The sequence below is a fragment of the Miscanthus floridulus genome, chromosome 6 (assembly GCF_019320115.1).
Source record: "Miscanthus floridulus cultivar M001 chromosome 6, ASM1932011v1, whole genome shotgun sequence".
Classification (NCBI taxonomy): Eukaryota; Viridiplantae; Streptophyta; class Magnoliopsida; order Poales; family Poaceae; genus Miscanthus; species Miscanthus floridulus.
This window is the reverse complement of record NC_089585.1, coordinates 32,644,770-32,705,717: the sequence shown is the minus strand read 5'-3', so window position 1 is coordinate 32,705,717 and position 60,948 is coordinate 32,644,770. Positions and strand designations below refer to the sequence as shown.

At 46.0% G+C, this 60,948-nt stretch overlaps 2 protein-coding genes and 2 pseudogenes across 2 annotated transcripts; 2 read left to right on the top strand and 2 right to left on the bottom strand.

The window, feature by feature from the left end:
* Positions 1–2,777: 2,777 nt before the first annotated feature.
* LOC136460463 (uncharacterized) lies at positions 2,778–3,173 on the top strand. Its single transcript, XM_066460146.1, has one exon. It carries the CDS (start codon positions 2,778–2,780, stop codon positions 3,171–3,173), a length of 396 nt encoding a protein of 131 aa, XP_066316243.1.
* Positions 3,174–12,646: 9,473 nt separating this feature from the next.
* On the top strand, positions 12,647–18,937 carry LOC136455898 (NAC domain-containing protein 74-like). The gene is made up of 5 exons (XM_066455610.1): positions 12,647–12,926; positions 14,290–14,467; positions 14,843–15,120; positions 15,414–15,794; positions 16,702–18,937. The coding sequence occupies exons 2-5, from the start codon at positions 14,302–14,304 to the stop codon at positions 17,425–17,427; spliced, it is 1,551 nt and encodes a 516-aa protein (XP_066311707.1). The 5' UTR covers positions 12,647–12,926; positions 14,290–14,301; the 3' UTR covers positions 17,428–18,937.
* LOC136455899 (uncharacterized) lies at positions 18,799–22,824 on the bottom strand (annotated as a pseudogene).
* A 36,687-nt stretch (positions 22,825–59,511) lies between these two features.
* Positions 59,512–60,948, bottom strand: part of LOC136458030 (uncharacterized) — a 1,857-nt pseudogene continuing 420 nt past the window's right edge.

Sequence of the window (60,948 nt, the reverse complement as noted above, 5' to 3'; positions counted from 1 at the left end):
ACCGAGGAGCTGACGTGTGGCCCCCATGGTTCAGCCGGCCCCACCTGCCAGCCACTGCAGCAGGGGAGGCGGCGCTGACCGGCGTGAGCTCGCCGTCGGTGAGGTGGCCGGCGACGAGGTCACCACCAATGTGACCACCGTGCCAGGGCGGGCATGACAGTGCAAGCGGCAGGGCCGGAGGAGCTCAAGAGCGAGCTGGCCAGCGGCCATGGCAGCGCGGTGGCACGACTCACCATTGGCCGGCCATCTCCGGCCGAGAGGTGGCACAAGAAGTGGCGTGGGAGCTCCACCGAGCCCAGGCGGTGCTCGTGCGTGTGAAGGGAGGGCGAGAGATGGAGCGGAGCTCTCCGGTGAGCTCGGCCATTACTTCGGTGAGGGATTCCTAGGGAAGGGAGGCTTCCCACAGCTTACCAAGGCGAGCACGAGATGCGCGAGGTGGAGGAGGTGCTGAGGTTGAGGTGTAGCGGCTGGCGGTGAGCGGTGGTGGCCGGTATGGCCAACTCCGGCGAGGCGCGCGCGGTGGCGGAGCTTGCCTGCGTGCGCGGGACTACTGCTGCTGTGCTGTGGCTAGCAAAGTGGAGAGGCGAGTGGGGAGCGCGGCGCGGTCGGGCAGGTGAAGGCGAGCGCATGGAGTGGCGGGGCCCGCCGAGGTGCCACCCGTACGCCGTCGTCGGCGAGCGGCGGCCACGCGGCGGCCGTCCTCTGTGCGCGGTCGGCGCGGGCGCGTGAGTTGGCATGGGCGAGCGAGCGGCGGGCACGGTGGTAGGCCGGGCCAGCTTCGGCCATGGGCCGAGAAGCGAGGGCGCGGCCCACTAAGCCGGGCTCCCTTCTCTTTTTTATTAAATTTAAATTCAAACAGCCCCAAATCCATCATTTTGAGCAACTTAAAAGCATTTTCAAGATTTGGTGTAAAAACAAAAGTTGCTCCATTTTTCAAGCTCTATAACTTTGCCAAAAAGAGTAAGGCCAAAATCCAATCAGATTTTGAACTATAGATTTAAAGTTAATTTAAATAAAAAAATCCTATTTTAGAAGATTATTTTTAAAAGCAAAATTTTGAGAAAACTTTGAATATACACCTTGCTCCAAATTGCATCCTAATTACTTCTAAGTGGTCTAAGTGATCAACCCAGGTACACACATGGCAAAACAAACATAGCATCCAATCTATTAAAACAAAACTATGCAACATACATGTTTCATTAGTATGTTTCAATTCTATATTTTATGTCATGCTTATGAATGCATAATAATGATTATGCTCATGATTTGCAAAATGTTAATGCATGCTTAACACCAAGGTGTTATAGCCCATCTAGAGTGGTTAGCTAATCCTATATTAGTTAAGAAGAAAAATGGGAAGTGGAGAATGTGTGTAGACTACACCGGTTTGAATAAAGCATGTCCAAAAGTCCCTTTCCCATTACCCCGAATTGACCAAATCATTGACTCCACTGCGGGATGCGAAACCCTATCTTTCCTTGATGCGTATTCCGGTTACCATCAAATCAAGATGAAAGAATCTGACCAGCTCGTGACTTCTTTCATCACCCCATTCGACATGTATTGCTATGTGACTATGCCATTCGACCTCAGAAACATAGGGGCCACATAATAGCGGTGCATGACCTAGGTCTTTGGTGAGCACATTGGGCAAACTATCGAGGCCTACATGGATGACATCGTGGTCAAGTCTAGAAAGGCTAGTGATCTTGTCGATGACCTAGAGATTGCCTTCAGATGCCTTAGAGAGAAGGGCATCAAGCTCAACCCCGAGAAGTGTCTTCGGGGTCCCCCAAGGCATGCTCATGGGATTCATAGTCTCGAAACGTGGCATCGAGGCCAACCCAGAGAAGGTCTCGACCGTGACCAACATGGGACCAATTCAAGACCTCAAGGGAGTGCAGAGGGTTATGGGATGCCTTGTGGCCCTAAGCCGCTTCATCTCACACCTTGGCAAAAAAGGCTTGCCTCTGTACCGCCTCTTGAGAAAATCTAAATGGTTTTCCTAGACTCCCGAGGCCGAAGAAGCCCTCACCAAGCTCAAGGCACTGCTCTCCAATCCTCCTGTCCTGGTGCCACCGACCAAGGGTGAGGCCCTCTTGCTCTATGTCACCGCAATGACCCAAGTGGTCAGCGTGGCCGTAGTGGTCGAGAGACAGGAAGAGGGGCATGCCTTACCCGTCTAGTGACCTATTTACTTCATTAGCGAGGTGCTCTCCAAGACTAAGACACGCTACCCCCACATCCAAAAGTTGATCTACGCCATAGTCTTGGCTCAATGCAAGCTGCGTCACTACTTCGAGTCCCACCCAGTGACCATGGTGTTGTCTTTCCCCCTAGGAGAGATAATCTAGAACCAAGAGGCCTCAGGTAGAATAGCCAAGTGGGCCATGGAACTCATGGGGGAAGCCCTATCTTTTGTGCCTCGGAAAGTAATTAAATCCTAGGTCTTGGTCGATTTTGTGGCTGAGTGGACCGACACCCAACTGCCACCTGCTCAAATCCAAGTGGAATGCTAGACCATGTACTTTGATGGGTCTCTGATGAAGACCGGGGCAGGCGCGGGTCTGCTCTTCATCTCACCCCTCGGAGTACACATGCGCTACATGATTTGGCTCCACTTTGCCGCCTCTAACAACGCAGCCGAGTATGAAGCCCTTGTCAATGGCTTGCAGATCACCATCAAACTTGGAGTACGACGTCTCGACATACGGGGCGATTCACAGCTCGTCATCGATCAAGTGATGAAGGATTCGAACTGCTATGACCCCAAAATGGAGGCGTACTACAAGTTGATGCGTCTCCTAGAAGACAAGTTCGACGGTCTTGAACTCAATCACATTGCGCGAAAATTCAACGAGGCCACGGATGAACTGGCAAAGATGGCATCGCCATGGGCCCCAGTCCCCCTGAACATCTTCGCCAGAGACCTCCACAAGCCTTCCTTCAACTATGCCTTGGTGGCAGAAGAGGGCCCACCGGTCGAGCCCACCGTAGAGCCCGAGGCCCCCTCTATCACTGAGACCCTTTCAGCCGAGCCCGAGGTCATGGAAATCAACGCGGAGCCTCCCGAGGCCAACCAGGGCATGGACTGGCGAGTCCCGTTCCTTGATTACCTCATTCGAGGAGAGCTTCCTGTAGATAGGAGCAAAGCCCGATGGCTTACGTGATGAGCCAAAACTTACGTCCTCAGCGACGGCAAGTTGTACAGGCGAAGCCCATCTGACATCCTCCAACGATGCATCACCACTAAGGCAGGCCAAGCCCTACTTTGGGACTTACATGTGGGAGCCTACGAGCACCATGCAGCACCTCAGACGCTCGTTGGAAATGCCTTCCGCCAAGGGTTCTATTGGCCAATGGCGGTTGCTGACGTCACCAAGCTAGTATGCTCCTACAAGGGATGTTAATGCTATGCGTGGCAGACACACCTCTTGGCCCAAGCCCTCCAAACCATCCCTATTACATGGCCATTTGCCATGTGGGGGCTCAACATGGTTGGGCCTCTGTAGAAGGCCCCCAAGGGCTATACTCATTTGCTGGTAGCGATCGATAAAGCCTGGCGACGCTATCAAGCCCGGCGCATTCGAGGCCCTATGACGCTATCAAGCCCAGCGCATTCGAGGCCGAGACCTAAAAGTGGGCGACCTGGTGCTGAGACTGAGGCAGAGTAATAAGGGCCGCCACAAGCTGACCCTGCCATGGGAAGGGCCGTACATTGTCACCCAAGTGCTAAAGCCCGGGACCTACAAGCTAGCCAACGAGAAGGGTGAAATCCTCACCAACGCTTGGAACATAGAACAACTACGTCGCTTCTACCCTTAAATTTCCAAGCATTGTATATATTGTTTCTCAAAATACAATAAAGAAGTATTCTTTAGTTATTCTAATTTTTCGAGAAACCCCCCGAACCTATTGATGGGGGATCAGCGTTATGATAACGCTACAAAGGAGACTTGGCTCTGCCTCTACAGAGCTGCCCACCGCGGGGCTCGAACAAGACTCAGCTCTACCTCTATAGAACTGAGCCTCCCTTGAGGGCTAGAAGGGGGGACCCCCCCCCAAGTCCCAGGCACCATTTTTTAGTCGTCTTTCAAAAAAAATTTCTACGCTAAACTCTCTAGCGTACTCTGACAAATCGATTGTTAAAAACCTAAGGACCAAAAGTCTGTCTTAGGGCCAAAAGGCCAGCCGAGCCACGAAACGGCCTATGCCTCTAGGCTACGGCAACTCCCTCACCACCTTTTGCTCGAGGGGCAGCTTAGGCTCCGAGGAAGTTTCTTGCAACTGATATGTTCAGAGATGAGATAGAGGGCAGAGGCTCGGAAATACAATAAAAAACGATTAAAAAGCGTAGACGCATAAGTACTTGAAAAAAGGCCTTGACAACCACAAGTGTTACGGTACAATAATAATCATAATCCATTTACATGGCCCCTTTAGCCCAGGTCAGAACTTAGGGTTGCCAGCATCGGCGGTCGGCGTAGGAGGAACCACCTCCTCTTCGAACAGCTTGGCTAGTGCCGTGCCAGGGGCCTCAGCCACCTCCGTCAGCTTCATGACCTCCTCCTCAGCCTCCTCATCATCCTCAGCCAAGACATAACCATCGCTGATGGCCTCAAGGTCGACACTGACATAGTGCGAGGAGACGACGGCTAGGGCATGCTTGACGCCCCTGTGCAGCGCCCCCCGGAGCTGCTCACGGACTCGGCTGCTCAATGCCATCAAACAGCTCCCGAGGGACCTACTTGGCTCGACCCCCCAACCTCCATGGCCTCATAGGTGGTATGGGCGGCGCTCTGTAGCGTGTTGTGCTCTTGGACTCAGCCTCGAGCATCGCCTACACTTCAACGGAGGCCTCAGCTGCCTAAGAGACCTCCTTCTCCAACCCTGCACCAAGACAAACGGGATAGGGTTAAGCACAAAAGGAAATAAGCCGAACAAGGGTGAAGGCCTACGGGACTCACCCTTAGCTTTCTCTTTCCAGCTTTGGACCTCGACTCGAGAGGCCTCGACCACCTTGAGGGCCTCCGTCAAGGCACCTTTCGTCAGTAGGTGCCGCCCTGCTCTGCCCCCAGCTACCTGGTGATGACCTTGGTAGAGACCTCTGCTTGTTCGGCTCGGGACCTGAAGGTGTCCCGCTCGCCGGCCACCCGGGTCAACTCCTCCTACAGCTCCTTGATCTACGCCGCCAAAGGGGCAGCCTGCTCCCGAGCCATGGCTGCCTCGGCCTTCATGTCAGCACAGCGAATGCGGAGGTCCTCCACCTCCGTGCTCTGCATCGATAGAAGCTTGTTGGCATTGGCGAGCAGGTCCTTCTACTGTTGGAGCTGGTCCTAGACGCCCCTCTCCCGCTGGAGGAACAATGACTTCCCAAGGGACCGGGCCTCGAGCTCCTGGATAGGCAGAACAAACGTCAAGCACTATGAGAAAACTCGGGAAAAGATGACATAGCATGAAAAAAGAAAGTGCGCACCTAGGTGACTCCAGACATATCGTCAGCCACGACGGACAGCGCTGTCCGCAGCGGCTGCTCCACCAGACAATGGAATTGCTCGAAGGAGTCCTAGCGCCCCCCTCAACCAAGTCCTCGAGGGCGAACAGAGGCTCCCCCTCAGGGTCGTCCTAGCTCCGCCACAAGACACGCGGGCTATCCCACCCGTAGGCCTCGGGTTGGACCCGGACAAGGGCCAAGCTCCCCTTGGCAGGAGTCAGGATTGGCTGCTCTGTGGTGCTGGCCACCTCGGTGTCTGCCACCTCCTTCCCCCGGGAAGTATCACTGGAGGAGATTGTCTGAACCTCCACTTCCCGGGCGCTCTCCTACGACGGCGGCAGGTCTTGGACTAGGGGCCATATCGAAGCTTGCCCCACCTCCGTCTCCACCACCTCGGCCTCGGTTGTCCCGAGAGCTCCGGCCTCTACCACCTTGGCCTCGGTGGTCCTAGATGCCCAAGCCTCTGTCGCCTCAGCCTCAGAGGTCCTAGGGGCCTCAACCTCGCCCTTGGTGGCCTCAGCGACTGAAGGCACCTTGGCTTCATCTGACTCATGGGCCTCAGCCTCATGGGGCGTAGGCGCCTCCTCCCTCGCCTGCTCTATGGCCGCCTCGGTAGCCTCCTCTCCTTGGGTGATTGGCTCCTTCAGGTCAGCCCTCACCGACGCCATGCCACGCTGTATGGCGGCCTATGCCTCTGCCACCCATTGAGCAGTGGAGCTGGTGCTCACCTTGAGTGCCTTACGTGGCGCTAGGGCGGGAGCCTCCGCCTGACGCTTCTGGTTGAAAGCAAAAGCACTCACAAGGTCAGCATACGACCAAGGGACGAGCAGGAAATGCTGCAAACCCCATTGACAAAACACTTACCTTGAACAGGGACACAACCGCTTCCACACAGCGTCCCTCATCCTCTGCAACGGTGGTGGCGGCAGCGGTGGCACGGCCTCCGTATCCGCCGGTGCTGGCCGGCCCTCGCTGGACTCTGATGCCCCCTCGACCATCTGCGGAGGCGGTTGAGTCGCCTCCACCATCGCCTGCTCCACCCCCATCGTCGAGCCCACTGGGCTGACGGTGCACTTCCCTAGCGCTCGTGCCTCGGGCGTGTCGGCCTTGGCCCTAGGGCGGGCGATCGCTGGCCCCGAGGCATCCTCTCCTCCTCCTCCTGGGAACGCCAGGCTGCTCGCCGATGCCCTAGGTGCCGTCCCCCTGACGTTAGGGAGATGGTCTAGGGTACCCCATCCCACCTCACTCTCGTCGTCATCGCTCGAGGAATTCAACAACGACAATGACGGAGACGGCTCCGCCGGGAAACCATCGTGCCTCTGCTGCCGGCGATGTTTCTCTAGCTCTTCGCACTCAAGGTTCTTCCTCTTGCGCCTTGCCTCCTCGGCATCCTTCCACTTCTTCTACACCTCGGCATGCGCCCTGTTCACCGCCCGCCGCTCTGCGTCCTCGGGAATGGGCGATGGGGAGGCTTGCACATCCTTCATCCCCTATAGGAACAACGAACACCAATAAGGGAAAAGGAAAATGCAAGGAGCAAGGAGGCCTCAGGGGTCGCAGCGGCGCGTGACTTACCAGAGAGAGGTGCCCCCGTGATGGGCACATCGAGAATGGGGATAGTCCACTGCTCCTCAGTCACCCCTCCACCATCTCTCTCACCCGACGTAGAATCTCCTCGTTGGAGAGGGCGACGACGGACATCTAGACGCCTTCGATCGGCTCATCCGGTGTCATCTCAAATAGACATTGCCATCGAGCCATCAGTGGTAGCACCCTCTGGTGGTGGAAAGCCACCATGACCATAGCCGCCATAAGGCCACGGCTACATAGCCTCTCCAGCGCCTCCAGGAGCAGCCGCAGCTTGGGCTGATCAACCACCGGGACGTCATACCACCACTTCTCTGGCTGGCACTCCATGACCCACCCGGTATAGGGGGGAAGCCCGCTGTCATCATTGCAAAGGTGGAACAAGCTGTTGTACCAGCGACGGTTGGATGACGCGAGCTAGGCTAGGATGTATAGGAGCTGCCGGTCTTGGCGCACTTGGAGAGTGCAGCCGCTGGCCCTCATCGCCTTTCGTGTGCCCGTCGTGCCCGTTGGCTTGGTGGTGAGCCCTACCCGAAAGAGGTGGAGCCACAGCTCCTAGTGGGGAGCAATGCCTAGGTACCCCTTACAGACGGTAACAAAGATGGCCGCTTACGCGATGGAGTTGGGGTTGAAGTTGTGGAGCTCCACGCCGTAGTAGTGCAGGAGCGCCCGCATGAATTGGTCCACCAGCAGGCTGAGACCGTGCTTGTGGAAGGCCATGAAGGTCATGATGTAGTCATCGTGTGGCCTTGGCTCTGGCTCGGCCCCTAGAGCAATCCACTCTGGTCTGGTGGGGTCAGTAATCGGGCAGAGGAGGCCATCATTGACAAGTGACTACAGCATCACCACGGACACATCGGACATACCCCGAGGATCCACCTAGAGGATGACAACACCATCGACCATGGGAGCGGTGGTAAGGCAAGCTCTCGCTATCTCTCTCTCTCTCTTCCTCCCCCTTCTCCCTTCTTCTCCTTGGTGCTCTCTGTTCTTAGCAACTGCTCGAGGGCAGAAAGGTCGAACATATGCAGGTAAGGTAAGGAAGGGAGGGGCGAGCCTCATCACGTATTTATGAGGGAAGGGGGCAAAATAGACGGGCGACGAAACCGAGGAAGTTTCCCCCAGATCTGGCATAGTTAATCCGGATCCGATTAAACCACCCACGCGTCCACCTTCTCCTTATTAACCACGCACGCACAGTAATGTCCCATCCATAGACATCGCATCGTGTCCGACCAGAGCAACAGCAGGCGCTATTCTATCTCCCCAAGAAAACCGCCTCAAAAGGCGCACCTGCCATTGTCAGCCGATGGGAGGGGAATACCCCCCACCCGATTCCTTTTAGACTAAGGAACTGGGCACCGAGCCTCGTTACGGTCTAGGGGTTCGAATGCTAGGCCCCCGAGGGTCTCGATAGCTGCCCCAGGACAAATAGAGTTAGGGATGACTATGGGCGAGCTCGTACATGGCCGAGGCCCAAGCAAGCGACTGCTTGGGATGCCCTAAGTCATGTTCGAGGCTGATAGGGAGGTCTCTGAATGGGATCCCATTGCAGGGAGGCACCGAGCCCTCGGGGCCAATTGAGCAGCCCTAGGACCCACTAGAGAAGCCCTTTGGTATTTTTGGAGTGTGTCTCTGGACCACCAGCCGACCCCTATCGAATGGGGCATGGGCCTCTACTTGGACTTACCCGATAACAGCTCATCGAAGATGTCACTACTCACGCCCACCGAGGGTAGCCTAGCATTCTCCACCCCTCCTTCCAAATAAAAAGGATACGCGAGGGCTGCACAAAAAAGATAGGGAAACTCCTGATCGCCCTCTTGCTCTGCGTAGAGGCTCGGGGCACTTTCTGCAACTAAGCCGAGACCCAGCGACCCAAACTCGCTCTCGGGGGCTCGGCAAACAACCCCTCCTTCCAAACAAAAAGGATGCGCAAGGGCCGCACAAAAAAGACAGGGAAACTCTTGATCGCCCTCTTGCTCCGCATAGAGGCTCGAGGGTACTTCCTGCAACCAAGCCAAGACCCAGCGACCCAAACTCGCACTCGGGGGCTCGGCAAACAACCCCTCCTTCCGAACGAAAAAGATACACGAGGGCCGCACCAAAAAGACAAGGAAACTCCTAATCGCCCTCTTGCTCCGCGCCGAGGCTCAGGGGCTCTTCCTGCAACCAAGCCAAGACCCAGCGACCCAAACTCGCACTCAGGGGCTCGGCAAACACGATAAAACCCCTCACTCAAAAGGGAAAAATCCCCTGGAGGAGTAAATCCACTCCTCTAGGGCCTCGGGGGCTACACCCGGCGGGTGCGCTCGTGCGCACCCACCGAGGCCTCGAGCACACAACACAATCCCGACGGGAGCCGCTGTGAGCCAAGTATCATCAAAACCTTAGGAAGAGTGCTCGCACTCCCCCTGAGGCTCGGGGGCTACTATCGGATACCATAAAAAGGGGTATCCTAAGCAAGAACTGAAAAAATTGCTTAGACCTTGTAAATATCAAAGCCAAGAGACAACCACGAGGCCTCGACCGATTCTCTGCCTCGCTCGAGACCCCGTACGTAAGGCCTCGGATGAGGTACCGATTCTCCGCCTCGCTCGAGGCCGGCTCGGCAGCTACCCCGTCACCACTGCCTCGACCAGGACATCACGTCCAACTAACGCGACCAACCACTCCCGTGACATCAGCCGAACGATGGCTCGACACAGCGAAGTGACCGACGAGGTGGGAGTCGCATCAACGCCATGCCATCCGGGACAGGACGAGGCAGGGGTTACTGACCGCTGTGCTCGGCACTATGCCCATGACTAACACCCATGCGGCACTATGCTGCCTAACCCCACCTGCTTCGAGGACAGTGCGGCGTGGAGAGTCATGTCTAGGTACCTATAGCCTTGGAATCAGCATAAAAGATCAACTGCTCCCTCCGAGCCTTAGCTACCCGCCTCCGCACCCCTGTAGCCTCGGGACTCGCGCCCGCCGAGCCCCCCACAATGGCTCAGCCTCTGCATCGACAGGGCCTCGGCTCTCTACGCTGTCGACATACAGCGACCGACATGTCATCCACGGTCTGCGCCATGCCCTACGTCAAGCCATCATAGGAGCCCCCACGTCGTACAGGATCGGGCGCGACCAGCACGTCGCTCCAGTGCACCGAGGACAAGACCTCTCCATCGACCATGCCACCACAGTGATAAGCACAGGGTCAGACATACCGCCTCCGCTCGCAAAACGCCACGTAGCAAACGTATGTATCACCCCTGTCCCCCCTTCAACTATAAAAGGGAGTGACCGGGGCCGTTTCTAAGGGGGTGAACGCTCACGCACAGACAGACTCACGTAGACTCAGACACGCACGCTCCCCCGCTGCCTGAGATCAACGTCTCAAGCAACCCACGCCGTTCCACGCAGAGACCTGGGACAAGCTCCCTCTCTCGCCCAGCTTGTAAACCCCTACTACAAGCACCTCAGTGCAAGGAATGCAAGATCGCTCTCTCAGACTGGACGTAGGGCACTTATTGCCCGAACCAGTATAAACCTTGTGTCTCTTTGCATCACCATCCGGGATTAGGGGCATGCAGTACACTTTCACTAGTTGGTTGAGGATCCGCTGGTCCAAAACACTGACAGAACTGTTTCTTCCAACCCGATTTTTTATTCCCAAAATATCCCATGCTCTTTGTGTCTCATATGTGACCCAGAAGGATGCTCCAAGACCGTATGAGTTAGAATAATTAACTCATATCGAACTATAGTATGAAGTCCAGTTATAAGACGTATTAGGTTTCGTTGTAGCACATTGACATCTTTGATGGTAATATTAAAGTGCAAATGATTTCTTCTATCTAGTTTTTTTATTTCCCGAACTACCCTCACGTCTTTCATGACTCATGACCCATACTTATATGAGTTAGAGTTAGAGCAAGTCGGTTCTGACGATGATACATAGCTCGATTTCAAGACTTATAGGGGTCATGCTTTTTTACTTTCCAAATTGCCATCACGCCCTCCTTATCCCATATATATGTGACCTAGATTGGTTTTTTTAAACATAAGACCTAGATTTGTTGTATGGTGACTCGAATTCTACTTGTAATATACTAGGGGGTCCTGCTTTTTTACTTTCCAAATTGCCATCACGCCCTCCTTATCCCATATACATGTGACCTAGATTTGTTTTTTTTAACATAAGACCTAGATTCGTTGTATGGTGACTCAGAATCCTACTTGTAGTATATCGGACTAAGAGAGGTTTGCTATTAGAATTTCTAGTTCTGAAATAAGCTAAAATAAACTATCAGCTTATAAACATGAAATCGACAAAGCTACCTTATACAGTATAACCTAGCACCTTTAAGTTGATGATCATCCTATAAAATTCGGCCAGAAAAATAAAGACCTGAAACCTATATTTGTAAGCTTACTATCTGTAGTCAAGGTCACGTAATTCGGCTGTGCGCAGATCAAGACCTGCCTTTGATTTTTTCTGAGGCTTAGTTTAGTTCCAAAAAATTTTCACCCTAAACTATCACATCGAATCTTGCGGCACATGCATGGAGTATTAAATATAGACGAAAAAAAACTAATTGCACAGTTTGATTGGAAATCGCGAGACGAATGTTTTAAGACTAATTAGTCCATGATTAGCCATAAGTGCTACAATAACTAACATGCGCTAATGACGGATTAATTAGGCTTAATAAATTCGTCTCACAGTTTCTAGGCGAGCTATGTAATTAGTTTTTTTATTAGTATCCGAAAACCCCTTCCGATATTCCCAAAACATTCGATGTGGCATCTAAAAAATTTCATTTCGCGAACTAAACATAGCCTGAGTAGATAAGGATAAGGGCATAAGACCATGATTCTCTGGATCCCACTTTAGGCCCGGTTCACTTTGCAAATTTTTTGAACCCGATGAATAGTATCACTTTCGTCTTATTTGATAAATATTGTCCAATCATGGACCAACTAGGCTCAAAAGATTCATCTCGTGATTTTTAACTAAACTGTGTAATTAGTTTTTTTTTTACCTACATTTAATACTCCATACAAGCGGCTAAAAATTGATGTGATGAAGAAAGAGTGAAAAAACTTAGAATTTGGATGGCATCTAAACAAGGCCTTAGCACTAGTGAAGAGATTCTGATGAGCCGTGACGGCCTGGTTTCTAGTGGTTGCATTGTTGGACCATGTCAAGGCCACCTCAACACACTGCTGACTGGCGAGTGGTGAGCCGAGTCCAGACAATACTAGCGGCAGCGGCACGGGCACCGAGGGAGGAGGAAGAGGAACACAGGAAGTCTTGCTCCACAAGACAAGCCAAGTCGCGGTGCGACTCCCCCACCTGGCAGCGAGGCAGCAGCGGCACCTGGAACCGGAGGCGATCATCGCCGATCGGATGCGGGCGATTCGCATCCAACGACCCGTAGGGCCTCTGCCACGACCTCACTTCCACATCCTGCCGTCCGACGGTCCAGGAGTCAGGACGCCCGCGTTAAGGAAACGACCCACAGCACCGCGTCCTCAGCGCGTAGTTAAAAACGCGGCCGGGCGCAGCGCACCCGTCGCTTCCTACTTCGTCCGTCTCGCCCAAGTCGTCCTCTCCTCTCCCCTCGGCTCCCCAGCAGGAGCAGCCCACCCGCGACGCCTCCAGCCTCCCCACCCAGTGCCGCCACTCCCAGACTTGACTCGTTCGCTGGACCGAACGGACACCGCCTCGTGCTCTTCGCCGTGCTCCTCCGGGCTCCTCCTCTCCTCCCCGCGCGGCGGCGCCGTCCTGGTGGTTCCGCGGGGCGCCGGTCGGGCGCGATCGGTCGTGCGGCCACCCGGCTCCGGAGAGGTGAGCCGATCCCGTCCTCGCCTTGTCGTCTCTATTCATCTGGTGCTGGTGGCCTGGTCGGGTGCTGTGTTTCTGTTGGGGTTCCTCTGTTCTAGGCGTTCCCTGGCGCTCGGGGGCGACTGCGCAGCGTGTGCGATGCGGCAACGTTGGTGGATTTTCGCTTAGGATGGGGGCGACGTCTACTGATCGTGGGACTCGCTTGGTTAGGGTTCGTGGCATTTATTTGGTCGGTTAAAGTTTCGGCTGCCGATCCTAGGTCGCCGCGTTTTTCGTCAACGGGAATTTCCTGTGACTTTTTGAAGGGTTTTGGCTCTGATTGGTGCCGAGGTCAATAGTCTGGGGATTCTTCTTCTTCTTCTTCGGTGCGAAATCAGGTGTCCTGAGAAATCGCATCAAACGTGGATTCTGGTGATTGTGTCCAGTGTCCTCCTTTCTTGCCTTCGGTTGCATTCTGGCAGTGGGAAGGAGCAGGAGAGCTCTGCTTGGAACTTGGTGATTTTTGGTGGCGGATTTTGAGCTCCTCGAGCGAATGTTGACTGCTTATCTGGGTTCTGGATAACTGCTGTCACTAGCACTCCGAGTCATTGATACTTGTGGTTGTGGGATTCAGAAGTTCACTGAAATAATTAGATGATGAAGTTGTTCCCTATTTATCCATAGAGAGAACAATCAAATCAGTGGTACTTTTTATATTTACATCCTATCGTAATAGATTAGTGCGAGCACACATTTTTAGCAGGCTTTAAGCTTCCTTTCTCAGTTCAGTGATTTATTGCTGATGGTGGCCCTGTCAAGTCTTATAAAGAAAACATGTACGTTAGATGGAAAATATTGTTCACAGAGAAAAATGGATCTGTTGTCTCCCTTGGAAATGGATTTTTGGCTTCTTCTATGTCTTCAGTATTTTGCTTTTGTTACACTATATGCTGAAAACGCTTCCATGCTTGAAAACAATGCAATTGGTCCTTTTGAGTTTCGTGGAACTGCTATTGTGCAGCTACCTTTGTTCTTTGACTATATGTTTTGGTGGATTTTTTTTTCCACTAGCAAAATTTTACTTTGCCGTATAGGGGGAAAGAGTGAAGGACTCAAATCCTTCGTTTTTTGTTGTAATGCTTTAGAAATTTCTGCTTTGTTTTGAGAAATGAGAATCAAGGCCTCAAGAGCTTCTTCTACTGGAAGAGTTAATGAGCTCAATGTATATTCTGCCTTTGCTGGCATGATTGTTTACCATGACAGATCAATATATATTTTGCATTTGTAGGCATGGCTGTTTACATCAATCATTTGAGAATCCATACTTTTGAATTATTATGGTTCTGATCATGCTTGTGCTTTTGTTTGTGTTTTGTGGTTAATGCAGATATATTGTAAAATGGAAGTACTGCGTGATATGCACCTGCCACCAGGATTTGGATTCCATCCTTCGGATCCTGAACTTATTTCTCACTATCTGAAGAGGAAAATACTTGGCCAGAAAATTGAATATGATCTTATACCAGAGGTGGATATATACAAGCATGAACCATGGGATTTACCTGGTAGGTTGACCATGCTTTCATAGTTTTTAGTTGAAGTTCGTGGAGAACTTTGCCAAAAAAAAGTATCTCAAGTTTTTTCTCTGAGTTTGGCCTAGATGTGATATCTAGTTGAATCCTATGAAGTCCTTGTGAATCATAGACAGCTAGACGAGAAATATTTTTCAATCAAGTTTATCACTGATGCAGCTTTATTTTTTTACATTAAAGTGATTCCTGTCAATCTGTATCCTCTTTATCTAGTATCTGTTCTTTAGCTCTGTGGATGAAGTTTTCTGCTATTTGCACCACTTATTAATGCAATCCAAATGTTCTCTCCTATTGCATGGCTCATATCCTCATATTTCCTGATTTTGTGAGTTCTGATGGTATTTTCAGCAAAGTGCAATCTTCCAATCAAGGACAACAAGTGGCATTTCTTTGCCTCTCGTGACAGGAAGTACCCTACTGGCTCTAGGTCAAACAGGGCAACACTCGCTGGTTACTGGAAATCAACTGGAAAGGACCGAGCCATAAAGCTGAACAAGCGAACTCTAGGAACAAAGAAGACTTTAGTTTTTCATGAAGGCCGTCCTCCCTCTGGCAGACGCACTGAGTGGATTATGCATGAGTACTACATAGACGAGAATGAATGTAAAGTCAGCCCTGATATGAAGGTATTGCACTGTTGATTGTAATACATGTTTCTGAGTAATATAATAGTGGTTTCAGATAATTGTATCTTGAAGAGTATACATATTAGATCTTGCTTCGTGTATTTATATGTTATAGGACTTACTATAGATGGCATAGATGGGCTGTGCCACATGGGCTGGCACCAGGTCCGACTTACTGTGTGGCGTGCCTTCAAGCCATCTTGCAGTCAATTTGCTTGGTTATATGATTATCCTATAATCTATTGCCTAAGGTTGAGGTCCAGTATGCTAATGTAGTTTTTCTTTTTCTGCAGGATGCCTTTGTCCTCTGCCGTGTTACTAAAAGAAATGACTGGGCATTAGATAATGATTATGAGGTGGGCAACAGGAACTCTCATCTGGAACAACTAGATGATGATGCTACATCAGTTGTCAGCACTGTAAAGCCAGAAGATGCTGCTGCCTCAGTCATCTGTCCAGAAGAATCGAATCATGCTGCTACACCAGTTGGCAGTGCTGAACTATCTAATGATGGTGCTCAGGCAGCTATCACTCCTGATTCAACATCTCCAAATGGTGGTAATGATCTGGAAACATGGCTGGAAGAACTGTTGGATCCTTCACCTTCATTTAACCTTGTAGGTGATACTGGTTCTGCTGACGTGTCTCTGACTGAACAATGTGCTGAATCAATGGTAAGTTTCTGTGGCTCACAGTCGTTCTAGACTTTTTTGAGTAAATTACGCTGTCAGTCCATAAGCTTCTCCCAATGTGTTCATACAGTGTCCCTAAAAAAACAATAAAATATAAATTTGGGTCCTTAAACTTACTAAGTGCAGGGACCCCAATATCTAGTATGTCGTGGGGCACCCAAAATTTGGATTGTTTTTTTATATAGTTGATACCCTGTTTGGTAGAGCTTATATCTAATGGGCATGTTTGGTACAGCTTCTTCTGCCCTTGATTCTCTGAGAGAAGTAATTTTGTGGCTGAAAGTGGATTCTCTAAGATAAACTATAGGTAAAAGGTCATTCTGTGCGAGAAGTGAATTAGGAAAAGCTAATTTTTCAGCTCCTAGGCTGTTGGTTCATTTCAGAGAATCGCTTTGCGGAATCAGCATAGAATCACTTCTCTGTAAATTACTGTTTGGGTTTGGCAGAGCTTCTCCTGGATAGAATCTGCGTCAGGAGCTCTGTCAAACAAGCCCTTAGGTTAGCATAATGTTTATATTTTCCTTGGAAAGCTCTAAAGTCAAAATAAAAATAATGAATCTCTGCAAAAGTATGAAGAGTGAATAACTCTCATGTTGATAATTCAGAATATAAAGCGGCCAAATTATTTTAAGTTTGTTTGATCTTTGGGATTTCTGGATATTTCCTCATTGGGTAAACTAAACCTATAACTACACATTCAGTTCCTAGTAATCAGTACTTTTCTCTTTGGACCATGGAAAACTCTTTTCTGCAAATTGTCAATTCTTTCTCTGTTGTTGTATTGTCCATGCTTTATTGTATTTTGGCTGGGAGTTTTTATTCACTGCTTTCAGAAATTGCGTACTTGTTTGCACTGGTTCAACACCCTTTGCATTTGTTTTCCTTGCAGAATCCTGGTTCCGTGGCTCCGAATATTGGACCAGGCCATGCTAGCCCTATCCAGGATGGAACAGATGCCGCACACTACCTATTCATTGATGATCTTCCCGAGGATCTTTACAGTATGTTGTATCCTGGTACTGACCAGTTCAATGACAGTATATTCTTGGAACAAGCTGGCCAGGAAGGTATTGCTTTTCCTACCAACCAAGCATATATGATGGGAACAGATTCGTGTGCTCTTCCAAACAACTTTGAGAATGGAACTGCGAATGCTGAATTGCAGTTAGACCAGGAAAATAACAAGATGAATCTGTCAAATGGAAATATTGACAATGGAATTAAAATACGAAGGCGCAGAGCAACCGCATCTCCTGCTAACAATTCACTAGCAGCTGTCAACTTTAAAATGCAGGTTGGAATTAAGAGGATGGTTACAAGTAATTCTGAATCTATCAACCAGACTATGAAGTTTACAGATAACAGTGGCCGTCGTCTTGATCTCAGGACTGATGTTGAGCACCAGAAGAAAAATACAATGAATGTCATTTCTGCCAAGCAGTCTGATGCAGCCAATCCTGAAGGCCACAGCAATCAAGGTTATCTCAAGGGCTTCAAAAGATGTTCATCAGCTGGATTCAAGGCATACATATTTGTTGCCTTTTTTGTGGTTGGAGTTGCTGCTGCTGCTGCTGCTGCAGTGCTGCATTATCACCGCTCTGGTGCCAACCTATAAATTTGAATCATCAAACATCAGCATGCTTAGCTGTAGCTCTAGTGGTCAGCGGCAGCACTGGCTTGAGCGTAGCATCTTCCTGGCTTCATCCTTGGAGTAGTTCGTCAGCTTGACTTACTTGCATTGGACTGGAATAGTAATCGAGTTCCTCAGCTTTTCTCACTGGGGTTACTGGCCTTCTGGAGATACATTTGTGCGACTACTGATTCCCAGTTATCTCCACATGTTTTTTTGTGGTGCTGTACATATTAAGTTTTTTTCTCTTTTTGATCGTCTAGTTGCTACCAACGGGTGCCTATCAAAAAAGAAAAAAAAAAGGGAAAAATGGTGGGGGCGTATGAACAAAAAAGATGTACCTTTGCCTGTTACGGTTATCCTTAGATTTGTAAATCTGAACTATGTTTATAAATGATGATAGTGGATGACTACATAATTACACTAGAGACCACTGCATGTTTGCATTGAGACCACTGCATTGTTTGCATTCTCTTTTATAATAGCATCTGTTTGAAGAAGTGAAGATGGTCTCTCGCTTGACTACAGAATTGTACTCCACTAATCCATATGAATTCTGCTGTCTAAAAGTTTGGTAAGTACTTTAGGTTTCAGAATTTCCAATGATGTATCGTTTGTTTCATGTGCCGTATTTCTGGTTGGCATAAGCTAATTGCTGCTGCCTGCTTGCAAGAGCTACAATTTTGGTGAAATAGAGGAAACAAGTTACGCTAGATGAATTTCCTATGATGTATCGTTTGTTTCATGTGCCGTATTTCTGGTTGGGATAAGCTAATTGCTGCTGCCTGCTTGCATAATTGCATGCAAGAGCTACAATTTTTGTGAAATGGAGGAAACAAGTCACGCTAAGATTGGTTACCGTGTGACTTCAGGACACTGCGCTATCTGGATATCTTACCTGCGATGAGACTTCGATAACGATTTTGTTTCTCAACTTCGCTTGCAGCGCAAACTAGATAAGCTAAATCTGTACCGAGTTCCAGAGCAAATCTTCTGCAAACAGGCAGAAGTTTACTAGCAATTTTTCTTCACTGTCAGCTAGGTGTATATGCGAACAAACGGATACTCAGTTCAGCCAATCTCATCGAAAAATTCTACCACTGAAGCCTTCAACTTGAATGCATTCGGCATTCCATCCAACAATAAGTACCTTAGTCAATCATTAAAAAAAAACTGCGAGTACAATAAATAATCTAGCATGCTGGTTACATAATCTAGCAACCCAGCATTGGGCCTATCCAGGAAGGCCACACCGTTTCTGTTAGATTGCTACTATTACTAAGCTGCAACCGGGGCCTACAACAACCCTGTCTCGCATGGTATAAGAACCTTTGTTGTCCTATCCTGGACTACTGGAACCTGCGCTACCATGCGCTCTGCACCAGTATCCGAATATGATGGCTGGGAGAAACTTCCAAATATGTCAGCCCTTGTGCCAGTCTGAACTCCATCAGCTTGCATGCTGGGGAGTTCGCCTCCTCTTAAAGACCCTTCCTGTGAAAAGAACACATTCAATTAGTAATGTTATTGGCCAACTGTTCAGAGATGACACAAGAAATTCCAAATGCAACACTAATTTGAATTCATCCCCGTGATGACAAAAGGAATAGAACTAGTAACCTTCTATATGCAATTGATCTTACCAAAACATAATAATGGAGACCAGCCCACCTAATGACAATTGGAAACTATTCTACTCTCTCCAGTGTCTTGCCCAGAATCCCTTCTTTCTTGTCGAATCAGTTTCTGAGACTGACCGAGGTGGTCGAGATCCAATGGAGAAATGTCTCCTCAAAAATGGACGACTAAATGGGACCTTCATGCTTGAACTTGTACCTAACCTGGGCTCTCTTCTACCTTTCTTCTGGTGCTTATTACTGTTCCCATCTGGATTGATATCAACCTGCCACATTTTTTGGTATCTTGTTCTTAATCTTTGATTCCAGCTTCCCAAATAGCTTCACTGTACATTTCTCCCCATGCGTGCATACAGGGCATGGAGGATCATATTTATCAGCTTCTGTAGTTATGCTGTCCAGACAGTCAGCATGGTACACATGTCCACACAACAAAACAGCAACAACAGCCAGCTCCTGAGCGTTCCATGTCGATCTCTCCTTTAACAGCTTTAAACACAGCTTGCACACCTCTTGGTCAGGGGGAAGTGTAGTAGAATTCGAAGCACTTGATCTTGTCATTTTACTAGAAATGGATCCCAAGAGCTCACTATCAAGTGACCACCTCTCTCTTTGGGATGTTGCAACCATTTCAGAAAATGTGCGCATTGACCAACCATCGGATGACTCACCATAGGATCCTGCTGCTGATAAGTCATTGCTGCAGACTGATAACATGGAAGAGGAAGGCCTTCCTTCTGGAGAGCTTATCTCATTGAGAGATCTGACAGATGGAATTTTACTGTCCGAAACCTGTGTGTATAATTGATACCCTGGTTGAGAATGCCCCCTGGAGGATGATGGATCTGCTCTGGATACTAAGGGTGGTGTTGATGGAACAGATACCGAATGTCTTCAAATCAGAAGCAACACTGGACATGTCCAGTGATTTCCTGGAAAGCTTTGCCTGAACATATTAACAAAAAAAGATGTCAGATAACAAATGCTGTGGTATTACAATTGCATGGAACCTAGAAGGTAATAACTTCTTCGCAGGTAGCTTAATGATGCATACCTCAGGGGAAGAGTTGCTTGCTGTGGAGCGGTCAGCTGAAAATAAGTAGAAATCAGTAAACAAAGTCCATCAGGTAGGGAGATTACAATAATACTCCATCCGTTCCAAATTATAAGACGTTATGAATTTTTTTAGATACATTGCTTTTACGATGTATCTAGACACAGTGTATATCTAATTGCATAACAAAAACTATGTATCTAGAAAAGCCAAAACATCTTGTAATTTGGAATGGAGGGAGTATAAAGGATTGCTTAATGAAAGCATAGGCCATAGCATTGTTCATTACCTCGAGGGTCAGCCTTTGTAACCTTAGGTGCTTCCAATTTTTTATCAGATTTGTGCCACTTTGCTCCGTGAAACACATTGGAAGGGCTAGTTCCACGGCTATTTCCATTAGAAAATCCTTCGGTTGGGGCAATTGAACCACTCTTTGTATCAGGCCGAATGCTTCCACTACTATGGTTGGAGAACAGAGTAGGGATATCCATTATGTCTTCTATATGTGTGCGATTGTCCCATCGAAAGCTCCATGATGGCGAGTGCCTCACATTCCTGTATGCTGATACTTCTATTGGAGTGATGCATGGCTGTGTCCTCTCCTTTGCAGCAATGCAGCAATTAGCTCCCATATTGCTTAAAGAAGGGGAATTAATATGCTCACAGTTTTAACACTGAGATGCTCTGAGTTCATTCATGTGATACAAATGTAACAACCCGACACTGCCTAGCTGTACAGGGTGACAATAACAATAATAAGGTCGTTTTCAATAAAGAAATGGGCAAAGATTTAATATAAAGTTAAAGACGATACTATGTACTATAGACTGGGGCACTCTAAGCCTACAGAGGGAGCTAGGGGTACCACATAGAAAGAAGAAAGCAACCCCGAAGAGGAAGCTAAGGGGCATCCATAGCAAGATCATCAAAAGAACCGGTATGATTGGAATTATTAAGCTTTGTTAAATAAAAATGCACATGACAACCTTGCAGCTTATCTAGACATAGTGTATGTCTAAGTGCATAGTGAAAGCTATGTATCTAGAAAAGCCAAAATGTCTTATAATTTGGAATGGAGCGAGCACTAGAAAGCATACAGCAGGGGAAGGGACTGGAGAGAGGCAATGGAATGTGACAAAGCCACAAAAGGAGAAATGTAAACTAATGAGTCCAACAATAAGACATAAATGATCAGATAGGGGTCATAAGCCCAAACTAGGATAAAAAAAAATGCTTCTTGTTCCTGCTGTATTTGAATTTATTTGGGTAAGCAGAAATGTATGGAGAAAGCAATTTTTCTAGCAAATGGAAGAATACTAGTAGCATGCTTTTAGTACAATTGCATTCCCTCATACATCCCTAAATACTTGCAGGTGGGAACATCAACATCTATAAAGCAACCACCTCACTTATTCACAATAAGAAAGCTAAAAGGAATTAAAAATAGATGCTTGTTTATAATTGAAGGCACAACGTTAGGAAAGCTGGCTAACTACAGTTGGGTGAAAATGTGTGGAGGAAGAAAGCAGCTGTTAGGTAGACCAGCGTCAAGACATTCCAAAACTAAAGTACACTCAAAGGCCACATCCTTCGCCCCACACAACAAAATAGCATCTCGCATCTATCCTTACTGCCGAATAAGCACTGTGCAAAACCGTGGCAGGATGGAACAAGTATAATATTTTATTGTCCGGTATCTGATTAAAGCAAAATAAAGAAAATTCTGCACCCAGAGCCAGAATACAATACGATTTGCAATTCGGACAGGTCACGAGTATATATTGCTTTCAAGCCACAATTATTCTCCATGCGATTTTTTTTCCTGTCGATTAGTAACCAAAAGTGTCGATATTTAACTGATATAAATCACCATAGAGCCGATGCTAAATCTAACTGATGAAATTGTGGCAGGAACTAACACAAAATATCAGGTGAAACCAATAATATATCACACTTGAATCATATGCAAAGAGTACAGATCACTAGGATAACAGATGAGAAGTTAGCACCGATCAAAACCCACAATTCATCGGGAGCTACCAGCCCGGACGGCACCGAAATTCCCCATTTCGACCCCCCCAACTAACGCAAAAGGCGCCCCCTTAAGTTCGCGGGAATTACCTCGAATCACGCGACCTAACGGCGCGGGGCCCGGATCTGACACCGCTGGGCCGCCGCGACGCCCGACGCCTAAGACCGCTCCCCGCCGCCGCCGCAAGCAGGTGCGTATTCCGCTAGGGTTGGGGCTCGGCCGGCGGGGGTGAGATTGAGATTGAGATTGAGAGAAGGGAATGGAAGCGACGGAGAGGAAGGAAGGGGAGAGAACGTCAGTGTGGCTGTGCGGGTATAAAACCCGGTGCGGATGGGAATGGGTTTCCAACTCTCGGTTGCCGCTTGGCGCTGCGCCTGCCTGCGAGCGGAAACGAAACTGCTCCGGCCACCACTTGAGTGGACACTAGACCGCGCCTCGCGACGCTTCCTTCCGCTGCCGCTGGGCCACGTGCCCAGCCCCCAGCGCCCCAGCGTGCGTGTCCCGGCCCGGGCCCATCTGCATTGACTCGTGAGCACACGGTGTCCACCTCTCTAGCGGCGTTCTGCGGAGGTATCTTCCGCTAGTGGCTACCATGGTTCGTCTCCGTACCAAAATAAGCGTGTATATGATATTCATGTCGATTTTTTAATTTAATTAGATATATAGAAAATATTAGCAAAATTAAATTTCATAATGACCAACTAGAGGATATATACTCGTCACTAGCAAACAGTTTAGGATAGTTCATACACGTCGGTTCGAGGGACCCAGCAGAAACCTCGCGGAGACGGTTGTCCGCTGTAAGAAAATGGACCCTGGACCCATTTACTTTGGATTTTAGTGTTTGATGACCAACACAACCGAATTGAACTAATGAATTTGCAAGTGTTTGTTTTGAAGTTCAATAGGGTGCAAGACATGACTTGGACGAAGGCAACGTGATGATCCGAGGATCAACACCACAAGCAAGACTTTAGGAGCACAAGAGAAGACCTAAGATATTAAGCAAAGTCCAAGCACGAAGATAGGAACCAAGCCGTACGCAAGATCACGAAGAAACGAGCTCACAGAAGTGACCGGACGCTGAAGAAAAGTGACCGGACGCTCCGATCAGTGGCTCGACATCAGCAAGCAGCGACCGGACGCTGAACAAGTGAATCGACCGGACGCACCGATGGCACTGTTCATCAATCCGACAACACACTCAGCAAGTGACTGGACGCTGACGGCAAAACCGACCGGACGTAGGATAACAGCGTCCGATCGAGTACAGAGAGGTTCCAGAGCAGCGAACTTGCGACCGGACGCGTCCGATGGCAAGTGACCGGACACTGGCAGCATTCGATCAGTTGATCGCAGCTCTAATGGTAGGGACGACCGAACACGTCCGGTCAGTAGCAGAAAAGCGGGATTTCGTCCCCAATGGCTACTTTCTCAGTGGGGCTTATAAATACAACCCCCAACCGGCTAAATGGATGTGTGGAGCTGAGAAAATATATCAAGGGTGTTGATACACCATTTTAGTGATCTCCACTTGTATAGTGTTTAGTGATTCATTAGATGATTAGTGTAGGTGCTTTGCGAAGTGCTTAGGTTGATTAGACCATCGCTTATGCGCTTGCTCTAGGTTTATGCCTAGTGTTTAGTGAGGTTTGCATACCTCTTACCACTCGGTGCTTGCGCGCACCATTGTTGTACATCGGAGGGGCTTGTAGTCTAGTGAGATCACATCAATCGCGTTTGTGGTGTGGCTGCCACCGTGTACTGGAGGGAACAAGGCCCGCGACGTTTCGGTCAGAAGCTTGATAGTGCAGATGGTGGGGAGCATTTGGGAGAGGCTTGTTAGAAGGCACGTCGGAGACCCACTTGCGCATGAGGAAGGTCCGAGGCTATCCACGGAGTTACCCGACTAAGAGCTTGGCCCTTGTGAGGGATTCCTTGCGAGGGGCTCTAACGATGACTAAGGGGAACCTTACATGCTTCTCGATACCTCGGTAAAAATATTAGAGTCGTCGATAGGAGTTTGCATATCTCTACCTTGCTCTTTAGCTTCCACATTTATATTATTTGTATTACTCTTTTTGCGGTAGAGATAGCAACACACTAGCAAAATCGTAGTTGCACATTTAGATAGTTTATCCATTGCATAGGTTTTGTTAGGATTAGAAAAAGAGGCCATAGTTTAGAGTTAGAATTTTAAGTTGTCTAATTCACCCCCCTCTTATGCATCACGGTCCCCTACAATTGGTATCGGAGCCAGTTGACTCAATTTAAATATTTGGCTTAACCGCTGTTGAGCCGACGCTATTTAGAGTGGTTAGGATGAATACCTCTAGCCCCCCGCACTTTCACGGCACTAACTTCCCCTATTATAGAGCTAGAATGGCTTGCTACCTTGAGGCGGTTGACTTAGGAGTTTAGAGAGTCACTCATGACGGGATGGAGCCCATTAAGAATCCCAATAAACCCACGAAGAATGATGAAAAAGAAATTCATTTCAATGCTAGAGCAAAAAATTACTTGTTTGAATCTTTTAGCATGGATGTGTTTAACCAAGTATTCACCTTAAATACGGCAAATAAAATATGGTTAAAACTCTAAGAGCTCCATGATGGCACAAGTAATATCCATGAGCAAAAACATTGTCTAGCTAAATAAAATTATGATTCCTTCGAAATGAATGATGATGAGCTTATTTGTGATATGTATTCTTGTTTGAATCTAATTATCAATGAGCTCCATTCTGTAGGATTAACAAAGATAGATGATGCGGATATCGTGAGAAAGATTATCTCCGTGCTACCACAAAAGAAATATGCAAGCATCATCACCATCCTTCACAATATGGAGGACTTGAGCACCATGACCCCACCCATAGTCATTGGCAAGATAGTAGCATTTGAAATATCACGGAAGATGGGTCAAGAAGAAGCCCCTTCATCAAGCAAAGGCAAAGCTCTTGCATGTGGTAAGAATAAGATGAAGAGCAAGTAAGTTGAGACAAGCTCAAGCCAAGCTCCTCAAGTGAAGAAGAAGAAGATGAGGATGATGATGATGAAGATTAAAGTGATGATGATCAATCTTCCTCCCCCTACCTCCGACCTTGATGAAGAATCAATCAAACTAATCAACTAAGGTGGAGAAGATGATCCTAAAAGCTCAATGTCAAGGGTGTGTCCATCCAAATCTAAGATCTCATTTTCACCAATCAAAGAAATGAGCAAAGAAAGAGATGATGCTATGAATGCGACGAGTTGCGGCACTTTGTTGAAATTTATCCAAACAAGCCCACATCCTAAGACAAAGAAAAAGCCGTGCAAGAACCAAGCCCTCACATCAATAAGATTATGGAATGATTCTTCAAGTGAAGAAGAACATCATCACAAGAGGCGAGGGCGCAAACACTCATCATCAAGCTCTTCTCGTGTGTGCCTTATGGCACAAGGTAACGAAAACTCATTCTCTAGTGAGAGTGATAGTGATGATAAAATGTCTTTTATGAAGAAATTGTGCAACAAAACTTTAATTATACTAAAGTTTGCACTAGTCAACAAAAGAAGCTCGAGAAAATAAAAGAAAAGCTAGATAGTTCACAAGAAGCATACAAAACTTTGCTTGAACAATATGAGAATTTTGCTAATCTTAATGTTCAACTATCTACTAAAATTGAACAACTTGAGGCTAGTGCAATAATAAATGCATGCACAATCAATGATGAGCAACTTGTAAAGAAAAATAAAAAATTAAAAGAAAAATTAGCTAGCTCATAAGATGCTTATAAAAGTTTGCTTACTAAAATGGAAACCATGTGCAAATATTGTGATGAGCTAACTAATAAAGTTGCTAATCTTGAAGCCGTTAGCACAACCCCCACCAAGGCATCTAAAAAGAAAAGTTCTATCATTAACATGTCTAAAAAGGATGCCTCTACTTCTTGTAATGATTTATTTTTAGACTCATCCTTTGTGCAACCAAGTTTGTGTTGAGAAAAGTTGTTGTAGATACAAGCACACAAGAAGTTAGCAAAGGAGAATGAGCAACTCAAGCAAGAAAGTAGCTCGCCTCACCAAGGACTTGAGTCAAGTGAAAGGCAAGGCGAAGCAAGCCCTAACTTCATCAAGATAACACCATCAAGGGAGTGAAGAAGCTTGAATGAAGGACAAACCGTGGTTTGCTATGTGTGCCACAAGGAAGGTCACAAGTCCTATGAGTGCAAGGTGAAGAATGGGGAGGAGCAAAGAAGAAAGAGAAGAAGCAAACAAGCAAGCTCTCTAACACCTACACCAACAAGGTGGACAAGAAGGCCTCCATACCTTATCTCTTGAAGAAAAAGAAAATTGACAAGGTGGTGGCCATCAAGGTGTACAAGCAAGCCAACAATGGGGTCAAACGCTTTTGGGTGCCAAAGAAAATCATCTCCAACATGAAGAGCACCAAAAATGTTTGGATCCCGAAAGGGAAGTGAGAAGTCCTATGGACTTCAGGGAATTTGGAGACTTGGCAAAATATGGGTGCATTTCATGGGGTGCATCACAATGGACCAAGTCATTGTCAAGTGGGTTAGTGAATACTATAGACCTAAATTCCCCTCCCCATGTTAGATAACTAGATTTAATTTACTTCAATTGGTATTAGATTTATTTTTTTTCTACAATTGGTATCTTTTAGCATCTAGTTACTCCTCATGCCTATGTTTGCATTTGCATTCTTATATATTTTGTCATGCATTCACTAGGTATATCATATGGTAGGCTTGCTCGGTTTTATTCTTATTCCTTAGAGCAGTTCTACATGGTTTAAAATTGTTTAGGAGCACGGCACATAGCTTGTCCCACAATTGTTCATCTAATATGTGCAAAAGTATAAATTGTAGATAATTTCTCCTGAATATCGCCTTTGAAAATGATTCTCACATTCATGTGATGTCATCTTTCAAGTGGTATTTTTTATTTTAAAATCAATGTGCATGTTTCCTACAAGTATTTCATACTTGTGTGCACAAATTTAGGGGAAGATTACTCTACAAGTTGGATGCTTTGAGACTAACACATTTTCAAGCTTATCATGTGTGTAGTAGTCTCATTGCAAGGAAAATGGAGTCCCTGGAGTTAAGCATCATACTTTAAATATCCACCACCGATTGCAAGTGGTAGAAATCAAATTGATTTCCACATGTGGTATTTCTAAACCGATATCATCATGTTGATTTCATTTTGATATTTATATGCTTTCTCCATGCATTATATAGATTAAATTTCCTTGTGCAATACTTTGCCAATTATGCATATGCTTTGCCTTCTATCATATGTATGCATATATTTAGGGGGAGCTTAGTCTATATAATATGAGAGTCAAATTTTGTGATCTATTTCACTATATACACAAAGGATCATAAAGTTTGACCCTCCCTTGTGCTACTAATGTCTTCCTTTTCGGTGTTTGATTCAAAAGGAGGAGAATTTAGAGGACCAAAAGCAAGCATTAATTTATAGTAATGGTCCGAGAAAGAAAGGATAGTAGATTATGGATTAGCCTATGTAATGGAGAGAATTTATAGGAAGAAAGGCTTAAATCCATAATACCATATGGGGACATTTGCAAGAGGCAAGATAAGTTTTTATGTAGTCTTACAAGTAGTATCTTTTAGCATCATATAATCTTACCTCTTACATTGCATCCTAGCAAGTAGGTAGATTTTCAAAATTCTATTATTATGCTTGCTTTGGTCGTGTTGTCATCAATCACCAAAAAGGAGGAGATTGTAAGGAAAATGGACCCTAGGCCAATTTACTTTGGATTTTGGTGTTTGATGACCAACACAACCAAATTGGACTAATGAATTTGTAAGTGTTTGTTTTGCAGTTCAATAGAGTGCAAGACGTGACTTGGACGAAGGCGACGTGATGATCCGAGGATCAACACCACAAGCAAGACCTTAGGAGTACAAAAGAAGACCCAAGATATTAAGCAAAGTCCAAGCATGAAGATAGAAACCAAGCCGTACGCAAGATCACGAAGAAACGAGCTCACAGAAGTGACTAGACGCTGGACCAGATGCTGGAGAAAAGTGACCAGACGCTCCAATCAGTGGCTCGACATTAGCAAGCAGCGACTGGGCGCTGAACAAGTGAATCGACCGGATGCACCGATGGCACTGTTCATCAGTCCGACAACACACTCAGCAAGTGACCGGACGCTGGTGGCAAAACTAATCGGACATAGGACAACAGCGTCCGATCGAGTACAAAGAGATTCCAGAGTGGCAAACTTGCGACCGGACGCGTCCGATGGCAAGTGACCGGACGTTGACAGCGCCCGATCAGTTGATCACAGCTCTAACGGTCAGGATGACCGGACGCGTCCGATCAGGACGTGATCAGCGTTCAGTTAATAGCAGAAAAGCGGGATTTCACCCCCAATGACTACTTTCTCAGTGGGGCTTATAAATACAACCCCAATCGGCCAAATGGATGTGTGGAGCTAAGGAAACATATCAAGGGCTTTGATACACCATTTTAGTGATCTCCACTTGCATAGTGCTTGGTGATTCATTAGGTGATTAGCGTAGGTGCTTTGCGAAGTGCTTAGGTTGATTAGACCACCGCTTATGTGCTTGCTCTAGGTTTATGCCTAGTGTTTAGTGAGGTTTGCATACCTCTTACCACTTGGTGCTTACACACAACATTATTGTACATTAGAGTGGCTTGTAGTCTTGTGAGATCACACCAACCGCGTTTATGGTGTGGCCGCCACTGTGTACCAGAGGGAACAAGGCCCACGACGTTTATGTCGGAAGCTTGATAGTGAAGACGGCGAGTAGCATCCAAGAGAGGCTTGCCGGAAGGCACGTCAGAGACCCACTTATGCATGGGGAAGGCCCGAGGCTATCCATGGATTTATCAGACCGAGAGCTTGGCCCTTGTGAGGGATTCCTTGCGAGGGGCTCCAACGAAGACTAGGGGAAACCTTGCGCACTTCTCGATACCTCAGTAAAAATATCAGAGTCGTCGATGGGAGTTTGTGTATCTCTACCTTTCTCTTTAGCTTCTACATTTACATTATTTGTATTACTCCTTTTGCAGTAGAGATAGCAACACACTAGCAAAACCGTAGTTGCACATTTAGATAGTTTATCCATTGCATATGTTTTGCTAGGGTTAGAAAAAAAGGCCATAGTTTAGAGTTTGAATTTTAAGTTACCTAATTCACCCCCCTCTTAGGCGTCACGGTCCCCTACATCCGCTGTCGGAGAGTCGAGCACCAGAGTATCACTATAGTCCGTCGCTACAGTCGGCCATCATGTGTGGTTTAGAACGTTAGAACCCAATGGATCTCTAGTGTGTGCAGCATAGAATGGAACTAGAGAGGGCTTTTAACCAAAACTCTTTGGTGGTTTAGCAGGAGATGTCATCAGAGTGATCTACATCTATAGTTCAATGACTATTCTTTGAGTCTTTGAAATTTGACCTTTGGGATACTCTGATGTTCACTAGAGCTATCGGATGCATAGGCAGAAAGTTGATTAAGTTGGTAACAACTAGTTTTGCATGGGGGCTAATAAAATAAGTGGTGAGCTCGGGCATTTCACCTCTCTTGGACCCCTTGGCTGATATCCACACACATTTGAGCTCAAGTTAAGCCTCCATTCACATTTGCTTAGTTGAGATTGCATTTGGATGAGATTGTAGAGGATCTAGTGTATTTGCATTAAGAGTTTGCATCTAGTAGCAGTAGTGACTAATTGAGGCTGCTAATTTCTTGTTACTCTTGGTGGTTGCCACCATGCAAACTGGTTTGAAGCAATTGGAATTTCCTTGAAGCACTCAATTGGAGATTGTGAGGAGCTTAGGACATCGATTGTAAAGGGCTCTTGTGCTCATAGTCAAGAGCTCATGTTGGAGCCAAGCTTAAGGGCTTGTTGAGCTTGCAGAGGAGCAACAATCCTTGGATTTGCCTCAATGGAGAGTAGGATGTTGGCAAGCAACTAACTTCGAGAGAAAAATATTGTGTCATCTTGTCTCCCTTGTGGTTTGCTCCCTACTACACTTGTTCTTTACTTTGTGCAATCCTTTTCTTCTATAGTTTCTAGAGTAATCGAGTCGCTCTTGTAGCTCTTGTACTTAACTGAGTAGATTGCTTGCTCTAGCAGTAGCTTGTTGTTTACCTTCTCACCAGAATTGTGTAGGTGTGCTTCAGCTTAGCCTTAGTTTTTCTAGTTGCTTGCTAGTTTGTAGTCTTGGTTCTAGTCTTGTGTAGAGCTTGGTCTTGCTTAGACCAGGGTCGTAGTGCTTATTAGGGCTCACCTTTATTATTAACTATTATACCTAGTTGTGTTTGTGCCTTGTAAAATTTTTAATAGACTATTCACCCCCCTCATGCTATCAACCAATCCTTTCACTAAGTCAAAGCATTATTCCAAAACTCTAGTGCATGCAACTTCAGTGCGCACATGACAAGCTGTAGTGCCCTATGCGACAATCAGACTGATCCAGCATGGAGCATTGTGTCAAAGCTCTTTGTGCACACTAGAAAGCTCTAGTGAGTGTAACAACACTCTACCAAACTCCTTTCTCAAACCTTTTACAAATTGGCTAACTCTAATAAGTGTCCCACTGGACAACCAACATCTTTACCACTGAGTTATAGCATTTGCAAAACATTTTGAAAGGTTTTCTCTTGCTTCCTCACCACACCACTTGATCTAATTAATACATCTGCAATGTTAGACCTCGCCTAGTGGCAACACAAAAGCAAGGAATGAATGCAACGTTGACCACACCTATGGCTTCCCGTGATTTAATTGAATCAAACCACCTGTAATGGAAGAAAATTCAATAGTGTTCTAATAAAGTAAGCAGTGATCGTATAATACACCTGAGTGGATGCCTAAATCACATCTTGTTCTATTGAAAGGTTTAAAGATTGGAAGGTAGGGACACATGATAATGCTAGTTTAGTTGTGGAATGTCCTCAAGATCTCTTCATATGGATATCTAGGACTCACAAGAATTTGTTGTCTTTATAGTTGTAAGCACCCGGTTTTAAAGACAAAACCAGATACACACTATATGTGAGCCTAGGAAGTCAAATCTCATATATAGCCACAAATAAGGGTAATATCAAGAGACAATACTTATTACATAACGTATTAGTAAAAGAAAAGTACCCTTAGAGTATAGACAGTGGAAAGTCGACTCCGATCTTCAGGTGAAGACTCCAAATCCACAGGGACGACTAACTAGTTGACCACAAACCTAACTCCTCCAAACCAGCAATCTGGTACCCATCCAGGATTTTTATCCAAAGTATAGAAAAAATAAAGCAAGCGTAAGTACATGTCATACTTAACAATTATATCATGGGGTTCATGAGGCTCAAAAAGGCTGACACTGGTTTAACTGCGATTAGCTTTAATAGATCATCTTTTAAAGCAGTTGGGTGGCAAAGAATTTATCATTCCCATAAACACATGATCAGGTAAACATGAATAATGTATAGCATAAACAATTGATCATTAGTATAATTATCCATTTTTGATCATCTCTATTCCATAAGGGTCCAAGGCTGCTCGTGTCCGTGAGCACGGACTATTATAATAGTTTTACACTCTGTAGAGGTTGTACACGTTCACTATGAGTCATGATTTACCCTTTCATCCAAGGTAGCTAATCTCTTGGCCCACTTCCAAGGAAGGTCGATAGGGTTCACTATGAAGCCTTTTAAAGGTTTCGTCTAACAAGTTAGGGCCACTAGGCATATGTGGCCCATCTCTAGGAGTGGCACGCGTGGGCATCGCAACACAGTACACACTTTCTAGCAGCAAAGGAAACATACCCTATGCCTTAAAGGTAGCCACTAACAAGCTAGAAAAGATCCTCATATTGAGCTAAAGCCAGAGCCATATGGCCCTCACAGCTATACTGTAAGTCCCGGATGATCGCTTACAGATAAGTCCTTAGGAAGAGGAATCTAAAGCATATAAACACTCCAGCCCCTCTGTTTCCATGTTACTAAAAAGTCATGTTTTAATAGTTTATTGCATATACCATTAGTCAAGTTACAAGATCATGGTTTTGATTAAGCACTAGCAAAAACTATCCCATGTAATATCCCAAAGGTATCAAGGTACAAGTTATCCAATATCTAGGATATCCTATTTGGCAACAAGGTAGACACATGCAATATGAATTAAGTGATTAAATGTGAATAGGTAACAAGGACAATCCCATGCTATACTTACCTTACACACTGATCCTTCGGTAAGCTTTCATCCTTAATGTCCTTCTTCTTCTTCTGGATCACCACGTGTATCTCACCGACTAGATAATCGTAGAACACCACACAAACATCCATACACATACATGCATAGCATACAGTTGTATCTATATCAAAATAGTACACCAATCATAGAAAAATTAAGTAAAAGAGATTGATATACGATTCTACGTATCACTACGAACACACTAGTCGCGAGAGGCACGCTAATCGAAGCTACAGTTAAAAAGTTACAACTACTGAGGGATTTGCTTAATACGTGGAAAATAAACTATAGGCTTCATTTATGTTAACTATATGAATTCATATATAAAAGATATTTTATAAATAATATGGATAGAATTAAGTCAATTTTAGATTTAAATTATAAAACAAAAGTAAAACAAATCATATTTTATGTATAAAACCTAGTTGCATAACCATTAATCAAGATATGATTTAAACCATGTTATTTCAGAAATAACAATATAGTAAACACTATTATTAACGCGTAGATCTCGTCGCTATGAATCTAACGCAACTTGAACGGACTATTTTGGAGTTAAAATGAACAAGTTATGATTTAAACAAGTTTTCCTTTAATTGAATAATAGATTAAATCTACCCATGAATTTTAAATATTGAAAACATATCTAACAGTTATATAAACATGTAGAAAATGTAAATACGATCCTAACGCAATTTGAACGGGTCAAATCGGACTTAAAACGTAAAAGTTACGCATGAAATAAGGTTCAGTGGCATTTCTATAAATAACTCGGACTCATTTTTGAATTAAAACAATTAAAATCTGAATTTAAATGGATTTTGGACTGGGCATACTATTCCTAGAAAACAGGGTCCTAAACGAATAAAATCTGGGCTGAAAAACAATTATTTTGAACTGAGTTGGATTGCGGGTTTGATTACTTGGAAATCCGGGGGCTAATCTGCAAAATAGGCACGGCTTTGACTATGGGTTGACTCGGCTGCTGACCAGGAGAACACGTGGCACTTCGGTTGGCGCGGTGCACCATGTGGCGTGGGCGCGTGCTGATGTGGCGCAGTGCACCGAGTTCACGGCCCACGGTGGACCGATTACACCACGAACCGGTATCATCTAATCCTAACCATCTAGAACAGATCCGATGACGTTGGTGAGTGCGGGTGAACCGATGGCGGCAGCACAGTGACACTGGTAAGCCTCCATTGTCGACAGCAAGGAAGACATGGCGGCGGTCGTCGGGAGGGCATTCTGGACCTCCCCGGAGCAAACCGAAGGCATCCACGTGGAGCGCGGAACCTCGCGAACTCTATGGCGTACCTAACGGGGACAAGGATCTTGTCGGGGCTACAATCCATGGCGGTGCCATGGACAGCGGGTCCGAATGCTTGCGAATGCGGCTTTCTAGCGTGCTATTTGATGAACAGAGGGCATGGGGAGGACGAGTGGCTCACCGAGACTCGTATTGGGGTGGTCGTGGCGTCCGGGAAGTATCCGAGGTGGCTGGTCATCGACGGTGGCGGCAGCTAGAGAAACGACGACGAGCGGTGAGGACAAATCCAAGCAAAACAAAACCGAAATCGAGAAGGGGAGGCACCTATAGCTGTGGGAGGTCATCGCGGAGCTTGGGGGGTCGTCGGCATCGGGTACCGAGGCATGGGTGATGGAGATTGGTGGCGGCAGTGGGATTCGGTTGCGAGCAGAGGATGGGAGAGGGAGAAGGGATGGCGCAGGGCTTTATAGGCGGGCTATGCGCAGAGAAAAGGAAGGGGAGCGGGGCTGATTGGCCGCTTGCCAAACGGGCGTAGTGGCTTGCTATGCATGGCTACGCCTATGGCGGGCGGCTAGGAAGGAAGGTAAGTCCACCGGGGAGAAGAAAGGAAAGGCTGGGGAAGAAGAAAGGAAAGGCGCTGACACGTGGGGCCAACAGCACAGCGAAAGAAGGGAAACGACAGCATGTGCGGGCGTTGGCATGTGAGGCGGCTGATAGGTAGGCCAGCAGCATAGTGAAAGGGAAAAGGGTGGCGAAGCCCGAACGCGTGCGGAGGAAGGGCCAAAGTGGCCACGGTGCAAGCTGGGCCGGTGCAAAGCAGAGGTAGGCGCGGAGCGGGCCGGGGCAGAATGGGCCGGTGCGGGAGAAAGAGAAAGAGGGGAGGAGCATGGCTGGGCCACCGAGCAGTAGGCTGAGGCGAGGAAGAGGAGGGAAGAAGTGGGCCGGTTCCGAGGCTGGGCTGAAAGAGGAAGAGAAGAAGATTTTCAAATAAAAATCCTTTTTCTACTTTGAGTTTCCAATTCCAAGCCAATTTCAAAACAAATTCAAGTATGTTTTCAATATACTTTTCATCTCAAATATAAATGAGAAATTTTGGTAAGTTTCCAAAAATAAATTTTACAACTTTTGAAATACTTTTATTCTCTAATTTTCTTTTCTTTCTTTTCTTTTATTTCAAAGCCATTTTCAATTTCTTTTCAAAAGCAATTTTAACCATTTTGACTTTTCATTTTAAAACCACTCAACCAATAAAATCAAATGCAATGGTATGTATGCTCAAACATGTTGCTACCTTATGATGAATTTTAAATTAATGAAATTTTTTATTTTCCTATATTTCATGTGCACAATATTCCAACTTAAATCATTTTAACTCTATTTCAAAAGAGGTAAATTTTAGGGTGTTATAATTCTACCCCCTTAAGATGAATCTTGTCCTCAAGATTCAGTAAGACGTTGACTAACAGATGGGAATACTCCGTCCTTGGATTCTTCTTTACTTCCTTGTGCAGTTCCATCACCTTGATTAAGATCTACTTTACTTTGCATACCTGTTGCCCTTACTCCAAGTAATTTGCCTAACTAATTCCAAAATTTTGATAGGTACCTTGAACAACTCTCAGGTAACCCTAATCACTAGGCCATAATTCTCTTTTCTCATATGTTCACCTTTCAACAAGGCTTCCTTATCTTCTTGGTCCGAAAGATGATCTACCATCAATCTTCAAAACATTAATGATCCTGGTGAAGTTACTTGAACTGGGAATACAACTCTTAATCCTTAGTGTCACTCGAACCTTCTTAGCACAATTCTCCATTGCTAAGGGCATTGGCCATGACTTCGCTTCTCAAAGTGATATCACTTTTTCGAGTCATAATTAATCTCATTCCAACGAGGTTATCACAAGCTCAAAGACTAACTTGGTGAAGGTATCCTATATATTCTTGTGATCCTCCTAGATATTACTTTTACCTTCAAGAAGATGGTACTTCCATGCTCTACAATGGATAGCTCCAGATAACATGTTAGTTCAACTCACGCACATAAGAACACATTCCTACACCTTCACAAGATGCATTATTGTAGATACAAAGCTCTTGTCCTGATCTGACAAAGCTAATACCTAGATTTTACGTCAACCTCTTCTTGGATTTCTTCAAACACTTGGCTGAGGTCTCTTGATTCAAACTAACTTATAAGCTTCTCCAGTAGCTCTACCAAAATCCTGATGATCTTGGATAAACCTTTCTTGGACTTCTAACCAAAACTCATTGAAATTCTAAGTTCTCTCTTACATCCTTGAGTACCACCACGCTTCCGCTATGCAAACTCGAACGTAGGACACTTCATTTTGCAGATTCCTCAACTTGGCTACCCCCCTTAAGATAAGGTAAAGTAGGGGATACCAAAGCATAGCTTGCATCGTCTTGTGATTGAAGTCTACTGTTGTCTAGAAATTCCTCATGACTTTTGATCGTCCAAAATCAGAGATATGAACCGATAAAGATAGGTAGCTCTGAAGATGGGATGGGAAAAACTGAAGAAAACCGTAACCCAACTATTTATTTTATTAATCCTTATACCTTAGGCCTATAAACTAAATGAAATTGTGGAAACACCCAACAAGATCATTGCAATCATTACAAAGATGCAAAACAAACATAAACATAATGACAATTCGACAAAGCACTTAAAAATGCACAACTCATTCATTGACTCAACTTGCGATACTATCGTTTTTATTATATAAGGGGCACAAATTCCTAATTCTTAAAAATGGCATGATTATAGGGACATCTCTCGCATGGGAGTGACACATCATCCACTACATCAATTTCATCATGGGCTTCCCTTGTATTGTGTGTCACCATCGCTTGCTGTTGGTAGTCCTGTATTGACCTAACTTTGGCTACCTCCATGGCATAATTGTTGATTCTTCTATGGGCAAGATTTAACATAATGTCCTTCCTGCTGGCAATGATAACACTTTCTCTTAGCTGGATCTTTTGTGATGTCATACTCCACAGAATTGTTGCTTAGGGCACTGTCAGCTTGTAGACTCTATAAGTTCATCTTTGTTTGACTAGACTGCTTTTTAGCTCGCTTGATCTTTTGGGGTTGAAACTCCGTGTAGGTGATTGTCCACCCATCTATACATACCTCATGTGGAAAGACTAGAGTAACCTTAGCTTGAGAAACTTCCAATTCTTTAGAGTCTGAGTTTAACTGACTAGGGATTGGAGTTGGATGTGATGATGTAATAGAACTCAAATGTTGATTGCTTCCTAATTCTAACTCTAGTGAGATCTCCTTTCTCTTCTTATCCACATTGTCCTCAGGTACATGCTGAATACCTTCATACTCAATTCTTTCTCCTAACGGTGTGGTTAGAAGCACCGAACATTGGGCATACTTGATCACTCCTTTACATGCTGACATCCATCCCATTCCAAGAATAATATCAATGTCCACTAACTCTAATACAATAAGATTTGCTTCAAATTTTACTCCTTTGATGTTAAGACTAACTCTTGGGCATTTGTGGTTCGCCTTTATTTCTCCTCTTGGGGACTTAACTATTATTGGTTTCCTCATTGGAAGCATAGTTATCTTATATTCCTTTACGTATGCACTAGAGATAAATGAATGTGAAGTTCTAGGGCCAAACAGCATTGTGGCGGAAGCTGAGTTTACTGGAATGAAACCATACACAACCTGTAACAACCCAAAAATCCACATACCAAAAATCACAACTACAAAATTTTTGTTGTTACCCCATGCAATGTTGAGTGGCATCTGTAGGAGCCAACCCTAGGTGTTGCATTACTTGTAAACCAACTAAACAATTTCATGAGCATGGCATGTCATTTGTTAATTATGTTTATTTAAATACTGACAAATAAAACATAGCATACATTGTTAACTCAAATGGTGATTTGGATTTTCATTTGTTTTATGTAATGCCTAATAACTCCTTTAAAGAAATAAACCATAAAGTAATTATTAATAAAACCAAAGAATAGATGCTTAAAGAGAAAACTATTTCTATTTTTGTATAACAAAACTACACCTATTTTTGTTATACAAAATAGCTAAATAAAGTTCCTAATATATATAAAAGAATGTTGTGGGCCTCATATCTAAAAATCCAATGAATAAGGTACACCAATTTTGAATTCAAATTACAAATCAATTTGAATTTAAACAAAGGAGAAGAAAAATAAAACAGAAAAAGGAAAAGAAAAGGAGAAGACCCATAGCTGGCTTGGCCTGCTCGGCCCGCTAGTGCACAGCAGCAGCCAGCCCAGCCAGCTAGCCCAGCTTGCGCGCGCAGCAGCACCCGGCCCCGGAAGCAGCCCTGCTTCACGCGTAGGCCGGCCCAACTCACATGGCCAGCCCAGCAAGCTAGCCTAGCATGTTGCTCACGCCCGCGCGCCTTCCTGCTTCGCTTGCTGCCACTGCCACCGAACCCCATGCGTTAGCCACACCCCGCCATAGTGTCGTCTTCCTCCCCACGCCGGCACCGCCTCCGACTGAGACCCGACCAAAGTGATAGGCGTGGGCCCGGGATCACGCGAGTCACCTAGCCCTGTCCCCTTAGCGCCGCGCCCATGCAACCTCCGCGCCAACCACCCGTGCTCGCGATATCGTTTGATGCCCTCGACGCATTGCCAGCCGTCTGCCCCGTCCGCCATGGATGGAGCTCGGGCACCGGGGCTATAAAGCGACGCTAGGGCACCCTAGGGGTTCCTCAGCCCATGACACTGCCGCTCGGTGGCCCAACAGCCCGCATCGCACCGAGAGAAGAGGGCCGAGAAGGAGTTCGGAAGAGGGAGGCGAGCAGAGAAAGCTCAGAGGCGCCGGTCACCGAAGCCGGAGCACCGCCCTAAGCGCCTACCCCAACAATGTGCCTCACCACTGCACCACCACTGAACGCCGCCAGTACTGCTTAGTGAGTCTTTTGGCTGAGACCCCCTCCTAGCCCTTGGACACCATAGCAGAGCACGCGCATGCCATGCTCACGACACCGCCGTCATGGCGCGGCCACCACTTGCGCACCCGGCCGCCTTGCCAGACTAGGATGTAGCCGTAGCTCCACCGTGATGACCGGAGGGTAGCCACGTAGACCAAGACCCCGTTAGCCAGCCGCAGTGCCTAGGCCACGAGCACCAAATCACCAGCCGGAGCTTCGCCGTGCACCACCACCGCTCGCGAACTCCGCCATGCCTTTTGGTCATCGTCAACACTTTACCCTATCGCCCGATAGCCGTCTGAACGGGAACAGGGCACCAGGACCCCTAGAACAGCCCCGAGCTGCCTCGCCGGCAAGCACTACCACGACAAGCTGCCGACCACCATGGCCAACACCCTGGGAAGCCCTAGCCGCCACCTTGACCTCACCACCGTATTCGCCGAGACCTGACGAAGCTTTTCCCCACCTTAATTGGACACCAGCACCGCTGTAGGAGCTCACCGGCGAGCCCACCACTGGCGGGAGCACGTCGGGGATGGAAGCAGAGGAATCCTTCCTCGTTGACTGCATGTGCCTACACCCGGTGCACATGGACTAGGCTAGAAGGAAGAAGGGTGGACTCGGTCCACCGAAGACCCAGCCAACGGTCCATGGACCGTGAACACGAGTTCACCGTGAGCCACATGGTGTGGGCCAAATGGTGGACGAAGCCCAGTGGAGGCCCTTGGCTACGACGTGGCAGCGCCATAGCATGCCACGTGATGGGCCAAAGCCCAGCCCATATCCAGGCCCAACCGGCCTAGTTCGGACCCAGTCCATGTTGACCATTGACCGGTCAACGTTGACGGTTCACCTAGCCCCACATGTCAGCGACACAGAGACTCTAGACCCACATGTCAGTAAGTGACGTCATGCTGATGTCATGACAACATCACGTGGGTCCCACCTGTCAGTAACAACACAGCCGAGGTGACGTCAGCAACTCTGGCCCCACTGTCAGTGACCATGACCCATTGACCATTGACTCACCTGTTGACTTGATGTTGACTTTGACCGGACCCACAAGTCAGTGACCTAAGAGCCTCTGGCCCCACCTGTCGGAACAGATGACGTTGATGATGTCATGCTGACGTCAAGATGTCGTCAGCAGGACCCCACTTATTAGCTCGGAGCCGAGATGATGACGTTATGCTAATGTCACGCCGACGTCAGCATGCCATGTGGACCAGTCACAGTGTGACATGTGTCAGCCCTGAATTAATCAGCCTTTTTCCATTTTCAGAGATGATTTAAACTTCAGAAATTCATAACTAATTCATACAACCTCAAAAAATACGAAACTAGGACCAAAATTCATCTAAAATCAAACTTTACGCAATGAACCCATGTTTGAGTGCATTTGGCTCTTTTGAATTTTCATTGCTTCTTTGTGCTATTCTATAGATGTCGCTAACGTGACTATAATTCGATCGTATGTAGACTTAGAGGAGAACTAGACGGACGAGGATCGTTAGTACCATGAGGAGTACAGAGACAACTACACTGAAGGTGCCACATCCCACCCAATCTCGTAGTACCTATTACGCATGGCTAATATAGGACTGCTATTGCTTTACTGTTATAATCATACTATGATAGGACTTGCATGGTAGTATGCTTACTTGATGGCCTTTACCTTGATGCAACCTTACCCCTGCATACCCTGCTATTAGGCTAGACACACGCTTACTGCTATATTTCAATGCTTATACTTCAACTATGCCTATACTACATTAAAGCATGGTGGAAACTAGTGTTATCTGGACTATGGGGAGAGTGCTGTGTGTGTGACTTAGGTGTGTGGAGGGTGAGGGTTGTGTCAACCAAGTTGGAGTATACAACGAGCCTAGGGCAAGTCTTGCCATGGGGTGCTACCTAGGCACCCCTAGAATGGATACCTAGGGTGGGTAAATGGTATAAGGTGGCCTTGGGTGTGAACCTATGATGGGAGGAGCTTAGGATGGAGGTGCTATGGTGGCATGATAAATGGAAACCCTGATGGAGACAGTCTAGCTTGGTTAGCCCTAAGGACTTACTAGTACTCAGATTCACCAGGAAGCCTTACGTACCACTCGCCCTATATGGTGCGGGACGGCCGAACTACTTGGTAGGATATTGCCACTACTGCTAGGTTGATAGCGGATAGTGTAAGGAGGTATGGGGCGTGGAGGATGCCCCCACACCCTTCCAAGACTTCATGGAGACCTTGTGGACTCGGCTCATGACTCATAGTTTTAGCCACCCCAGACTAGACTTGGGGTGTACCAGGGCTGAATGGTAGAGTGGCATTATCCTAGGCTAGCAAGCGGTCGGAATTAGCCTAGTTGATGATGGTCAGCGAAGAAGGCAGATCTTGTGGTTATGTAAAACCTCTGCAGAGTGTATGGTTGATCGATCGATACATGAGCCGACCTATCGGCTATGGACCTTTCCTGGGTTTCGCTTAAACTAGATAGTGAGATGAGTCCTTCTCTTCTTCCCCTGTGATAGAGTGTCGAACGTAGCCAGGGGCTACGGGCCTTGAGATAGTGCTGAGAGGGAGTTGGCCTATCGACTGAGCAATGGTATGGTGATGGTGTGGATGGTGGTATATCAATCCTAGGATCGAAACCTGGCTCTAGAAGGGGAATGGGGTGGAATGTGTGTGGGAATGGTGTTAAAACTTGACCAACTATTATTATATACTTGATATGCTAAAACATAGGAAACCCCAGCCTTATAGGTTCCTTTTGAATATATCGAACTTGCATCTAATTTCTAGAAAGCAATGCTCATAGGGTGGGAGTGGCCAGTACAAATCATACTGATAAATTTTTGGCACACAGGTTCTACTGAGGAGTATAGCTCCAAGGAGTTTGACGGTTGAGGGGTTCGTTCCTACGCTCGAGTTTGGCGATCTTATCTTTAAGCTATTCTGAATGAATGCTACTTTTGATTCTGCCAATGCGGTGATGTAATAAATTATGTAATTCCACACTATTTGTACTCTAATATTATCATTGTATGGATGTGGTATTCGACTGGAAATTTGGGTAATATGATCTACAACGGTCTTATTACACTTTGACTCTGTGGTTTTCCCTTCATGGAAATCAGGTCACTTCAGTTGGTATCAGAGCCATACTTGACCATAGGACGAAACCCTCAGAAATGGACGATAGAATAGGACATGAACAACCCTTCTTTCGGTTATATACCGACCCTACATTTACTTTTATGCAAGGCTTATCTATTATTCACCTGCTAACACCTGTTCCTTAAAACATGCAGATGGCAACGAACGTCGACTGGCTACCACTAGGACTACTACCTCTGGACCACGCCAAGCTTACCTTCGACCTATGTGAGCTCAGGGGTTTTTCATAGACCCTCTGCCATGTTCTCATCATGTTAGGAGTCCCTAACGAGCTTGTCAAGGTCACCTGCACCGGGAAGCCAGCTCAGGAAGGAGGAATCGAAGGACCGATTGTCACCTCAGTCGAGTTCCTAGCTAGCACTATGTTACCTTCTGTCCTAGCTTTCACCGAGTTGACTATAGAGGACATAGTCGAGGAGGGACTGCAAGCTATCTCACACAAGGCACTTCGCAGAGTGATGAGGGACCACTATGAGCACCTAAAGATGACAGAGTTCCATCTACTTCTCTAGGCCCTCGACCTCAGCCTTACCCCTAGTGAGCAGAGTTTCATAGCCAATAGAGTTATCCTTGCTGAGGAGGATAGATGCCTTCGTGTCTCAGCTATCCACCTACTAGAGTAGGACAGGTACGTGACCTAGCTGCAGCAGAGGAGACGTCAGGACCAAGCCCTTTTGTGGGAGTACTAGGAGCGAGACTCACAGGGAGCACAGGAGTGAGCTAGTCTGCTTGAGACAGTTGCCAAGCTACAGGACGAGCTCAATCGTCATGAAGAAGTCCACAGAATCAAGGTCGCAGACTTACAGGACAAAGCCACTGACTAGGCAATAGGAACTACTACCTCGACAGCAAGGTCTTGGAGTTGCAGAGAGAGTTGGACGACAAGAAGGCCGAGTTCAACCATAGAGGAGACAGAGAAAGGTCCAAGGGGATTGATATGCTAAAAATCCAATCTCGAAACAAGACCATGACTTAGGATCTAGAGGAGTTTAGGAAGAAGGCCGTTCACAACTAGGGTCACCTGATCGAGGCACTCAGGCAGAGCGAGTACATATAGGACAAGTGTGAGAGAGGACATGGCAGGCTTGGTAGAAGTCTGATAGGAAGTGCCTCAGGGAGATGAAGGGTATGTGGGATCAGCTACCCAAGGAGATTCGTAGCAAGACAAAGCCTAGGATAGAGGAGTTTGAGTTAGCCCCAACTCGCCTCAACCTAGATGCCTACCCTACCCTACCTAGAGCCAAGCCTACTGAGGAGCTCGCTAAGGCCTTGAAGTACGTGTCCTGACTTCATAAGTCTGACGAGGAGATCAAGATCGAGAACAGTCGTATCCCAGCTGTGGTGTACGAGTTAGAGTAGATGACCCTGCGTGGTCATGAGTCATGTCAGTGGCTTCCATAAGTTGTACCCCATGATGTACCCCTTATGAGATGTAATATGAGACACTATGCATAGTATGATTCTCGCAAGTCTTCAAGTGTAGCTACTGGAGATGATGCTATGTAATAAAACCCATGTAATGAATGTTTTGGATCTTATTGCATCTTATGGATCTTATTGTTTCTTTGTAATGAGTGTTGGATAGTATAAATGTTTTTCTTTAAATCATCAAAATCATGTAATCGTACTAAATTATAAGCACTTATGGCACAAACACTAAGATTCCTATGATCCATGTTACAGATGCTGAACCGCCGATCTGATCGCCTAATGAACCGTGGACGTGCGCCCACCCCCGAACTAGTCGAACCAAATGGGGGGCATGGTGGCAACAACTGTGGCTATGGCCATGGCCGTGGACATGGAGGGATACCCTTCAACTTGGAGAATACCCCACTGCCTAAGGAGAACATTACACCACCACCACCACTGAACCTGGCAGAAGTGATGGCACAACAGACCCAACTTCTTGCAGCTCTTGTTAATGGAGCAAACCATCGCCAGGGAGGTCAGCAGAATGACTTCCAAAGGAAGCTAGAAGGATTTCTAAAGCTAAGGCCACCTACCTATGATGGCACTGACCCTGACCCGCTTGTGGCCGATGACTAGCTCAAGGAGATGGAGAAGAAGCTTGACCTCACTACTTTCATCGACGATGAGTGTGTTGGAGCTACCACACACTAGCTCTTAGGTGCAGCATGCGCCTGGTGGGATAGTTTCAGTGATTCCCATGAGGACCCTGCCAACATCTCATGGGATGAGTTCACTAAAGTATTCACTGAGTATCACATTCCCAAGGGTATCATGGAGGCCAAAGCTGAGGAGTTCCGCAACATCAAGATGGGAAAGGATAGGGTGACTGAGTACACTACTCATTTCACCAATCTTCTTTGCTATGCACCTTCCTATGTTGTGAACTCTGAGAAGGAGAAGCTATATTATTACCGCAAAGGACTTAACCCGCACATCAAGCTGAAGTTTGGCAGTGTTGAGAGTAGCACGCTGCGTGCGCTGGTGGATTGCTACATCTAGATTGAGAAAGACCGTGCTGAAGCTGGAGAGGAGTACAGGGAGAGGAAGCATAAGCCTGAGGAGTCCTTTCGTGGCCGTGATCGCAAGAGGTTCCACAGAGATGCACCACCCAGGGAACGCTCTCGCCACAATAGGGATGACAACCCTAGATTGAGTAGGGGTAGTGGAGGCTACACCGCTAAATACTCCCGCCCTGCTCAGGATCGTTACACCCGGGACTATTATGCTTAGGACCACAACACTCAGGACCGTTTCAACCTTTCCCGCTCTGTGAATGAACGCCCAACACAGAACCGCTCCGCACCAAGCACTAGAAACTGGAAGGCACCCGCGCCAACCCCTACAGGCGGTACGCCTTTCACCTGCTTTGCTTGTGGCCAACCAGGTCACAAAGCCACTGAGTGCCCACAGAACTTAGCTACTTAGAAGTCTCAGTTCAAGGGATCTGCTACCCGTGGACGTCTCAACCATCTGGACGTCGAGGAAGCACAGGCTGCCCCTGACGTGGTGTACGGTATGTTTTTAGTTAATGGCAATACTACATTAGTTCTATTTGACTCTAGAGTAACTTGTTCTTACATATCATCCAAGTTTGCATGAGAGCATGACCTGCCTATAACCCCATGTGAAAAGCCTATCATCACCAGTTCACCTTTAGGAGACCTAAAGTGCACACACATCTATAAGGGAGTGAGTCTTGCCATTGAGGGTCTTACCTTTAAAGCCGACCTAACCCTATTACCTTCCACAAACCTAGATGTCATCTTAGGCATGGATTAGCTAACCATTCACCGAGGTATAATATCATGTTCACCTAGATACGTCCAAGTGACCCATCCATCAGGCCAAGTTATTAGGTGTGAACCTTAGTCTAGAAAGTTCACTTCTATCCTATGTGCCCTTAAAGCCAGTTCAGAATCACAGAAAGAGGAGAAGATAGTTCATGATGTGCCTATGGTTAGAGACTATCCTGATTATTCCCTGAAGAATTACCGGGTATGCCACTAGACCGTGATGTAGAGTTCATCATTGATCTTTTGCCAAGAATAGGACCTATTGCCAAGAGACCCTATCATATGTCAGTTGATGAACTGGCCGAGCTCAAGAAATAGCTTGATGAGCTCATCTTGAAAGGATATATCAGACCCAGTGCATCACCCTGGGGATTCCCTATTCTATTTGTTAAGAAGAAGGATGGCTCAATGAGAATGTGCATTGATTACTAGAACTTGAATGCAGTCACCATCAAGAACAAGTACCCCCTACCAAGAATCGATGATTTGCTTGATCAGCTTCGAGGTGCCAAGTATTTCTTCAAGATTGATCTTAGATCTGGCTATCATTAGATGAAGATTCGAGAGAGTGACATCCTGAAGACAGCTTTTGTGACTAGGTATGGGTAGTTTGAGTTCACCGTGGTGTCCTTTGGACTCACGAATGCTCCCGCATACTTCATGAACATGATGAATAAGGTTTTCATGAATGAACTAGATAAGTTTGTGATAGTATTCATTGATGACATCCTTGTCTATTCACCCACCACTGAAGAACACGAACATCATCTGAGAACTATGCTTAAGAAACTGGCCCAACATCAGCTCTACGCAAAGTTTAGCAAATGCGAGTTTGGCTATAGGAAGTTGCCTTCTTAGGCCATGTACTATCAGCTGAAGGTGTTGCAGTTGACCCAACCAAGATTGAAGCTATAAAAGAGTGGGATCAACCCCATAATGTGATAGAAGTCAGAAGTTTCTTGGGATTGGCTGGATATTACCGTCGGTTCATCGAGAACTTCTCCAAGATAGCCCGTCCAATGACCAACCTTCTGAAGAAGACTAAGGAGTTTGAATGGACGCCCGAGTGCGAACAAAGCTTCCAAGAATTGAAATAGAAGCTTACCACAACTCCTGTACTAGCATTGCCTGACATCAGTAAAGATTTTGTGATCTATTGTGATGCATCCCGTCAAGGCCTTGGTTGTGTATTGATGCAAGGTGGAAGAGTGATAGCATATGCTTCTCGATAGTTGAAAGAACACGAGAACCGTTACCCTACTCATGATCTTGAGTTAGCAGTAGTTGTGCATGCCTTAAAGATCTAGAGACACTACTTGATAGACAACAAGTGTTATATCTACACCGATCACAAGAGCTTGAAGTACTTTTTCACTCAAGAAGATTTGAATATGAGGCAATGCCGATGGCTAGAGTTGATCAAGGACTATGACCTGGGAATTCACTATCATCTAGGAAAAGCTAATGTAGTCACAAATGCTCTCAGTCGCAAGAGTTACTGTCACACTTTGATCACTGAATCCGTACCACCTAAGCTCAAGGAAGAGATTGATGATTTCCAACTGGAGATACTACTGCATGACTTGTTGAATGAGCTCTGCATACAGTATGATCTCATAGATCACATCCGTCAAGCTTAGAAAAGTTGCAAAGAGATCGAATATCTCCGTGGTCTGATGAAACTAGGCTACAAGACCAACCACCAGGAAGATGAACAAGGAACCATCTGGTTCAAGAACAGAATCTGTGTTCCATCTGACCTAGTACTACGAGAGGAAATTATGTCAGAAGCTCATGATTCTAAGTACTGTATTCACCCTGGAGGTTCAAAGATGTATCAAGACTTGAAGAAACACTTTTGGTGGAAAGGCATGAAGACAGACATTGCAGGACATGTGGCACGGTGTGACACTTGAAATAGAGTCAAGGCTAAACATCAAAGGCCTACAGGTTTGCTAAAGCCTCTTGATGTTCCTGAGTGGAAATGGGAGAGCATATCCATGGATTTCATAGTTGGATTGCCCCGATCATAGAAAGGCAATGATTCCATCTAGGTGATTGTTGATCATTTGACCAAGATTGCTCACTTTGTACCAGTTAAGACCAAGACCAATGCCAAAAAATTAGCAGATCTATATGTTGAGCATATTCTTAGACTACATGGAGCTCCCTCTAGTATTGTATCTGATCATGGTCCTCAATTTGTGTCCCAATTCTAGGAAGCTTTGCACTAGTCCATTGGGACCAAACTTGATTTCAGTACCGCTTATCACCCACAGACAGATGGATAGACAGAACGAGTAAATTAGATCTTAGAAGACATGCTTCATGCCAATGTGCTGAATTATGTCTCTGATTGGGAGAAATGCCTACCCTATGCAGAGTTCTCTTACAATAACAACTACCAAGCCAGTATCAAGATGTCACCATTTGAAGCTCTATATGGTAGACCTTGTAAGACACCTCTGATGTGGTCCCAACCGGGAGAAAGATCGTTCTTTGACTCTACTAAGATTCAAGATGCCGAAGAAGGAGTTGCTCAAGTGAAGGAGAATTTGAGGATTGCTCAAAGTCAATACAAGAGCTATGCTAACAAAAGAAGAAGAGAACTTAAGTTCAATGTGGGAGACTTCATCTATCTCAAGGTATCCCCGCTACGTGGAACTATCAGATTCCATGTGAAAGGAAAGCTAGCCCCTAGATTTGTTGGGCCATACAAGATCCGCAAAAGGATTGGAAAGCTCGCCTACAAACTTGAGCTACCTGAGGAATTGGCGGGTGTACATCTCGTATTCCATGTCTCCCAGCTACGCAAGTGTTTGAGAGTGCCCGACAAAGTAGTTCCAACTGATACACTTGACATTCAAGATACACTTGAGTATAAAGAACATCCTATCAGAATTCTAGGTAGAGATACCAAAGAGACCTGAAGCAAAACTATTCCTATGTGCAAGATCCAATGGAGCAACCACACTGAGAGAGAAGCAACATGGGAGAAAGAGTCTGACCTTCGGCTACGATATCCTTACCTCTTCGAAGAGTACGTTACGCTTTAATCTCGGGGACAAGATTCTGTTAAGGGGGTAGGACTATAACAACCCAAAAATCCACACACCAAAAATCACAACTACAAAATTTTTGTTGTTACCCCATGCAATGTTGAGTGACATCTATAGGAGCCAACCCTAGGTGTTGCATTAGTTGTAAACCAACTAAACAATTTCATGAGCATGGCATGTCATTTGTTAATTATGTTTATTTAAATACTGACAAATAAAAATAGCATACATTGTTAACTCAAATGGTGATTTGGATTTCATTTGTTTTATGTAATGCCTAACAACCTTTAAAGAAATAAACCATAAAGTAATTATTAATCAAACCAAAGAATAAATGCTTAAAGAGAAAACTATTTCTATTTTTGTATAACAAAACTACACCTATTTTTGTTATACAAAATAGCTAAATAAAGTTCCTAATATATATAAAGAATGTTGTGGGCCTCATATCTAAAACTCCAATGAATAAGGTACACCAATTTTGAATTCAAATTCCAAATCAAATTTGAATTTAAACAAAGGAGAAGAAAAATAAAATAGAAAAAGGAAAAGAAAAGGAGAAGACCCATAGCTAGCTCGCCCTGCTTGGCCCGCTAGCGTGCAGCAGCAGCCGGCCTAGCCAGCCAGCCTAGCTTGCTCGTGCAGCAGCACCCGGCCCCGCAAGCAGCCCTGCTTCGCGCGCAGGCCAGCCTAACTCGCGCGGCCAGCCCAGCAAGCCAGCCCAGTGCGCTGCTCATGCCCGCACGCCTTCCTGCTTCACCTGCTGCCACTGCTACCGGACCCCATGCGTCAGCCACACTCGGCCACAGTGTCGTCTTCCTCCCCATGCCGGCACCACCTCCGACCGAGACCCGACCAAAGTGACAGGCGCGGGCCTAGGATCACGCGAGTCACCTGGCCCTGTCCCCTTAGCGCCGCACCCACGCAACCTCCACGCCAACCACCCACGCCCGCAATACCGTTCGATACCCTCGACGCATCGCCAGCTATCCGCCCTGTTCGCCATGGATGGAGCTCGAGCACCAGGGCTATAAAGCGATGCTAGGACACCCTAGGGGTTCCTCAGCCCATGATGCTGCTGCTTGGTGGCCCAACAGCCTGCACCGCACTGAGAGAAGAGGGCCGAGAAGGAGTTCAGAAGAGGGAGGCGAGCAGAGAAAGCTCGGAGGCACCGGTCACCGAAGCCAAAGCGCCGCCCTAAGCGCCTACCCCGACAACGCGCCTCGCCACCGCACCACCACCGAACACCGCTAGCACTGCTCGGTGAGTCTTTTGGCTGAGACCTCCTCCTAGCCCTTGGACGCCGTAGCAGAGCACCCGCATGCCGCGCTCACGACACCGCCATCATGGCGCGGCCACCACTTGTGCACCCGGCCGCCTTGTCGGACTAGGATGTAGCTGTAGCACCACCATGATGACCGGAGGGTAGCCGCATAGACCGAGACCCCATTAGCTGGCCGCAGCGCCTAGGCCACGAGCACCAGATCACTAGCCGAAGCTCCACCATGCACCACCACCGCTCGCAGACTTCGCCACACCTTTTGGTCACCATCGACACTTTACCCTGTCGCCCGCTAGCTGTCTGAACGGGAACAGGGCACCAGGACCCCTAGAACAGCCTCGAGCTGCCCCACCGGCGAGCACCGCCACGACCAAGCCACCGACCACCGTGGCCAACACCCTGGGAAGCCCTAGACGCCACCTTGACCACACCACCGTATTTGCCGAGACCTGACAAAGCTTTTCCCCACCTTAATTGGACGCCAGCATTGCCGTAGGAGCTCGCCGGTGAGCCCACCACTGGCGGGAGCACGTCGGGGATGGAAGCAAAGGAATCCTTCCTCACCGGCCGCACGTGCCTGCACCCAGTGCACATGGACTAGGCTAGAAGGAAGAAGGGTGGACTCGGTCCACCAAAGACCCAGCCAACGGTCCATGGACCGTGAACATGAGTTCACCGTGAGCCACGCGGTGTGGGCCGAATGGTGGACAAAGCCTAGTGGAGGCCCTTGGCTATGATGTGGCAGCGCCATAGCATGCCACATGGTGGGCCAAAGCCCAGCCCATATCCAGGCCCAACCGGCCCAGTTCGGACCTGGTCCATGTTTATCGTTGATCGATCAACGTTGACGGTTGACCTAGCCCCACATGTCAGCGAAACAGAGACTCTGGACCCACATGTTAGTAAGTGACGTCATGCTGATGTCATGACAACGTCACGCAGGTCCCACCTGTCAGTAACAACATAGTCGAGGTGATGTCATGATGACATCACGGTGACGTCAGCTGTTGACGTCAGCAACTCTGGCCCCACCTATCAGTGACCATGACCCATTGACCATTGACTCGCCCATTGACTTGATGTTGACTTTGACCGAACCCACAAGTTAGTGACCCAAGAGCTTCTGGCCCCACCTGTTGGAACCGATGACGTTGATGACGTCATGCTAACGTCAAGATGACATCAGCAGAACCCCCCACTTATCTGCTCAGAGCCGAGATGCTGACATCATGCTAACGTCACACTGACGTCAGCATGCCACATGGACCAGTCACAGTGTGACACATGTCAGCCCTGGATTAATCAGCCTTTTTCCATTTTCAGAGATGATTTAAACTTTGGAAATTCATAACTAATTCATACGACCTTAGAAAAATATGAAACTAGGACCAAAATTCATCTAAAATCAAACTTTACGCAATGAACCCATGTTTGAGTGCATTTGGCTCTTTTAAATTTTCATTGCTTCTTTGTGCTATTCTATAGACGTTGCTAACATGACTATAATTCGATAGTATGTAGACTCAGAGGAGAACCAAATGGACGAGGATCGTGGGTATCATGAGGAGTACAGAGACAACTACACTGAAGGTACCACATCTCACCCAATCTCATAGTACCTATTACGCATGGCTAATATAGGACTGCTATTGCTTTACTGTTATAATCATACTATGATAGGACTTGCATGGTAGTATGCTTACTTGATGGCCTTTACCTTGATACAACCTTACTCCTGCATACCCTGCTATTAGGCTAGATACATGCTTACTGCTATATTTCAATGCTTATACTTCTACTACGCCTATACTACATTAAAGCATGGTGGAAACTAGTGTTATCTGGACTATGGGGAGAGTGCTGCATGTGTGACTTGGGTGTGTGGAGGGTGAGGGTTGTGTCAACCAAGTTGGAGTATACGACAAGCCTGGGGCAAGTCTTGCCATGGGGTGCTACCTAGGCACCCCTGGAATGGATACCTATGGTTGGTAAATGGTATAAGGTGGCCTTGAGTGTGAACCTGTGATGGGAGGAGCCCGGGATGGAGGTGCTGTGGTGGCATGATAAATGGAAACCCTGATGGAGACATTCTGGCTTGGTCAGCCCTAAGGACTTACTAGTACTCAGATTCACCAGGAAGCCTTACGTACCACTCATCCTATATGGTGCAGGACGACCAAACTACTTGGTAGGATATTGCCACTACTTCTAGGTTGATAGCGGATAGTGTAAGGAGGTATAGGGCACGGAGGATGCCCCCACACCCTTCCGAGACTTCATGGAGACCTTGTGGACTCGACTCATGACTCATAGTTTCAGCCGCCCTAGACTAGACTTAGGGTGTACTAGGGCTGAATGGTAGAGTGGCATTATCCTAGGCTAGCAAGCGGCTAGAATCAGCCTAGTTGACGATGGTCAATGAAGAAGGCAGATCTTGTGGTTATGTAAAACCTTTACAGAGTGTATGGTTGATCGATCGATACATAAGCCGACCTATCGGCTATGGACCTTTCCTGAGTTTCGCTTAAACTAGATAGTGAGATGAGTCCTTCTCTTCTTCCTTTGTGAGAGAGTGTCGGATGTAGCCAGGGGCTACGTGCCTTGAGATAGTGTCGAGAGGGAGTTGTCCTATCGACTGAGCGATGGTATGGTGATGGTGTGGATGGTGGTATATCGATCCCAGGATCAAAACCTGGCTCTAGAAAGGGAATGGGGTGGAATGTGTGAGGGAATGGTGTTAAAACTTGACCAACTATTATTATATACTTGATATGCTAAAACATAGGAAACCCTAGCCTTATAGGTTCCTTTTGAATATATTCAACTTGTATCCAATTTCCACAAAGCAATGCTCATAGGGTGGGAGTGGCCAGTACAAATCATACTGATAAATTTTGGCACACAGGTTCTGCTGAGGAGTATAGCTTCGAGGAGTTTGATGGTTGAGGGGTTTGTTCCTAAGCTCGAGTTTGGCGATCTTATCTTCAAGCTGTTCTGAATGAATGCTACTTTTGATTCCGCCAATGCGGCGATGTAATAAATTATGTAATTCCACACTATTTGTACTCTAATATTATCGTTGTATGGATGTGGTATTCAACTGGAAATTTGGGTAATATGATCTACAACGGTCTTATTACACTTCGACTCTGTGGTCTTCCCTTCGTGGAAATCAGGTTGCTTCACAACCTCCTTTGCTCCATAAGCGGTAGTCATATCCACATTATTCAATCTTCCTTGGATGTAGTTTCTCTTTGTTTTACTTCCTTGCTCCTGTTTCTTCTAGACCTTCTGTTCTTGCTTTAGCTGTGGTTGATCCTGGCATTCATGTGTCATCCTTCCAACATCTTCGTTGGACTTCGTATTCTTCCAAGCTTCTATTACTTGTCTCTTCACTGGTCCCTTTGGTATGTTGGTTTGACCTTGTGGCAAGCACTGCTAAAAACTCTTAGGTTGAGTCATTCCTTCTGGTGCTTGTTGTTGCATAGCTACAAGCTTCTCCTTGTTGAATGCAGTCAAGGACAACATAGCTTAGTCCTCTTGATCTCTGATGTTGGTAGTTATCTCATTACGTTCCATCTAATAGACCAAGGGAGAAGATTCAGATAAGGTTTTCATAAAAGAACAGAGGTGAAAGTGAGCATAACTTTTCACAATTAACAAGGTTAGAGAGAAAGCATGAAGTAGGCAAAGATGAAAGCATGCTAATACGTCCTAGTTCTATCTAGGCTTGCGTCCTACAGTCAAGTATTGCTCTAATACCACTGTGTAGCACCCGATTTTAATGACAAAACCAGATACACACTATATGTGAGCCTAGGAAGTCAAATCTCATATATAGCCATAAATAAGGGTAATATCAAGAGACAATACTTATTACATAACGTATTAGTAAAAGAAAAGTACCCTTAGAGTATAGATAGCGGAAAGTCGACTTCGATCTTTAGGCGAAGACTCCAAATCCACAGGGACGACTAACTGGTTGACCACAAACCTAACTCCTCCAAACCAGCAATCTGGTACCCATCTGGGATTTTTATCCAAAGTATAGAAAAAAATAAAGCAAGCGTAAGTATATGTCGTACTTAACAATTATATCATGGGGTTCATGAGGCTCAAAAAGGCTGACACTGGTTTAACTGCGATTAGCTTTAATAGATCATCTTTTAAAGCAGTTGGGTGGCAAAGAATTTATCATTCCCATAAACACATGATCAGGTAAACATGAATAATGTATAGCATAAACAATTGATCATTAGTATAATTATCCATTTTTGGTCATCTCTATTCCATAAGGGTCCAAGGCCGCTCGTGTCCGTGAGCACGGCTGTTATAACAGTTTTACACTCTATAGAGGTTGTATACGTTCACTATGAGTCGTGATTTACCCTTTCGTCCAAGGTAGCTAATCTCTTGACCCACTTCTAAGGAAGGTCGGCAGGGTTCACTATGAAGCCTTTCAAAGGTTTTGTCTAACAAGTTAGGGCCGCTAGGCGTATGTGGCCCATCTCTAGGAGTGGCACGCGTGAGCATCGCAACACGGTACACACTTCCTAGCAGCAAAGGAAACATACCCTATACCTTAAAGGTAGCCACTAACAAGCTAGAAAAGATCCTCATACTGAGCTAAAGCCAGAGCCATATGGCCCTCACAGCTGTACTGTAAGTCCCGGATGATCGCTTACAGATAAGTCCTTAGGGAGAGGAATCTGAAGCATATAAACACTCCAGCCCCCTAGTTTCATGTTACTAAAAAGTCATAGTTTTAATGTTTATTGCATATACCATTAGTCAAGTTACAAGATCATGGTTTTGATTAAGCACTAGCAAAAACTATCCCATGCAATATCCCAAAGGTATCAAGGTACAAGTTATCCAATATCTAGGATATCCTATTTGGCAACAAGGTAGACACATGCAATATGAATTAAGTGATTAAATGTGAATAGGTAACAAGGACAATCCCTATGCTATACTTGCCTTACACACCGATCCTTCGGTAAGCTTTAATCCTTAATGTCCATTCTTCTTCTTCTGGATCACCACGTGTATCTCACCGACTAGGACAATCGTAGAACACCACACAAACATCCATACACATACATGCATAGCATACAGTTGTATCTATATCAGAACAGTACACCAATCATATAAAAATTAAGTAAAAGAGATTGATATACGATTCTACGTATCACTATGAACACACAGTCGCGAGAGGCACGCTAATCGAAGCTACAGTTGAAAAGTTACAACTACCGAGGGATTTGCTTAATATGTGGAAAATAAACTATAGGCTTCATTTATGTTAACTATATGAATTCATATATAAAAGATATTTTATAAATAATATGGATTGAATTAAGTCAATTTTAGATTTAAATTATAAAATAAAAGTAAAACAAATCGTATTTTATGTATAAAACCCAGTTGCATACCCATTAATCAAGATATGATTTAAACCATGTTATTTCAGAAATAACAATATAGTAAACACTATTATTAACGCGTAGATCTCATCGCTATGAATCTAACGCAACTTGAACGGACTATTTTGGAGTTAAAATGAACAAGTTATGATTTAAACAAGTTTTCCTTTAATTGAATAATAGATTAAATCTACCCATGAATTTTAAATTTTGAAAACATGTCTAATAGTTATACAAACATGTAGAAAATGTAAATACGATCCTAACGCAATTTGAACAGGTCAAATCGGACTTAAAACACAAGTTACGCATGAAATAAGGTTCAGTGGCATTTCTGTAAATAACTCGAACTCATTTTTGAATTAAAACAATTAAAATCTAAATTTAAACGGATTTTGGACTGGGCATACTATTCCTAGAAAACACAGGGTCCTAAACGAATAAAATCAGGGCTGAAAAATAATTATTTTGAACTGAGTTGGATTGCGGGTTTGATTACTTGGAAATCCAGGGGCTAATCTGCAAAACAAGCGCGGCTTTGACTACGGGTTGACTCTGCTGCTGACCAGGCGAACACGTGGCGCGCTTCGGTTGGCGCGGTGCACCACGTGGCAGTGGGCGCGTGCTGATGTGGCGTGGTGCACCGAGTTCACGGCCCACGGTGGACCGATTACACCACGAACCGATATCATCTAATCCTAACCGTCCAGAACAGATCCGATGACGTTGGTGAGTGCGGGTGAACCGATGGCTGGCAGGCACAGTGACATTCGGCGAGCCTCCATTGCCGGTGGCGAGGAAGACATGGCGGCGGTCAGTCGGGAGGGCGTTCCGGACCTCCCCGGAGCAAACCGAAGGCATCCACGTGGAGCGTGGAACCTCGCGAACTCTATGGCGTACCTAACGGGGACAGGGATCTCGTCGGGGCTACAATTCACAGCGGCGCCATGGCCGGACGGGTCCGAATGCTTGCGGATGCGGCTTTCTAGCGTGCTATTTGACGAACAGAGGCCATGGAGAGGACGAGTGGCTCACCGAGACTCGTATTGGGGTGGTCGTGGTGTCTGGGAAGTATCCGAGGTGGCTGGTCGTCGACGGTGGCGGCGACTGGAGAAACGACGACGAGCGGTGAGGACAAATCCGAGCAAAACAAAACCAAAATCGAGAAGGGGAGGCACCTACGGCTTGTGGGAGGTCACCATGGAGCTCGGGGGGGTCATCGGCGTGGGGTACCGAGGCGCAGGTGAGGGAGATTGGTGGCGGCGGTGGGATTCGGTTGCGAGCAGAGGATGGGAGAGGGAGAAGGGATGGCACGGGGCTTTATATGCGGGCTGTGCGCAGAGAAAAGGAAGGGGAGCGGGGCTGATTAGCCGCTTGCCAAACGGGCGTGGTGGCTTGCCATGCACGGCTGCGCCTACGGCGGGCGGCTGGGAAGGAAGGTAAGTCCGCCGGGGAGAAGAAAGGAAAGGCTGGGGAAGAAGAAAGGAAAGGCTGGGGAAGAAGAAAGGAAAGGCGCTGACACGCGGGGCCAATAGCACAACGAAAGAAGGGAAACGGTAGCGCGTGCGAGCGTTGGCGTGCGGGTGGCTGACAGGCGGGCCAGCAGCACAGTGAAAGGGAAAAGGGCGGAGAAGCCCGAACACGTGCAGAGGAAGGGCTGAAGCGGCCACGATGCGAAGCAGAGGCAGGCGCGGAGCAGGCCGAGGTAGAATGGGCCGGTGCGGGAGAAAGAGAAAGAGGGGAGGAGCGTGGCTGGGCCACCGAGCAGCGGGCTAAGGCCGGGAAGAGGAGGGAAGAAGTGGGCCGGTTCCGAGGCTGGGCTAAAAGTGGAAGAGAAGAAGATTTTCAAATAAAAATCCTTTTTCTACTTTGAGTTTTCAATTCCAAGCCAATTTCAAAACAAATTCAAGTATGTTTTCAATATACTTTTCAACTCAAATATAAATGAGAAATTTTGGTAAGTTTCCAAAAATAAATTTTACAACTTTTGAAATACTTTTATTCTCTAATTTTCCTTTCTTTTCTTTTATTTCAAAGCCATTTTCAATTTCATTTCAAAAGCAATTTTAACCATTTTGACTTTTCATTTTAAAACCACTCAACCAATAAAATCAAATGCAATAGCATGTATGCTCAAACATGTTGCTACCTTATGATGAATTTTAAATTAATGAAATTTTTATTTTCCTATATTTCATGTGCACAATATTCCAACTTAAATCATTTTAACTCTATTTCAAAAGAGGTAAATTTTAGGGTGTTACAATAGTACAACTATATATACTAAACCCGACTAAATCACTTCTCCAATCTCCTTAGGCCAGTGAAAGCAAACATATCTTACACCTTTGCCTTGCTTTGCTTTCATCCATCTCATATCCATCCATCACCTCTATCATCTCCTCTCATCCTGAGCCCTTGCACTTCATGATCCTAGCCACCTCCTCAATGACCTTCATGTTGTTCAAGACAAGCTTGTGGACTAAGTCACCTAATCATCTCACATGAAGTACATTAGTCCACTAATGTTGTCACTCAATTACCAAAACCAAACTGACACTTTCAACTATCTGTGTGCATGCTTGGGTTTTCTTGAGGAGTATCTTGAAGACTTGTTACTTTTGGTGTTTGCCAACACCTAGATGACCCGGTGAAGGACTTGGTGACCTTCCTCAGTGGAGCTATTCTGAGGAGGCTCCAAGGAGCTTGCACATGGTATAAAACCCACCATGTTGGAGTGGTGAACGGGTATTCACAAGTGGAACCTGTATCCAAATCTTTGTGATTTAGTTGCTCCAAGGTGGATTAGAGGATTACGACAACAATCCAATATCAAGGAGAAATCCAGTTGTCTCTTTGCCTTCCTCTTTCATACTTGCTTTACATTCATTGCTTGTCAAGTCTCATTGAGTGACAACTAGGATTTAAGTTAGTGTGTGTTTAGCATAGGTTTCATTCTTGCTCTTAAGGACATTAATCTTATTGTGAACCATGCTAAGGACATGATTAGCTTGTTGCCTATAAGGACTGACTAGCTTGTCTTTTAAATACATTAGGAGCTGCGTTGTTTGGGGATTTAGAAATTTCATATGTTAAGGTTTATCACTTTATATTTTCAGAGCTCAATTCATCCTCCTCTTGGGCCATTCGGTCTTACACCCACATGCATAGATAAGGGTCACAAATTGTAGGATCATAATTAGTGGAATCATAAAATCATAAATTCTACTTAATAAAATCAAAGAATCAATCTAATAAATTAAGATCATAAAGCTGTAAAATCACACTATAGATTCACAGGTTTGACAACTATGGCTAGAGGACACCAATTCAAGGTTATAGTGAACATAAGCTTCATGTTCAACAAACATCACTGTGTGACTTACATTTCAAAATAAATATCACAATGATTTATACTTTAACTCCTCAAACTCCAATTACTCTGTGTTTGGTTGCATGGTCGAAGAGAGATTGGCTAGTTTGGTCCCTCTTTTCACATGTGTTTGGTTTGAAGACAATAAGTGATTCATCCCTAAGAGAAATATATCCTAAGATGTAGGTTCACCCTATCCTCGGAAAACGAAGGGACATGCACGTCCCTTTTCTTTGTCATCATGGGTCGTTCGCTCCATCCTCTTCACGAGTGATGAGTTCTGGAGGTCGGTCACCTATGGTAGCAACACAACACCATCGGGACTCAAGTTCAGCTCGACGATGTGGCGCTCTAGAGCCGACACTAAAGTCGACCTAGTCCATGTGCCACCCTAGGTGATGGAGGTCAAAGCGGAGGAGTTTAGGTGGCTAAGATCAGGGCAGAGAAAGCTAGGCAGCTGAGGTTCGGGTGCCTGGCGTCATGATTTAGGGTGAGGAACAAGGAGACGCGGTTCAGCGTGAAGTTCATGAGGCGCATGAAGAATCGAGGGAAAAAGAAGTGAAAGCGGGATGTATGAGAGGATGACGGGTGCCCCCAGCCCGACTGACTAATGGTGTTAATGGTTGTCCATCCCACTTGCCTAAATCACCCCAACCAAATAGAAAACATGATGGGCCTATCCTTGTCTACAAAACACATAATGGGAACATCCTATTCTCAAAATCAGGAATGGAACCAGAACGTCCCCAAACAATAAAAAATGTTTCACCAACTGGTTGCAGCTTGCAACAATAAGATAACAATTCAACAGCAATCTGTGTGCTAATGATTTCCAGATTATGTCTATAATCCAACAATAAATATTACAGATATAGAAGGTGCAGAGAAAATAATATAGCATGCTGTATTTCGACCTTTCAACACAGCATGATACCCTCCTGAAATTTATACCTGTTCTATTATACTGCTGCCTATGACTATTGTCTGCACGAAAACAACCACCCTTGGTTGCATACTCGCTTACTATAAGACATAATTTTACACACTACATTTGTGCTAGCACAATGAGTGCTTCTACGGTATGAATACTGCAGAATCATATATATTGTATGGCCAGCTCAGACAGACCAAACCCTTGCACCAGTCTGCCTACACTAGATCATTGCTTATCAGGAGCTCACAGCAGCAGCCATGCCCTAGTAAATTAACATGAAAAGATAAGGCACTATGATTTTCTCCACATTGAATGATGTCAAGCTGGCTATTCTCTCCAATGCCTTGACCAGAAGCCCTTCTTTCTTGTTGGTTCACTCCCTGAAACTGGTGTTGATGGTCGAGAACCAGTGGAGAAATGTCTCCTCGAAAATGAACGACTAAACGTATCCTTCATGCTAGAACTTGTGCCAAACCTGGGTTCTCTCTTAACTTTCTTCTGGAGCTTAGAGCTCCCATCAAGATCAGTATCAGCCATATTTTTCGATGTCTTGTTTTTAACCTTCAGTTCCATCTTTTTGAACAGTTTTGCTGTACATGCCTCACCATGGGTGCATACAGGACAAGGAGGATCATATTTCTCACTTTCTGCAGTAATACTATCTAAACAATTTGCATGATATGCATGACCACAGAATAAAACAGCAACTACTGCCAGTTCATGACCGTTACATGAAGACCGCTCCTTTAATAGCCTCGAACATAGCTTGCATACCTCTTGGCCAGGGGAGAGTACACTGGGATGTGAACCATTTGATCTTGATGTTTTACTAGCAATGGAGCCAAGGAGCTCATTGTCAACAGACCACCTATGTCTTTCAGTTGTGGCCACCGTATCAGAGGGTGTGCGAGTTGACCACCCATCAGATGTCTCACCTTGCAACTGCCCTGCAAACATATCATTGCTACAGGCAGAAAGCTTGGAGCTTGATGGCCTTTCTGCAGAGCTGTTTCCACTTAAAAGTTTGAGGGATGGAATGTTTCCATCCAAGGTCTGCCTGTATAGTTGATGCCCAGGTAATTGGGTTGCTTCCCTTGTCGAATTTGGGTCAACGCAACGCAAATAGAATGACTTCTAGAGGAGGAAGGATCTTCTGAATCTGCCTTCGGTACAGGGGGCGGTGTTGAAGGAAGAGACTCTGATGTCTTTATATCTGAAGCAACAGTTACTATGTCAGGGGCTTTAGAAGACTTAGCCTGCACAAGATGGTGAAACAGCAATGGAAATAATCATTAGAAACGATTGTATAGCTCAATAATCAAATCTACTAATTTGGAAATGAGAATGATACGAGACTGCACAAATGCCCAGTACCACATACCTCAAGAGTTGGATTGGCTGCAGTAGACTGATGTGCTGAAAACATGAAAAGAGATGTCAATAAAGAACGATCTATTTCTCCAGTGCTTAGCTGTTTGTTCCCATAGGCAACAGAACCTCTGCAGGCTGGTTATTTGTCACTATATGGGTTTAGCTTACGATATGTTTGAACTGCAAGTTTGATAATTTAAAGGTATCAAGATATGTGGTATTTGAGTTTTTATCATTTTAGCATGCACTGAGAAAAAAAATGATTGACTCATGGAGAAGAACAAGAAACACAAAATTAAGCAATGAGGAAATCAACTTCATTTCATTGTAGCATACATGTATTCCTATTCAGACAGTACATACCCATAACCATTCAATCAGTAATATGAAATC

What these genes read in the sequence shown, in the direction of transcription:
- LOC136460463 (XM_066460146.1), top strand. Translation starts at nt 2,778, where the DNA reads ATGGAGGCGTACTACAAGTTGATGCGTCTCCTAGAAGACAAGTTCGAC.
- LOC136455898 (XM_066455610.1), top strand. Translation starts at nt 14,302, where the DNA reads ATGGAAGTACTGCGTGATATGCACCTGCCACCAGGATTTGGATTCCAT. An exon ending in TGAACCATGGGATTTACCTG is followed by an intron (nt 14,468 to 14,842) that starts GTAGGTTGACCA and finishes TGGTATTTTCAG; the next exon opens with CAAAGTGCAATCTTCCAATC. An exon ending in AACAATGTGCTGAATCAATG is followed by an intron (nt 15,795 to 16,701) that starts GTAAGTTTCTGT and finishes TTTTCCTTGCAG; the next exon opens with AATCCTGGTTCCGTGGCTCC.